We start from the raw sequence: 72,089 nt of genomic DNA, 5'->3' as shown, positions 1-72,089 counted from the left end.
AAACTCGTTAACGCCCCGATCATGGTTGCTCCCGACTTGTTCTTTACCATTCGAGTTGATGTGTGATGCGAGCGACTTCGCAGTCGGAGCGGTTCTTGGACAGCGAAAGGATAAACACTTCCATCCGATTTACTACGCTACCCGGACCTTAAATGGCGTACATGATAGCTATACCACCACCGAGAAAGAGCTTTTAGCTATGGTGTTTGCATTAGATAAATTTAGGTCATATCTAGTTCTGTCTAAGACGATTGTGTACACGGACCATGCTTCTATTCGATATCTCTTCAGCAAGCAGGATGCTAAGCCTCGTCTTATCCGTTGGATCCTGTTGCTTCAAGAGTTTGATATTGATATCCGTGATAAGAAAGGGGCCGAGAATGTGGCGGCCGATCATCTTTCGCGTATAGAGGGAGCAGAGTTAGGAGATTCGGGGGTCAGGATTGACGATCGTTTTCCGACAGAGAGTCTCATGTTTGTTACGACACAGAAGGAAGGTTTTCCATGGTTCGCTGACTTCGCGAACTATTTCGCTGACGGGTACCTCCCGAAGATGCCTTACCAGCAAAAGAATAAATTCTTTGCTATCATTAAGTTTTACCTATGGGACGACCCGTATCTTTTCCGCATCGGTGCTGATCAGCTGATTAGGAGGTGTGTAGATGTCAAGGAGGGATGTCATATTCTGAGCCATTGTCATGTGGGACCGACAGGAGGTCACCACGGTGTGAGTTCGACGGCGAAGAAAGTCTTTGATTTTGGTTTTTACTGGCCTTCTATCTTTAAGGACGCGCATGCGTTTGTTAGGAGTTGTGATCGTTGCTAGTGTGTTGGGAAAATTTCGTCGCGAAACAAAATGCCCCAAAATGCTATTAAAGTTTGTGAGGTTTTCAATGTTTGGGGCATTGATTTCATGGGACCATTTCCATCTTCGCGCGGGAACAAGTACATACTCGTGGCCGTCGATTACGTGTCAAAGTGGGTTTAGGCCAAGGCTTTACCTACGAATGATGCCCGAGTGGTAGTTCGTTTTTCTAAAGAGTCTCTTTGCTCGTTTTGGTGTGCCGAAAGCCTTGATCAGTGATCGAGGTACCCATTTCTACAATTCACAGATGGATATGGCGTTGCAGCGCTATGGGGTCACCCATCGTCTTGCGACCGCCTACCACCCACAGACTAGTGGGCAGGTGGAAGTGAGTAATCGATGAATCAAACGTATTCTTGAGAATACCGTTGGTTTGAATCGTCGGGATTGGTCTGACAAATTGGATGACGCTTTGTGGGCCTTCCGTACAGCCTACAAGACTCCGACTGGTTCCACACCATTTTGGATGATTTATGGGAAGGCCTGTCTTTTTTCTGTTGAGTTAGAGCACCGTGCTTCATGGGTCCTTCAGAGGGTTAATCTGATTTATCCACCGTAGAGGGCGCTCGGTTCCATCAGTTGCATGAGTTAGAGGAGCTCCGAGTTCACTCATATGCTCAGTCGTTTAAGTATAAGGCGTGGACTAAAGAACTGCATGTTAGAAAGTTGAAGGGCAATAAGCAGTTCAAGTGTGGGGATAAGGTCTTATTGTATAACTCCCGGTTGAGGTTATTCCCAGGAAAGTTGAAATCTCGATGGTCAGGACCGTTCACGGTCACTGAGGTATTCCCGTATGGCACTATTGAGATACAAGATCAAAGCGGGAAGTTTAAGGTGAACGATCATAGACTGAAGCACTACATAGGCGAGCCGATTGGTGATCAGACAGTCAAGGTATTCTACATTGACTCATTCATCGAGGCATAGACGTGTTGGATGCATCACTCGGGATACAGCCCGAGTTGTAGAGTGTGTATTGTCATTTTCTTTATTATCTGTTTTATTTTTGTTATTTATATAAAAATACAAAAAATTTAAAAAATTTAAAAAAATAAAAAATAAAAAAAAATCAAAAACACAAAAATCAAAAATCAAAAACCACAGAGGAGGACAGTTACAGACCGGGCCCGTCCGGTCGACGCTGGTGCGAGATCCAGCATTACTTCGCCAGCCATCAAAGGTAACACGAATTTGTAGATTCCATCGAACATTCTGAACACCATCTCCCATTTTGCTCAATTTCACGGGGTTCTCCACGAAAACCCACATTCTCATCTCACTCGCATTACACGTATTTGCGACACTTTTCATCTTGCCGGCGTATCCGAAGGCGCCATCAAACTCCGCATTTTCCATTCTCACTCATTGATCATGGGAGTCTGTGGCTTGAGTCCCTCCCATAGGGATCCATTGCTACTTGGGCCGCCATGCAGACCCAATTTCTTGAAAAATACGATCATTCGGCTAAGGCCACTCGTTTGCGTAACCAGATTCATTCTTTTCAGATGGAGGTCACCGAGAGCTTCTACAAGGCATGGGAGAGATTCAGAAATTTACTCGCTTTATGTCCGAACCACGGCCTGCAAGACTGGGCAATTATTGAAAAGTTCTATAACGGAGTGACGTACGCGACTCAGAGTATGCTTGACACGGTTGCAGGAGGCAACTTATTGACGACGAAGGATACAAATGAGTGCATTGCTTTGTTTAATGGTTTAGCCATGAGTGGATACCAGTGACCACCCACTAAGAGCACCAAAACCGTCGACTCCTTATCACGCGGTATACATTCGGTCGACACGAGCACCGCACTCGCGGCACAGGTTGAGGCGTTGGCAAAGATTGTGAAGGACTTGCAGGTGAAGAGTAAGTTGTGCGAGATCTGTAAAGGAGGGCATGATACGTTTAGTGCCCCGTAGGTTTCCAGGAGGAGGTTGTAGACTATGTCAGTAATCCGAACCGAAATCAAAATTCTTTCAATTCTTATAATTCGGGTTGGAGGGGTAACCAAAATTCCAAATGGAGGAACGAAAATCAGTCCGGCTTCTAGCAGCGTCAGTGTCTATTCCAGGATTCCGGTGAGGGAGCAAGTAGTGGGGAGAAGAAGCCCACGTTAGAGGAGATGATGGCACAACAGACACAGAGGTTGTCTCAGCTTATGACTCGAGAGGACTCCCGTCACAAAGAGACTCAAGAGAAATTTCGGGAGCATGAGTCATTCATGAGAAATCAGGGAGCGTCAATTCAAAATCTTGAGTGGCAGATGGCAGATTGGTGTAGTATAGTCCAATATCTTGAATAGCAAAAGAACTCATCATCTTTTGTTTCTTTCTCAGCTCTAATTCTTGTGCCTCTAGCTTCTCAATAAAACTAGCAAGAGTAAGACGTGCATAAGCAATGTGATTTGATTGTTGAATCATAATGAAAGCTTCCCATTCTTCAGGTAACACATCGGCTAACTTATCAATGTATTTATAATCCGGTTTATCAATTACCATCCTTTTCATCTAATTCACCAAATGACAATATCTTTCAACTAGCTAAGAAAATAATTCCCGTTTAACCAACGTAAAGATATCAAATTCTTTCTTCAACAGTGCCATTTTAGACTTTCTCATGTCGGGATTACCTCAATACTTTTTTAACAGTGCTCTCCAAATAGAGTAACAAGACCCATTATGTTGAAGCATTTGGAATATTTTAGCTTTGATTGCTTGTTGAAATTCATTCAACATTTTCTTTTCTCTAATGTACAAATCTCTGTTAGCCTCATGAACTTGTGACAGTCGATAATTTGTCCCGTTCTCATTCTTTGGGATCACATATTCCTCTTCAGAAGCCAACCACGTGTCCTAGCATCCGGCTTGCACGTGAGTCTCAAATTTATCAACCCATTTGAGTTAATCTTCCATTATGAGAAGTTTAGGCGGCTTATTGGCAGTACCCATTTCATTATCCAGATTCAAAATTTGAAGCAAAGTTGATGGTTGTGACACGAAAGCATTAAAATTATCCATATTTATCAAATTCAAAACACACAATCCGGATATGATGGTCAAACAATGGACATTTTTTAGTCAAACGAATAACTTGATAAACAGATATCTAGGTCAACGGATAACACCAGGTCAATGGATAACACCAGGTCAACTGATAACAACTTATCCATACGTAGAAGTCATATATGCTAATAGTGACTTGTCCGCTACAGTAACTGGTCATCATGTTTTTGCAATCTTGAAGATGCAAATGGTCTTGTTTTGAGACGAAACTTTGAAGGATTGATCATGAGCAGTAGGCGTTCATGATATGTGACAATCAGATGTTTTTGACGGTGAGAACTTACTGAATTTTGAAATCAAGTAGATATGAAGGATATTTTTGTATAAATCTTCAACCTTGTGATATATTAAGTAGAAATGAGCCTATGCCCTGATACCACTTGAAAGTCCTATGACGTGTACGGATTGAAAACACCGAGTAACCAATATACTACATTATACAATATGCAAAAATCATTGTGAGATAAAGAACACAATAAGATTTCCCTTTCTAATATAATTTATATTTCACTTTAAGCTTCAACAATACAAAGAATATGACAGATCAAATCAATACAATAATGAATCACTACTTAGAATGAACAGATATGTCTCATATTTATAGACATACCTATCCAACGGATAAGACTTATCTGCCGGATATGACTTATCCGTTGTATAAATACTTATACATTGTATATCAACATATACGCTCATTTTACATTTAAGCCTATTACAAAATACAAAATACAAAATACAAAATACAAGATCCTAGCATTAGACATTATGCACTAACAAATTGATTTGGTTAAGAGATCATGCTGATGTGTATAAACTTTCACGGACTTTACAAAACCAGGAAAACGTTATAATCGTATTAAATGATCATATAGTTCTAAAATTCCAATACTTTATATATCAATTCGGATCCTCAAAATTCAAAACGGGCCGGGTTTCGGGTTTGTAAATTGACTAATATCACACATGTTTTCCGTCACGGTCTATCCTCTCCACTACCGGTTAACTTCTGATTACCACTGACCATCGTCAACCTTCCCTCTCATGCATCAACCACCATAATCACTTATATCAACCGCCCCTTCTTTGTTAGATTTCTCATTATTAGAAAATAACAATAATACACACTAGCAATATTGCAATAAGACCGTTAAGACCAAAATCCAAGGGATTCTTCGTTCCCTTATTATTTCTATTTTCTTGTTTAGAGTCAAACTTTTTCATCTATTTATTTGTAATTCCTTTGTCTTTGTAAACACAACAAAATAGAATACAATCAATAAACACCAGTGGTGTGATTCCATTGAAAAATGGTATCAGAGTGGTGTACACAATCTGAGGATCAACCTTCTCGAAATAACGGCTCCTCTCTTACCTCAATTCAATCCTCATTTTGTCCGGCCACTATGGACGATACAAACAATAATGAGGTTGCCCTGCAAAACAACCTTAACACCCAAAAAAAAGCCCATAATAGCCTATCTTCTCTGAACAATGTGGCAACAGAGAAAACCTAGATCTTCCTGAATACCAACACACTCAAAGTTGAATCGAGCGACACGATGAAAAATGTTAACGCTAAGATCCAGGACAAGGGAGGAATTTAACCTAACCGACAGAGTTTAATTTCTGCCTGAAAATTTGTTGCCGCCGTCAGTAGCCCCAAAGCCGCTGCCGATGGCTCAAAATCTACCGCGAACAGAGGGAACCCACGCGAAATCCGAAGAGGCAGCAGAGGATTTTTGGTGTAGCATCGGACAAAGATAATATTGAAGAAAGAATAACTGTCGGAGATAAAGCAGAAGAAACAAAAATTTGCAGCGAAGGTAATGTCTCAAACCCTCAGATATTAAATTGCAATACATATTCTAAAACGTATTCTATTGAACCAATTATTTTCCATAGTTCATATATTGACCCTTTAGTTCAAAACAAATTAAATCAGAACCTTGAAGAAACAAATCTTTGTAATAAAGACCTTGATGAACCTATCTTTTGTAACAAAACTCTTAAAAAACCTTTTTTTAGCAATAAAGTCCTTGTAAAACATGCTAAAACCAATAATAACCATAAAGAATCAGTTAATTTTGACACCGGTCAAAAGATTATTAAAAATAAAAATTTACAAGATACTTTTCTTTACGAAAATAATCCAAATAAAATTAGGGGAAAAGCTAATATGGTTGAGACATATGATTTTTCAAATAAATCATGGATCTTTGATTGTGGTTCTACCGACACCATGACATTCGAACAATCTGACATAATTTCAACGACTACGCCCAAACTTAACCACATAAAAACCGTCAATGGGGGAATAGTTCCCGTTAAGGGAGGAGGAACTATTGAAATATCACCCACCTTAAAACTTTTAAACTATCTCTTTGTCTCTTCCCTTTCACATAAACTGATATGGGCTAAATTATATATAAATATTATAAATATTTCCTACATTTTAAATAGCTTTTGACTTTATTTTTGTTTAATATTACTCTCAAGTGACTCGTATTTAAAGTTTAAAGGTTTTATGAAAAAACGAGTTTAAAACTAAATAAATGATTGTGTGAATGCATTGTAGGTGTCGAAGTCTTGGACTTCAAATGTTACAAGAGGATCAAAAGAAATAAAGAAACCGTGACCAGAAAATAAACTCATGTGGGCTTTAAGATTTGTTGGAGCTAAAATAAAAAACCCCTACATTATTATTAATATTAATAGAGAGAGCGGCAGAAAAGAGACATTATTAATATCACTATTGGAGGCCGACTACTTGGAAAAGAAGAATAATATGTATTGTTGTGGTGGACGCTGTTATTGTTGAAACGTGAAAAAAAGAAAAGTCAACGAAGCGAAAAAATAAAATAATATACAGTTCTGGTTTTGTCGCAAGATGGGAAGTCAAATAAAGAAGAATATAACATAATAGAGAGAGGGACGAGCAGAAGAAGAATATATATTTTTATTATTTTTGTGAGTTGAGGGCTATTGGTGGGTGTGACGCAAGAACACTTTTTATTATTTGGTGAAGCTCCTGTGAAAAGTTCGTGAAGATAAGAAAAGAAAGCAGGTCAACTTTATTTTAATAATATGATGAACTTTAATAATCTCTATTTTATTTTTGTTTCGTTTATTATTTTGTTTCGTTTATTATTGTTACGAGTAACTAAATACTTTACACTACATAAGTTTTGGTTGAGTACTATGTTATATTAATAGTTTGACGAATAATTATTTGATATTGGTTGATTTGATGTTATGGTAAAAGTTTTAATTGGTTTGGTCATGATATGGTTGAGTAATTAAATCTAGTTTATTATTTTAATAATTATTCCACTTGTGTTTAATAGTTTTTGGTGATTGTTAGACGCATGATTAGGTTGTCTACTTTGTGTTTTCAACTTGTTTGCGGTTTATGGTCGAAATAACCGTATGAATAATTTATAAGAGTTTATTAGATTTTATTGTTCTATCTCTAGAGAGGCCGAGAGGCAATTTAGGGTTGTGTCATCTTTGTCTTTTGCGGGATTGGGTAATAATTTCACGGGTGTGAGTTATCCTTGGTCCCTTAGATTATTGTGATACAAGTCACGTTCAAGTTAATTAAAAATACCCTTTTTATATTAATATATATTGTATTCGAAGAGGCCGGGAGGTGATTTGAATTTTGGGGTACCATAGTATTATCAGGTAAGGTGAGACCGGGAGGTGAACCAAACCTTTAACAATTGAGCTTCACATGTCATTAGAGTTCTAGGGTGTCGTTGGTGAGGCCGGGAGGCAATCTAATGTATTTTTAGTGGTCTCTAGTGTCATATTTTTAAGATATTGTTTTTCAACCAAGTCAAGTTCGTTAACTATTAATTTAACTAGTAAGATTCCATTACCTAGGTAGTCGTTTCTCATATTTGTTTTTAAACTCAATTTTTATAAAGTTTTGTTTTTAGTTTAGTTTTTAATTAGTTAAGTATTATTAGTTTAATTAACATAAAAAATCTAAAAATCAAAAGAAAGTCTAGGTTAGTAATCTTTTAGGTTTATAATTAGAGTTTACCCATAGTGTCCTAGGTTCGATATCCATTCTTACTTGCTAGCTACATTGCGACAGGTACACTTGCCGATTGTGTGTGGTTTTTAAGGTGAATTCAGTAAAACTTGGTTTTTAATATTATATAAATTTTTCACACATCAAGTTTTTGACGCCGTTGCCGGGACACTGGCAAATTCTTTGTTTAAACCGAGTTTATTATTTGATCTGTTTATTTGATTTTTAGTTGTTATTTTTCATTTAGGCGCCTTTACTTGCTATTTGTGCCTTTAGGTTTGTTTTCCTTAAATAAAATAAAAGTAAAAATAAATATAAAAATTAATTAAATAATTTTTTGTTTTAGTTTATGCATAATACCCATTCTCAAGGTCCACCTTTATTCTCTGCATCAAATGAGCTTGAGAGAGAATTTCACGAGCGACTTAAAGAGCTTACAGATAGCGAGAGCGATTCACCCGAAATCCAGGTACACGTCTCTGCTCCTAAAATAGATATGGGCGACGCCGTTCCACCCCTGAGACAAACCGTTCATGTTAGAGCCAACGATGGCATGTGGGAGCCCAATCTGCAATTGTCCGACCTGCTGCGACTAATAACCAAAACCGGCAAATTCCTTCTCACGTCATGAATTCTATCACCAATTCTGCTTAGTTCCACGACTTGGATGACGAAGATGCCCCGGGACACCTGTCCCAATTCGTGCGGATCTGCGAAACTTTTAATATTAATAATATCTCTTCTGATGTCATTCATCTTAAGTTACTCACATTCTCACTTTCCGGTCGTGCTGCTTCATGGTTTGACTCTCTTCCAAACGCCTCAATCGCCACATGGGCTAACTTGCAATCCAAGTTCCTTAGGAAGTATTTCCCTCCATCAAAGGCCGGGCGTCTACGCGAGAAAATCCGTTCTTTTCATATGGACCCCGATGAGTCCTATTATTCTGCGTGGGAGCGTTTCCAAACTTTTATAAGCCGTTGTCCTCAGCATGGCCTAAACGATTGGGCTGTGGTTGAAAAATTCTATAACGGTCTTACTTTCGAAACCCAACAGCGGTTCAATACTGCCGCCGGAGAAAACATGCTCGATAAACTCACCATAGAGGAGGCTGAAGAAATGTTCGAGAGCATTGCATTAGGGGATTAGCATACACCGAGTAGAAGGTCCGTCTCGGCTACCAAGGCCACATCCATCTCAGCATCATGTGGAGTGCATCATGTTGATTAGAATGCGAGTGTGTAGGAAGATGTGGAGGCACTGATGAGGGAGATAAAAGAGCTTAAGTTGCAAGCTCGTAGGTGCGAGATATGTCGTGGAAATCACGATACAGCCGATTGTCCTGTTGATTCTTAGGAGGAGGTAGATTTTCTTGCTAATCAAAACCGTTCCTTCAATTCAGGGTGGCGAAACAATAATTCTAACTCTAATTGGCGGGTAGGTAACTCCGGTTATCAGCAACGCCAAATTCTGTTCCAAGAAGCTTCACCCGAATCTGCTCCTGTACCAAATAGTACTTCCAAGATCGAGGAGATGTTGGCTAACCAATCTCAATTGTTATATCAACTCTTACAAAATGATGCCAACACCAAATCCACTCTTTTGCAGCATGAGACGTTTATGAAGGGACAACATGTCGCATTTCAGAATCTCGAGGCCAAGTTTGCTGAGTTGTCCGCAAAGATTGATCAATGACCCTCGGGGATTCTTCCAAGTAACACCATCCCTAATCCCGGTCCCACCTATTCTAAACCATTTCAAAATGCTCAGGCCAAGGCAGTGACCACCCAAAGTGGGAGAGGTGTCGTTAGCGGTACACCAAGTGAGGAGGAGGAAGTTGATGAGGAGCTGGAGATGGAGACACCGCCTGACAAGGTGAACCTGAGGCGAGGCCCAGCAAGTACCCAAGGTTAGGCGGTGCGTTAGTTGAGAAGGAGAAGCATGCTGAGCAGGAACCTGTGCGCGTCTATAAACCAAAACCGCCATATCCCGGTCGTCTGGTGAAGAAGAATGATTCGGAGCAGTACGCTAGGTTTCTCGACATACTTAAGAAGCTCCATGTGAACATTCCATTTATTGAAGCTCTGGCGTACATGCCAAAACACACCAAGTTTCTTAAATATTTGCTCACTAATAAAAAGAAACTTGAGGAGCTTTCGACTGTTACTCTTAGTGAAGAGTGTTCTGCCACTGTACAGAACAAACTTCCTAGGAAGATGACAAATCCGGGCAACTTTACCATTCCTTGCTTGATTGGTAATCTTCATGCTAGCAATGCTTTGGCCGACCTCACTGCAAGAATTAACCTCATGCCCTATTATGTGTTTCCAAAACTTAAAGTGGGAGAGTTGCTTCCCACCCGAATAAGTATACATCTGTAACACAACGTTCCTAACCCTCTTAGTTTAGGCTTAAATATACTAACTTAGAAAGTACAGGGACCAGAATTGTAAATTCTGAAAATATTGTCCCGCCGCGGTACGCGACGGGGTAACATACAACCCATCGCGGCACGCGATAGGGTTGCTGAGTCAGTGGACACGTGTCCAACCACGTGTCAACACATGGCGCAATGTGACAGGCCAAGTGTCACCACCACATAAGGCATCGTATTTTTGCGGCGCCGCGGTATGCGACCAGTCCCAAGGGACCGGGCGCGGTACGCGACGGGCTACAAAATTGGCTATAAAAGGGGGTGATGGGCATGAAACCATTTCATCCCATACATACCTTTCTTTACACACACATAGCCTTGGATAACGTGCCCCGTTGCCAGAGCGAGCCGACGTACTGTTTTCTCGATATTCATGCAAGAAACGAAGTTATAATCAAGTAGCAATCACTTAAGCAAGTAGATCAAGATCGTGACTTTTTCTTATTATCAATCTAAGAATCCGAATTAAGGTAGGAGTTATGTTTAAGTTATTTGAATTATAGCTTAAACTATCAATCAAGGCTATGGCCTTTAACCTTAATTGTATTTTACAAACATTCATTCACAATCATGTTTTCATAAACGTTACTTCATGATGAAGTAATGTTAAAGGAAAGATATATTTTGACGGGCATGTAGTAACTGGAAGGGGGATATCATTAGTAGTAAGTTTCTTGCATAAGGAAAAGTAATTCGCATAAATCCCAATCAACCAAGGGACCCGTTTACTTACCTGGAGAAACTTACCAACGTGATAGAACCTATTAGGCCAATGCATGCTATATCAAACGTCATATAAAACTAAGTGTTTCCATTAACAATCAAAGATAAACGATTTCAAGGTTAAGCTTACAATCATAGCTTAACATCATTTAAAACATTCATACAAACCTATTTATGAATAGGTTAATATCATTCACAGTCGATCAATCAATCAGTCAAGGTTTACAACACCGACAGTACAGGTGAATACGTCAACCTTTTTCAATCAGTCAAAACATATTTATACTCAATGAGACGAACGGGTGTTTGTCTTAACGAGTCAATCAATGTCTACATGAGATAATGAAATCTCTAAAACGTTATAAATACAAAGTAGAGAATAATATCAACTCCGACCGAATACGCATGTGTCTGGATCCAAACATAACTATTAAAGCTCAACCAATCAATCAAGGGCAATGATGCCGCGAGCTTAAACGGTCATGACCAGTTCTCAGTTTAGGTCCGTTTGGTTCGGCGAATACCGTTGTGTGTGTAGGGCAGTGGTACATATACCGGAAGTAGAAATGCTTCCGATGAGATTGTCAAGAAAACTACATTTGTATTGTAATCGTCATTCAAAATGTTTTATTGAGTCATACGTGTTCACCAGCATATAGCTGACGTGTTTTGTCCAACTCATTGCATGTAATTAAGCATAGGTAACATTAACAAGGATTGGAGTCTTAATGAAGATAGAAGCGCGTACAAGAAGGATCCGTTTTGACAAACTAAATCCTTGTAATAAGAAACGTATCGTTATAAACTAATACTCAGGTATTTAATTCCCGAGTAAAATTTTCAATGTAAATTAATATTATATTCAACATAAAGTCTTCCGCTAAAATTAACCCATAAACTCTGATAAATTTACAAAACATGTACCAACTTGTGGTCACACGCCTAGGCCCTAAGTCGGGGTGTGACAAGTTGGTATCAGAGCCATCGGTTTCAGCGAATTAGGTATTAAACATTAGTACCTAGGCTTTAACCATTATTATTATTATTATTATTATTATTATTATTATTATTATTATTATTATCATTATTACTATCCGTAGGGATAAGATAGGATTGGTAAACCTCCTATCCCTAATCTAACTAAAAGTGCAGATGTCTTATACTAACTACTTTGGTCGTAGACACCGAGTAGCCATTCGATCAAAACCGACAATCATTCACGAACCTTTCGATATGGAAAGTAGCAATAGTTACTACACTAGCTTTTTCAATCGTGATCAACCAATCAATCCGATGTTACCGTACGGGAGCCAACCCGTGTATCTCCCAGGCAGTCAACAATATCCAATCGAAATCTCTGACAATACCGAGGACAACGTTCCCCAGTATTACACCTCCAACATTCCAACTTACCATCCTTCCGAGGAACAGGAGGTGCAGAGTAAAATCAAACAAGAAACTGAATCAGAGTCATCAAGCTGGATGAATTGTCACTCGGATCAAAGGAGATGGCAATTCGGATCACCACCATTGGGTTATCAATACCAGATCCCACCGACCATTGATGAACCAAGTCATAAGCCAAAGATGAGGGTCATCTTACCATACAAAAAGAGATTAGTTCAATCACCAATCAAGAATCCTTATGAATTTGAGGAAGATCCCGAGGAAGAGGAGGATTCTAAGGAAGAAGATGAGGAAAATCAATATCCTTATTTTCCATCTTATAAGGGATCAATACCATCGATCTCCCAGCAAGCAAAAGAGATTCGGGAGGAGGAAAATCTCATCGAGGAGTTTTACACCAACAACATCCATGATGAAGAAATGCATACATACGTTGCTAACCCGCATCTCTATCAACAAGAAAATGCTTATCTCTTTCCAGCCGCATCCGCACCAACGGGATATCCGAACCTGCCAAATTCGGTGATGGACGATCTGAGAAACGAGAAAGTGGACAAAAAGAGAATAGGGAGTAAGATTGCCAAGAAATGTGACAAGATGAAAAATCTTGTTACAAAATGGATTAAGGATTAGAAATCATAGCTATGTACTGTTGTAGTTGTTATGATTTTTTTCTTGTAAGATAAATAATGTGATATAAAGTGTGTCTTTTTTGAAATTTTGTTTTATTCATGTAATAGCATGTCTAAAGCAAATAGTAATCAAGAAACTCAAGTAAACAATAAAAGAAATACAATCGAAGAAATCATGCAAGAAAAAGTAACTGCGGAAAATATACAAGCCATACCACAAAATTATGTGCTTGGTATCCGCGATCTAATAAAAGAGGCTGTGAATCCAATCTATGAAATATTGAAACATGATCAAAGTCGTACTGCCTCACATTCTAATAAGAGAACCAGTCGAAGCAAAAGCGAATCTGCTACTTCGAAAAGAGAATCAAAGAAAGAATCTAAAAAGGAATCGGAAAAGAAGGAAAGTAAGAAAGAGAAAGAACCGAAAAAGAAAGAATCGAGTGATGAAAGCTCGACTGCTGAAAACGACCTCCGTGAAAAGACAAAGAAACTTAAAATACATGAGGGTTGTGATTTCAAGGTGGTTAAAGTCTATAACCCCAAATAATTTCACGGGGATAAATGAGTAATACATACCCTCCGATGGTTGGAGGAAATGGAATCGATTGTACTAATAAGCAAGTGTACGGAAAGTGAGAAGGTGAAATATACCTCCCAGATGTTCAAGGGGGAGGCATTAGAGTGGTGGAATTCCCTGATTGGTATCAAGGGTAGATAGAATTTATACAATCTATACTGGATAACATTAAAAGCTATGGTAATGAAGAAGTTCTGTCCGATTAACAAAATGGATCAGATTCAAACCAAGCTGTGGAACCACAAGGTTGTGGGAACTAATCTTAAGGAATATAACACCAAGTACCTTGAGTATTGTAGAATAGTGCCTCATTTGGTCACTCCTGAAATCAATAAAGTGACACGATATATATACGGATTGCCAATCGAGATCTGTGACTTAGTTCGATCACATATGCCGACCACGACAGAATCTGCCATGGAGTTGGCCAGATATTTGATGGACGGGATGTTGAGGAACCGAGATGAAAAGAAGAAGGATGATGGAAAGGTGAAAAAGACGTAGAAGAAAAGAGAAGGGGGATTTATGTATAGTCACCCCATTTGCAAGTCGTGGGGTAGGAGATATTTCGGTAGATGTCTTCGACCAACTAACACAGTGGTATGTGGATTCTGCAAGAAACCGGGACACTCGGAAGCAGATTGCCGGAAAAAGACAGGAGTATGCTTCGAGTGTGGTGAGAAGGAACACTACAGTACTGAGTGTCCAAAGAAGAAGACAACGGTAGTGACGGTTGGTGCAAGTGGCATCGGTACGAAGACCGATGCCAAGAAAGGAAACGCTCGTGTCTTAATGTTAGACACTCAAAAAGCAGCTGATATACCAGAGGTGATCACCGGTACGTTTCCTATAAATAATGTTTATGCTAGATTTCTATTTGACTCGGGTGCAAACCAAAGCTTTATAGATTATAAATTTTGTAGTCTATTAAATGAGCCCTTAGTTAAATTAGATAAACATTACGAAGTTGAGACTGCTGATGGAAATGTAAGTAGAATAACTGAAGCTTTAGATAATGCCACAATTTCTCTAGCCAATCACGTCATACCTGTAAGATTGTTACCCATGACATTAGCAGGTTTTGATGTAGTTTTAGGTATGGACTGGTTATCGTTTAGTCAAGCCCATATCTTGTGTAACGACAAAGCCATCGACATTCGAACACCCAATAACAAAACCATTCGTATAACCGGAGATAAAGAACGAGGAAAAGTAGGAATCATTTCCAAAATCAAAGCAAGTCATTGCATAGGTAAAGGATGCCTCACATTCATAGATTATGTGACCAAAGAACCCGAACCAAAGAAGATGGAGGAAGTGCCAATCGTTTCCGAATTTCAAAATGTATTTCCTGACGAGCTACCAGGAGCCCCGCCTCATAGAGAGGTAGAATTTAAGATCGACCTCGTGCCAGGAACATCACCAATTGCCAAATCACCATATCGTCTAGCACCAACGGAAATGAAAGATCTAAAGAAACTGTTAGATGAACTCTTGGAGAAAGGATTTATACGACCAAGTTCTTCACCATGGGGAGCTCCAATTTTGTTCGTAAAGAAGAAGGACAGATCGATGAGGATGTGTATAGATTACCAAGAACTGAACAAGGTCACGATCAAGAACAAGTATCCATTACCAAGAATCGATGACTTGTTCGATCAGCTTCAAGGAGCAAGTTGTTTTTCCAAGATTGACCTGAGATCGGGTTATCATCAATTGAAGGTACAAGAAGAAGATATACCAAAGACAGCATTTAGAACCCGATACGGACATTATGAGTTCACCATGATGCCTTTTGGACTCACTAATGCTCCGACAGCTTTTATGGACATGATGAATCGGATTTGCAAGCCATATTTAGACAAGTTTGTTATTGTTTTCATCGATGACATCCTTGTTTATTCAAAATCCAAAGACGATCATCAAGTTCATCTTAAGATCATACTTGAAACTCTAAGGAACGAGAAATTATACGCCAAATTCTCGAAATGTGAATTTTGGTTGTCCGAAGTACAATTTCTTGGTCATGTTATAAATGAGAAGGGTATTCAAGTAGACCCAGCAAATATTGAGGCTATAACCAAATGGGAGAAACCCAAGACACCGACTCAAGTCCGAAGTTTTCTAGGCTTAGCCGGATACTATAGAAGATTCATTCAAAACTTCTCTCGAATAGCATTCCATTAACTTCGCTCACAAGGAAAGCAATCAAATTTGAATGGGGACCGAAGCAAGAGGAAGCATTCGAAACACTAAAACAAAAGTTAACTAATGCACCGAAAACGGCTTTGCCAGAAGGACTAGAAAAATTTATCATTTACGGTGATGCTTCGCATATGGGAATGGGAAGTGTTTTGATGCAAGGAAAGAAAGTGATTGCTTATGCTTCGAGACAATTGAAAGCTCATGAAAAGAATTACACCACGCATGATCTTGAATTGGGTGCTATAATTTTCGCGTTGAAATTATGGCGACATTACTTGTATGGTGTAAGATTCACGATATACACTGATCACAAAAGTTTGAAGCATATATTCGATCAGAAGGAATTGAATATGAGACAAAGGCGTTGGATGGAAACACTTAATGATTACGACTATGAGATCGTATATCATGAAAGAAAAGGCGAATGTTGTGGCTGACGCCTTAAGTAGAAAAGAACATGAGAAACCAAAGAGAGTTCGAGCTCTTAGATTGGAACTTAAGGTTGATTTAGCTAGTCAGATCAAAGAAGCTCAGAAGTTGTCACTAGAACAAGTAAATGTTAAAGCCGAAAAAGAGAACGGCACAATTGATCAATTGATTAAAGGAAATGACTAAATACTTAGACTCGGTACAAGGATTTGGGTACCGATGATCGGGAGTTTAAGAGACAAGATTCTAGAAGAAGCACATAAGTCAAAGTATATGATGCATCCGGGAAGTGACAAGATGTATCACAATTTAAAAGATGATTATTGGTGGATTGGGATGAAGAAAGACATTGCTTTGTATGTAGCTAAATGCCTGACGTGTTCTAAAGTGAAAGCTGAACATCAAAATCCGTTAGGATTACTACAACAACCAGAAATCCCGATATGGAAATGGGATATGATAACTATGGATTTTATCATGAAGTTACCTAAGACTTCTCGTCAAAATGATGCGATCTGGGTTATTGTCGATAGACTTACCAAGTCTGCCCATTTCATTCCAATTCAAGAAACGTTTAGTATGGATAAGTTAGCACATTTATATGTTGAGAACATAGTATCCTTACATGGTGTGCCGCTATCCATCATTTCTGATAGAGATAGTCATTTCACTTCAAATTTTTGGTCAAGTTTTCAAAAGGCTATAGGGACTCGACTAAATCTAAGTACTGCATACCATCCACAAACTGATGGCCAAAGTGAACGTACATTTCAAACTTTGGAGGACATGCTTCGTGCCTGTGTTATCGACTTAGGAGGAAGTTGGGACACTCATCTTGCGCTGATGGAATTCTCGTACAATAACAGTTATCATACGAGTATCCAAGCAGCACCATTCGAAGCATTGTATGGACGTAAGTGTAGAAAACTTGTATGTTGGTCAGAAACAGGTGATAGTCAGTTGTCAGGACCTGAAATTGTTCAAAGAACCACTGATCAAGTTATACAAATCCGAGAACGATTAAAGGAAGCAAGAGATAGACAAAAGAGCTATGCGGACGTTCGTCGCAAGCCATTATAATTTAAAGAAGGTGATAGAGTCTTATTGAAAGTGTCGCCTTGGAAAGGTGTAGTCCAATTCGGGAAGAAAGGAAAATTGAGTCCAAGATTCGTTGGACCATTCAAAATACTTGTAAGAATTGGACCAGTTGCTTATCGGCTAGAGTTACCGGAGGAGATGAAGGGTATTCATGACGTGTTTCACGTATCCAATTTACGTAAGTGTTTATCCGATGAAACCCTTGCAATGCCATTAAAAGATGTCAAGATCAACGAGAAGCTTAAGTTTGTTGAAAAGCCAATTCAAATAGAAGATAGAATGATCAAGTTTCTCAAACACAAACGACTCAAGCTCGTGAAAGTCAAATGGGATTCAAGACGAGGACCTGAGTATACGTGGGAACTCGAGTCAGAAATGAAGAAAAAGTATCCCAATCTATTCCAATAAATCTCGAGGACGAGATTATTCAAAAGGTGGGGAGGATGTAACATCACGTTCCTAACCCTATTAATTTAGGCTTAAATATACTAACTTAGAAAGTACAGGGACAAGAATTGTAAATTCTGAAAATATTGTCCCGCCGCAGTACACGACGGGGTAACATACAACCCATCGCGGTACGCGATAGGGTTGCTGAGTCAGTGGACACGTGTCCAACCACGTGTCAACACGTGGCGCTATGTGACAGGCCAAGTGTCACCACCGCATAAGGCGGCGTATTTTTGCGGCGCCGCGGTACGCGATCAGTCCCAAGGGACCGGGTGCGGTACGCGACGGGCTACAAAATTGGCTATAAAAGGGGGGGTGACGGGCATGAACCCATTTAATCCCAAACACACCTTTCTTTACACACACGTAGCCTTGGATAACGTGCCCCGTTGCCATAGCAAGTCGACGTATTGTTTTCTCGATATTCATGCAAGAAACGAAGTTATAATCAAGTAGCAATCACTTAAGCAAGTAGATCAAGATCCTGCCTTTTTTCTTATTATCAATCTAAGCATCCGAACTAAGGTAGGAGTTATGTTTAAGTTATTTGAATTATAGCTTAGACTATCAATCGAGGCTATGGCCTTTAACCTTGATTGTATTTTACAAACATTCATTCACAATCATGTTTTCATAAACGTTACTTCATGATGAAGTAATGTTAAACGAAAGATATATTTTGACGGGCATGTAGTAACTGGAAGGGGGATATCATTAGTAGTAAGTTTCTTGCCTAAGAAAAAGTAATTCGCATAAATCCCAATCAACCGAGGGACCCGTTTACTTACCTGGAGAAACTTACCAACGTGATAGAACCTATTAAGCCAAAGCATGCTATATCAAACGTCACATAAAACTAAGTGTTTCCATTCACAATCAAAGATAAACTATTTCAAGGTTAAGCTTACAATCATAGCTTAACATCATTCAAAACATTCATACGAACCTATTTATGTATTGGTTAATATCATTCATAGTCGATCAATCAATCAGTCAAGGTTTACAACACTGACTGTACAGGTTAATACGTCAACCTTTTTCAATCAGTCAAAACATATTTATACTCAATGAGACGAACGGGTGTTTGTCTTAACGAGTCAATCAATGTCTACATGAGATAATGAAATCTCTAAACATTATAAATACAAAGTAGAGAATAATATCAACTCAGGCCGAATACGCATGTGTCTGGATCCGAACATAATTGTTAAAGCTCAACCAATCAATCAAGGGCAATGAAGCCGCGAGCTTAAACGGTCATGACAAGTTCTCAGTTTAGGGCCATTTGGCTCGGGGAATATCATTGTGTGTGTAGGGCAGTGGTACATATACCAGAAGTAGAAATGCTTTCGCTGAGATTGTCAAGAAAACTACATTTATATTGTAATCGTCATTCAAAATGTTTTATTGAGTCATACGTGTTCACCAGCATATAGCTGACGTATTTTTTCCAACTCATTGCAGGTAATTAAGCATAGGTAACATTAACAAGGATTGGAGTCTTAATGAAGATAGAAGCGCGTACAAGATGGCTCCGTTTTGACAAACTAAATCCTTGTAATAAGAAACGTATCTTTGTAAACTAATACTCGGGTATTTAATTACCGAGTAAAATTTTTAATGTAAATTAATATTATATTCAACCTAAAGTCTTCCGCTAAAATTAACCCATAAACTCTGATATATTTACAAAACAAGTACCAACTTGTGGTCATACGCCTAGGCCCTAAGTCAGGTTGTGACACCAGCTGGCAGACCGATCTATTAATTTCCCAAGGGGCATTGTGGAGAACATGTTGGTGAAAGTGGGAAAATTAATCTTTCCGGTCGACTTTTTCATTCTCGATATGGATGAAGTCACGAATGTTCCGCTCATCCTCGACCTTTATTTCTTAGCCACCGCACGCGCTCTCATCGATGTTGCTGATGGCAAATTGACTCTTCGAGTTCATGATGACACAGTCACATTCGACATGCAGAAATCCATGAGGCATACTCAGCAGCATGATGTCACTCTCTACGTCATCGACACTTTCATGATGCATGTAGGCGACTATCTTATGAAGGTCTGCGAGAGAGATACGTCTGACACTCAGATCATCGATGTGGAAAATCAGTCATTCGAGATGGTAGAATTTGATTTTGAGTTGCAGGAGAAAGAGGAGCAGCAGTTACTTGAGACAAGAGGACACGAACCGGTCATGAGTTCCCAAATACTTTCTAATGTCCTTGTAGTTGAAGAGCGAGAGTTTCCGATCGAAAAACCATCAGTTGAGAACCCCCCATATTTAGAGCTAAAAGATTTACCATCTCACCTCGAGTATGCGTGTTTAGAGGATGGATTTCAACTTCCCGTCATCATCTCTTCGAGTTTGGAGATGGAGGAGAAGGAGAAGTTGATGGTTGTTCTGAAATCTCATAAGCATGCCATCGCATGGAAGGTTATGGATAACAAAGGTAAAAACCCGTCGTTTTGCACACATAAAATCTTTATGGAAGATGAGTTTAAACCTGTGGTGCAGCCGCAGAGGAGGCTTAACCCAAACATGCAGGAGGTTGTCAAGAAGGAGGTTATTAAATTGCTCGATGCTAGTTTGATTTTTCCGATATCCAACTCCGCATGGGTTAGTCTAGTCCAGGTGGTCCCTAAAAAGGGCGGTATGACAGTTATCACGAATGAAAAAATGAGCTCATACCGACACAGACTGTAAAACGGTGGCGAGTTTGCATCGATTACCGCAGACTTAACAAGGCCACACGAAAGGACCACTTCCCGCTTCTATTCATCGATCAGATGTTGAAGCGTTTGTCAGGACAACAATTTTACTGTTTTCTTGACGGCTTTTCTGGTTATTTCCAGATCCCCATCGCCCCGGGTGATCAGGAGAATACCATATTTACATGTCCTTTTGGCACATTCGCGTACCAACACATGCCATTTGGATTATGTAACACTCCAGCCATATTTCAGCGGTGCATGGTGGCCATTTTTCATGAGTTAATCGAGGATTCCATGGAAGTCTTTATGGATGATTTTTCCGTCTTTTGGAATTCCTTCAATGTTTGTCTGGATAACTTAGATCGAGTGCTCGCTAGATGTAAAGAGACGAACCTTATGCTTAATTGGGAGAAATGTCATTTTATGGTTCGTGAGGATATTGTTTTAGGTCATAAGATTTCTAGTGTAGGGATTGAGGTAGATAGAGCTAAGGTAGACACCATTTCCAAACTTCCGCCGCCCACTTCCGTGAAATCTATTCGTAGTTTCTTAGGTCATGCGGGATTCTATCGCCGATTTATTAAAGATTTCTCAAAAATCTCCCGTCCGATGACCCAAATTCTAGAGAAAGATAGGCTGTTTGATTTTAGTGAGGAGTGTTTGAGGGCCTTTGAGTTTATTAAGGAGAGGTTAGTGAGTGCTCTTATTCTTGTTGCCCCCCCCCATTGGACTCTTTAGTTTGAGATCATGTGTGATGCAAATGATTTTGCTATTGGAGTCGTGTTAGGGCAGCGTCGACAGAAACATTTTCATCCCATCTATTATGCTAGCAAGACCCTTAACGATGCTCAGGAGAATTACACCACGACAGAGAAGGAGCTTCTTGCGGTTGTTTTCGCATGCGATAAATTCCGTTCCTATCTCGTTCTTTCTAAGACTATCATTTTCTCTAATCATGCGGCTCTGCGTTACTTGTTCGCTAAAAAAGATGTGAAGCCCTGACTTCTTCGTTGGATCCTTTTCCTTCAGGAGTTCGATATAGAAATTAAAGATACAAGAGGAGCTGAAAATGTCACTGCCGACCACTTGTCACGGATAGAAAATTCCGACATGGACAAGACCCGGGAATAGGGAATTAGTGATGAATTCTCGAGTGAGACTCTACTGTATGTAAAGGCAAGTGATGAGGGGTTTCCATGGTTTGCTGATCTTGCTAATTATCTATCTTCTGGTGAGTTAGTGCCCGGACTGACATATCAACAAAAGAAAAAGTTCTTTGCAGATATCAAGTTCTACATTTCGGAGGATCCGTACCTATTCCGTATAGATGCGGATCAGGTGATTCGGCGATGTGTTTTTCGTGATGAAGCTCGTAGTATTCTTCAACCTTGTAATGAGGGCCCGACTGGTGGTCATTTTGGTGAGACTTATACCGCCAAATGCGTGTTTGATGCGGGATTCTATTGGCCGACTATTTTCATGATGCACATGAGTTTTTTCGTTCGTGTGACGCGTGTCAAAGAGCTGGTAACATCTCATCCCGAAATGAGATGCCCCAAAACCCCATCCAGGTGGTTGAGATCTTCGATATATGGGGCATTGATTTTATGGGTTCGTTTCCTATGTCTAGTGGAAACAGATACATACTCCTTGCTGTCGACTACGTGTCTAAATGGGTGAGGCTCAAGCCTTACCTAGAAATGACGTGCGATTTGTAGTGGGATTCCTCCGAAAACTCTTTGCTGGATTTGGTACTCCTAAGGCCCTGATCAGTGATCGGGGTACCCACTTTTGTAATGCTCAGATGGTTAAGGTTTTGAAACGTTATGGGGTCACCCGTTGACATTCTACGGCCTACCATCCTCAGACTAGCCGTCATGTGGAAAACACCAATCGTGGTATTAAGAGGATCTTAGAGAAAACGGTTGGGAACAGTCGCGTGGACTGGGCTTAAAAGCTAGTTGATGCACTTTGGGCTTTCCGTACTTCATTCAAAACGCCTATCGGGACCACTCCCTTTCGGCTAGTTTATGGAAAGGCGTGCCATCTTCCAGTAGAGTTAGAACATCATGCGTATTGGGCTTTAAGAGCCATAAATCTTGATTTATCTGCGGCGGTGAAAAGTCGATTTCTTCAAATTCATGAGGTTGAGGAGCTGCGGAACGAGGCATATGAAAGAAGTTGGGGGTATAAGGAGCAAACAAAGGAACGCCATGATAAACATATTAAGGGGCCCAAAGAGTTTAAGTGTGGGGATAAGGTACTTCTATATAATTCCCGGTTGAAGTTGTTTCCGGGTAAATTGAAATCCCGATGGGCGGGTCCGTTCGTTGTGAAAGAAGCATTTCCTTACGGAGCAGTTGATATAGAGGCTGATGATGGACACTCTTGGAAAGTGAATGGGCATAGACTGAATCATTATGTTGGAGGTTCACTTGTTGATCGCGAGGAGGAGGCGATCTAGCTTGATCCGCTTGGAGAGTAGAGGAGGAGAGCACACTCGAGACTTTTCCCGAGTTGTATAGTTTGTATAAAACTTAGTTGAATTATTTTCTTTATTTTTATGCTACTTTATTTTATTTTTCTGCGAGTCTGTTTTAGTCCTTACAGTCTATTTGATGTCTGCTTTGGGTTGTTTTGATTTTTATCTTGCAGGATTGGATTTTCTCATTCGTACTCAATCTCCATTCGGACGAGGATTTTTCTAAGCCTATCATATTGTAGAAGACACCCAGAAGCTGCGGTCGCAAATGAAATGCTATACGGTCGCCTTGGAACGAGACTTGTGAAGATAGCTGCATTATTACTAGGGGAGTCTGTTCCACTTTATTGTTTTATTTGGTTAAATTTTTTATTCTGCTTTATTTTCTGTCCTTTTTTATTCCTACATTGGGGACAATGTAGATTTCAAGTGTGGGGATGGGAACTGACGTTTTCTTTGATGAAAAATAAAAAAATAAAAAAAAAGTTTCAAATTTTATAAAAAAAAGAAAAAAAACAAAATTTAAAAAAAATAAAAAGTTAAAAAAACGAAAAATAAAAAAAAAACTCCAAAAATATTTACAAAAAATTCTAAAAAATATGTCATTGTAATTGTTTTTCTGCGTTAAACAGGAGATGATATTATTACCGATGATTTGACAACACTCGTGAAAGTTTTTTTAGAATTTTTAAAAGAAAAAGAGTTTTTAATCAACACATATTGACTAAACAGGTAGACTCTGTAATTGATATGTCAGTAGGCTCAACCCATTAAGAATGAAAGGACAGTATGCTTGTAGACTTAATTGAACTTAAATTGCTTGATTTTAGTGGGATATATGTTAAAAAATGGGATGAAAGGTCGGGTCATACTCAAGCCTTATGTTTAGTTTGATCGTAAAATTATAATTTTATAGAAATCTGAATAGACTAATCATACGATGCTTGGGTAGGTTTAACGTTAGGGTATGCCTATGTAGCCTGTGATATAAACATAAATTTCAAACTTGATCATAAGTCATTAAACTTCAGTCGTTAGGATCCTCATCATCATATTTTTAAATGGGATGTGTATATTCCTCACATGAAATGAATGAAACTTGATCATGTTGAAGAGTCTCATCATCAAGTTTGATCATAAGTCATCAAACTTGATCATAAGTCATTAAACATAAATTTCAACCTTCATTGATTATTTTTTAAAATTTTCGTATTTTTTTGTTTTATAATTTTTTAAGAGTTTTTTAGGCTTAAAATGGTTCTCAAAGTTTTCAATTTAAAATTATTCTCTTAGGATCCTCATCATCATCATCATATATATATATATATATATATTCCTTGTAATTATGTGTTTGCCCTTATGTTATGTTTGTTTCTTGTGCTTCTCTTTGAAAGATGATTAGGTTAAGGAATCAATTGCTTTATGGACGATTTCTTGTCATGATTTCATAAAGCATGGCAACATATGAGTTTTTTTCTTGAGAATGTTTGTTTACTTCACGTTTTCTTGTTTTTGTTGTTTACAAATGAGATGTATAAAAATTCCTTTTGATCATTTCATGTGAGGAATATACACATGATTGTATTTCGTTAACTCAACATATAAATTTCTTTTATTATCTTAAATTGAATGTTTAATATCATAAAGTTAGATTTAGGGTACTTAATTTCATTCATGTTGAAGAGTCTCTTTGGAAGGCTGCATTGGAGTAAAAGATTAGTGAAATATTTATATACAATACTTAAAGGGAAGGTTTTAGGTTATTTGTTTCAAATGTGATAAAAAAACTTAAAAAATATGGGTTTCTAGGCTAGGCCAGAAAGTTCTCTAATCTGTAGTGGCATTTCTCCTGAAAATAACATAGATATGATTAGATGAGTCGGTGACTACTTGTGATCCAAATGGCCGTTAACATAACACTTTACAAAATATTTACCGTATTAGTCAACTAAATTGATAATAAAAAGTCAAAGCGCGTACAACTATTTAAGAGAAACAAATGTCTTCAATTCCTTTTGAAGACAGTCTTTTATTAACATGAAGTAGTCAATTTCTCAACTACCTTCATTGACTATTTTTAAGTTCTCAACAACCTTCATTAAATTTTGATAACAATTAAAGAATAAAGATATGTATCTTTTTTTCTTTAATAGTTGAAGTTTATTTTCACATATTTTAATTCATGTCTTAAATGAGATTATAACCCATAACTATTTAGTTGTACGTCACACATCTTTGCCACACTGTTTCTACAACGTGTATAGCTAACAATAAAGGTATGACGGTTCAAGAGTATATCACTAACAGAGTTTCCTAACCTGCTAAGATTAAAGAAAACATGACCAGTTAGTCTCATTGTAGGAGGAGGCCTCCTATACGATCAACCTTAGGTGTGAGAATCAGTGATATGATCCAATAATGAGGTGGTAAGAGTAAGTATGAAGAGAGAATAGAGAGAAATCAGATAAGTGAGAATGGAATACTGCCTTTGAGTGAAATGTCCCTTTTATAAGCATTCAGATGCTTCTTTGGGGAAACTTAAGCTTCATAAGAGAAAGTGCTAACTCCTCTTTTAGCTCACGCAGACAAGTAATACCACTTTCATGTAACTCCGATTATGCTTTTGTCCTGCCATGTCGACATTCTTGCTTTATTGCTGGTTTCAGCCTTTTGTCACATCAAAGGTGAAATTTTTGAGGTTTATCATAGAGAGGAGCTTCCCTGGTCAACTTAGGAATATTGTTGAGGAAGCTTCGAGCTTCCTATTCTATCATCTTGTGCGTGCTGGTTCTTGACTCCTAAGCTTCCCTGACTTATGTGCGGGTAAGGGTACCACGTCATCAGCCCCCAGTCCATAGTATTCAGATTGCAATGATGATTGCTTGTGACTTAACTCTTTTTCTTCATGATGTTCCCCCCTAGGTGTTTAATGCCTTTGGGCTCAGCGGCATGCCTCTTCATAGACCAATACTTATACCCATTTTGCTATTTTAGGCTTGTTTACTGAAGTCTAAGAGCTAGAAAATGTTTCTTTCGCCACGTGGTCTGGAAGTTAGGAGCTCGTGGTCCAAAACTTCCGTGTTTAAAGCTTAGGCCCATAAGTTAGGAGCTTCTCATACCGACCTTTTAGTACTTATTGTTAATTTAAGTTTGGTTGCGGCTTGTTGCTGTGACTGACTGATTGGACAGTTAAGGCAGGAGCTCATCATATCACCTAGGGGAAAAGCTAGCTCTATAGTTGATCTTAGCCTTCCACCTGCCCCTATACTTTGGAGATTTGAAATTTAAAAATTTCTTCACAACTCTCCAAGAACCATCATTTGCAACCTCTCCGCTTTTTTCTCCTTTAATCCCTTAGATCATAACTTGTTCTTCCAGCGGTTTTATCCATCATCTTTCCTTTAAGAAAGATTCGATCCTTCTTCCTTCTACTCTTCTTTCCATCATGGGTTCCAAAGCAGACATGGCTACCCAATTTTCCAAACTTAACCAATCAGAACTCGATCGTTTATGTTTCGAATATGGAACAGGATCCGAGCTTAAGCCGGAATTACCCAAACCTTCAACCCCTATATCCAGTCTCCCTCAAGGTAAGTTTGCTCTTTACACTTGATACTTCGACCAATTCAACCTCTGATACCCTTTTTCCAAGTTTTTCCTTAATGTTTTGGAATATCATGGCGTTTGTCTCGACCAATTGCCTCTTGTTGATGTTTCTAGAATACTACACTTCGAGATTGCTTGTCGCTTCATTGGTTACGAGCATACCTTACCGATGTATCGAAGGTTTTTTCAACTTGCCAAGAACGGGAACTGGTTCACCGTTGAGAATCCCCGTTGTGAAACTACGTTCATTTCGGGCACCGTTGGTCTTACCTTCTATTGGAAGATAGGTTCTTCTATCTCTTAGCCTCTATCTTACCTTTTTCTCCTGTGTGGCGGAAACATGAGCTTACCTTGACCCTTATGAGCCTAAGGTTGAGGACCTTGATGCTAGTTTTTTGAAGAACCTTCAATCCGTGTCTTTTAATCTTTGGAATTTTTCTGAAGAGTTTCTCGTTTATTTCGGCCTTAGCACCAAGTGGCCTAGTACTTATACCAAGCCCAAGATTTTCAGTGATGGGACGGGTATGTTGTATAATTTATTTAGGCCTTTTATTTTATCTCTTTTTGATCTTGACCTCTCTTTATTTTGTAAATGAGCGCTTTGTATTTTCTTCATCTTGAAGATTTATCAGCTGCTACTTTTGTTTCTACCGAGGTTGATGTTGGTAATCCCAATGTTGTCGAGCGTACTAAGGACTTTCGCCATTCTAAAGGTTACGTTGCTACCTCAACCTTTGTTGTTTCCCAGCCGAAGGCATTATTAGGAAGGTTGTTCCTGCTTCTTCCCGAAGCAGTAGAATGTTGAAGGTAGCTTTTGCCCAAAGCTCTTCTGCCGCTGATCCTACTGATCTTAATGAAGATGTTGCTCTTTTTGCCTCAATCACCGGCTTTGCTCCCTTTGTTGGTGAGAAACTTCCTAAGAGCTCTACTCCTTCACCTTTGAAGGTACCTTCAGATCCATGTGTTGAGAAGAAAATTGTTGCTATTGATCCTTAGTGTCACACCCCAACCTATGGCAAAATATGTCGAGACTCGAACTGTTGGTTCACAGCTCACAAGACACTATCATAAAATTTAAATAACAATATCTAAAATTACTTTATTAATTTCAAATCAAGTACATAAGTCTCAATCAATTACAAAACAATCCAAAATAAACCAATTATTCCAAGATAAATAAACTAAAGATGATTGTCTTTTTATTTATAACATAAAGTCTTTTCTAAAATGATCTTCAACCTTCACTTCAAACCAAGGAATAACCTACAATATGCGTACAAATAGATATATTTGTTAATAACACATGTTTAGTAATTAATCACCAGCTTTTGAGATAATAATATAATATATATATAACTATGCAACTCAATATCATGAGCATCAGCAGTTAAATATTAAACAAATAATGCGCAAATGGTTGGTGTCGCTTGACCATTTCCTAACGAATCGAGCTTTGGCTACTAAGACAAAATAAAATACAAATAATTTTTTTGTTGGACATGATTAATTGAAGACAATCGATGGCTAATAAGATGGCGTATGATCATTCTATAATGTGATTATGATGGGCCTTTCCGAATGCTAGAATTAAACGAATGTGCAAGTAACCAAATATCATGTAAGCATTCAATTAATCTTAATGGTTAAGAGGTAACCTTAAGTTTGAATTGTTAAGAGACTACCTCTTAATGGTTATCTCTATACCATTCAGACTTTAAGCTACCACTTAACCATTAAGAGGTTATGAGCCATTAAGAGGTAGCCTCTTAATGACTGTTAAGAGGCTACCAAACAGCCCCAGCTAGAATTAAAAATGAGTACATAGCCGCTGAAATCAGATCTAATGGATGTATAAAACTCAAGATATGAAATATTTAATGCCTAGGCGAGCTGTTACTGTTCAGAATCCGAACTTCGAATCAAAAGTCATTTTTTGGTCGGTACACTCAAAATTTCATGACAAACATAAAATTCTTCTGGCTCGAATGCAAATTTCAATCAAAAGGCATAGTAACTGAAAAACCATTAAAATTGACTTTTATAACCCTAAACGGGTTGGAGAGCAATTTTGTGACATAACCCCATCAATAAATAAAATTGATTGAGGCTTTTGTTAGTTCAACGCTAAGAAACGTTTTTCATGAATACAACTTACCCTGAAAGATAATGTAACAATGAGAAATCACGATCAAAGGGTCTTGAAGCACCAAGTCAAACCGAAGAATAAAAAACTTGAAGAATCGTTAATGGGGAAGATGTAATTCTTGTTTTCCGAAGATGGTGGCCGAGTTGTAGATGTATTTAGGGTTTCTTGATAGGCTGGTTATAATAATAAGAGTCAGAATTCATCTACTTGGTAAACGGGCTTGAATAGCAAATGATATAATCAATTAATAACAAAATCAAGTATAATAACATAAATCTTTCGGCTTGGACACCAAAAAAACAAGTTAGGGAGTTTAAATAGGCCTAGGTACGTTTACTTGGAGCTTAAGTGTCATTTAAATCGGTTAGGAAGAGATTTGGAGGATCGAAAAAACAAGTTAAATGAGTCGAAAAACCCAAAAAAAGTGTTGCAGATGAGATTTTAATTGCATCTCGCGAGATCTCGTGAGAACTTATCTGGATTTCCCCAAAAAATGTCATTTTTAGTCCATGAACTTTTTTAAATGCGTTTTCTAGCCATTTTAAGCGATTTTGAGAGTTTCTCAGCATTGTTTAACGAGTTTGAAAGTTTTGAGACTATAAAATAAGTTAAACTAAGTTAAATACTGATAAATACAAATTTTAAATAATTCAAAAGATCTTAATTACATTCTGAGTCGGGTTAAACATAAACGAATTCGAATACGAAAAATTCGAGATGTTACTTGTATCCCTACTTTTGGAAATTTCGTCCCGAAATTATGGAAATCTAAAACAAAAAATAGTGTTACAATAATTAAATTTTAAGGAAAAACTTTTTAAATAAAATTTAAAATATTTATCATAACATGGAACTTCGAATAGTCCGATAAGGACACTTATATATAGGATATACCAGCGGCGCATCCAACATAGCCTTATCATCTTAACATTTTTACTGTTACCCAAAAGTACTTTCGGTTTTAGATTATGACACATAATTGTACGTATTATGATTTCAATGTGAGAACTAAGATAATTATGTATGCGTCCATAATTACTTATGTCGTTGGATGGTCCGCATAATTAGTCCTATCGTGTGGGTTACAAAATATATTTTAAAGTAAATGTTTTAATTAATCTTTGTGAGAAAGACATAAATGTATGAAATATTTTAAATAAAACATTGAGATGAACTTTCGAGTTTGATAAATGAAAACATTGTATTTTGTGAGTAATAGTATAAAAAAATAGAATTTCACTTGAAAATTGAGATAAAATAATAACTGAAAAATTAATATAAATGTGGAAATAAATTGTTAAGAGATTAAATTGGGAAGTAAATATTCTCGTATCACCGAGATAGTCCTATTCCAAATAAAATTTCAAAATTGTATATAATATAAGGTGGGTCACTGAAGTATCCGTAAATTACAAGGATTTTTCTATTCCCACAAAATCGTTATAAATAAGATGAAATAAATAAATTGAATTATCCATGGTTTATCAAGGAAGTTTAAATAAATAACAAATATTAAATTAATAGTGAAGATAAATAATATAATAAAATAAAATAAAACGCGGGTTTATAAATGCATGAATCAACATGACTATTCCAACAAACTAGCAAAGTTATCATCGAAACTTTCATAATTCTCAAAATATATAGAAAAACAATCGGAACAGGGCATTGAAATATACACGAACCACCGCGGAATTTCAACTAAAAAACAAAATTTAATAAAAATAAAATGGATGATTGAGATACCCACAAAACACCGTAGATTTTCAACAAGAATCGTGAAATTGTCAATAAATGAAATGGGTGATTGAGTTATCCATAGATCACCATGGAAATTCAATTAAAAGGAAAATTCAATTTAATTATAAAATTTCAATGATTAAATTCCAACAATAAAGGTTCATAAGATGGAAGTTAAGTTGTGAAACATGATAGGTAACACGAGATTAACCAAAACATAAAGTACTTAAAATGTTAATATTTAAAAGTTGAGGATGAAAATTGAAATGTGTACGCTTGATAGTTTGAGAATATTATAACATAAAATAAATGAGAGAAGATAACGAAATGATAACTATTTAAATAAATTGTGATAAATGTGTCTTGATAACCAGAGGATTGTGTTGGATCATGGGAATTACAAAAATTTTATTAATTGAATTAAAGTGAATAAATCAAATCATGAAATTTGATTAAAATCAAGTAAGTATTTGAATAAACGAATTTTCTTTGATGCGTTGGGCTTTTGATGAGCCTTCCGTGGCATTTTATTTTCCCCACTTATTAGCATACCAAAATAAATTTGTGAGTTGGGCTTTCCATGAGCTTTCCAAGGCATTTTGTTGGCCCAACTAAATAACGTTTCATCGAGATAATGGAGTTGAACCGCCCATGAGCGTTCCTGACATTTAAATGGTTCAACCATGTGTTGTTTTGGACGGGGTAATTGTAAACATAGTGTAAACACACACATGTGTCGTTTGGCATCTTTCTGCGTGTTGTTATGCTAAATGTACTAACTAAGCTGAAAACATTTAGGTTTATGTAACCAACATGTCTTGCTATTTACAGATTACTCCTACATGTAGTGTACCATATTAGGTTTGTGTACTTTTAGACACAAACATGTAAGATTACTAATAGAGTTATAATAAATCTATGTTTGATTTTTGTTTCTTGTGGTTTTATATTAATTTAGTTTGATTTGTTATACACAGACGTATTATTCATATGGGTATGTTAGTGTTTTATTCTGTTTAGATATGTTACATAATTATATTTTACAGATTCATATGTTGAGCAAGATGCTAATGAGAACTATGGTGTTGGTATAGTTCGAACATCACCTAGGTCTGGTATGAAGTATTATGCTCCCGATGTCCTGCTTTCTAAAAGGCCAAATATGGGTATGATTTTTCAAACCGTTTATCAAGCTCTTGCATTCTATGTTAACTATGCCAAACTGGGTGGATTCACGGTTTGGAGGACTACACAAACAACCAAACATGGTTTGATAACCTTAAAATATTTTGTTTGTTCAAAAGAAGGTTATAGAAAATTTTACTAAAGCTGATAGTTTGAATGACTCGGAGGCTTCAGATCCTACCCATCAACGTCGTAACAGACCCTCTATTCGAACCGGATGTCATGCACATTTGAAGCTTTCCCTTTCAGATAACAACACATACAAGGTTTATGCCTTTTTGGAAGAACATAACCATCCACTAATCGATGCTTCAAATTATCAGTTTACGCGTGGTGCTAGAAAACTTACATATGTTAAATAGGATTTGATTATGAGCTTATCGAAAGTGAATATAGGACCCCGTAAAGGCCTTTAATTTCATGAGAACACATTACAGTGGTTTTGAAGAGGTTGGTGCCACTGCTAATGATTGTAAGAACTTCAAAAGGAATATAACCAGTATATCGGTAAGTATGATGCCCAAATAGTTGTTTAGAGATTAATGGATAAAAAGGAGTATCTACTAGATTTTTCATGTGAATACACCACTGGTGATAAGGGTAAGCTTGCTGGTCTTTTTTGGGCCGACGAAGATATGAAACGTAATTACATTATGTTTGGGGATGCAATGTCTTTTGATTCAACTTTTCGTTCAAACAAGTATGTTTTCCATACTTTTTTTCGATTATCATTCTTATTACTTTTTTGGCTTGTTCTGATATTCACTTACTCTTTCTACAGGTATGATATGGTCTTTGTCCCATTTACTGGCATTTACAACCACCATCTCAATATAACTTTTGGTGCGGCATTGTTAGCATCCGAGACTACTGACTCCTATAAGTGGTTGTTACGAGTTTTTAAGAGTTCAATGGGCAGGGAGCCTCGTGTTGTTGTCACCGACCAAGACGTGGCTATGAAAAATGCCATCCAATAGATCTTGAATAATTCGAGATACCAGTTGTGCATGTGGCACATTATGTGAAAACTTGCCAAAAAGGTTATTAATTTTATTAAGCGCTTTGTACTAATATATGTTTTACATAATCCACTAACTTTGTTAGGAGAGGAGATAGGTGGAGAGGAGAAATTACTCGGTGCCTGAGGAAGCGGTGTCGGTGATATCGACGGAAGACTTGAAGGTAGGTAATATAATGTTTAAAAGATGAACAAATTTTTTTAATAATGAAGGCAGATTTCAGCTAAGGTATAGGGTTCAAGATAAATAGTTTGATGTCATTGCTCAACAGTGACTAGGAAGGGGTGGCTCAATCATTCTAGGAGCCTAAAGTTGCCATAGGTTTGAGCAATATGGTTTATTATGCCGACATATATTTTATGTGCTTAACTTTTGCAAAGTTAAAGTCTTCCCAAAAAACTATGTATTGAGGCGCTGGACAAGAGAAGTTGTGCCTAAATCATCCTTGCGATTACCCAATAAGAACGAAAAACTAAAAATATTCAAGGTGCTCAAGGTGTTGTTCGTGACATTATGTTGGGTGTTGAATGTGTTGTTCAACTTTTGATAGGAAAAATGGATGAGATATCTCTGTTTAATAAATTTGTACAAGTATATATGGTTCAGGCAGATGAGTCTACATCGGAACCCCAACCTGAAGCCAACAATGACCGGATTTCCAATTTATAGGGAATTAACCGGCCTTTTGAAGACATTATTTGTACTCTAGTTGGCATTAGAACTAAAGGTTGTGGATCTAAGAAATGTTTCAAGTCTATTCGTGAACAAATAACAACCAAACCACCATGGAAACCGAGGACCTGCCAAATATGTGGGTCTGAAGAGCATGGCAGGCGTAAATGCGATAATCTTCCAACAAATTAATGTATGCCCTTTATCTTTTACTATCGTGCTTTATTTTACTTTCGTTGTTTCAAACAACATTATTGGTTTATGCTTTTGTCTTGTGCGTTTTTCAATAATACTACTACTTGGTGTTATCACGTGTGTTGCTTTTAATTCCACTACTTATTCATACTTCATGTGTTGTTATATAACATGTTAAACATCTCAAAAGTTTATTCCATTGTCTCATTGTCATATTATATGCGACAATATATAATGGCCTGATGATCTTTTTCGTTAACCTCAGTTGTTATTGAACCACTTGACTTTCTTCATATTTCTGTCCAAAAAGTCCACACACGGGTCAACGCTCAGTTGCAGTTCGGTCAACCGCGTTACTGAACTTGTGTTGCTGCATTTTCTGCAGCATGATTTATTTTTTGTTGATCATACTAATATTATGAGTGACAAATGTAATTTGACTCATTGACTTTGAAAAGTCAACATTTCGTGCATCACTTTGATCTACATAATACATTCATTTTATCTTCTGATATATATAAATTGCCCACTTGATTTGAAAAGCTTTACTGTAACTCGAAAACTTCCACTTTTAATCCTATCATCCGTATTTTACTAATATGTTTCTTGTTTTCTATATGTGCTTCTACTTATCAATCGTTGCATTCTTACACTCATGTTATAATCGCATTGTATGATTTCAACCTTCATATGCTAATCTTAATATTTTGTTTTATGAAACACTCCGGTCTTCTGTCATCGTTTTGTTAATCTTTCATATGCACAACTTGCAAGATATTAATTCAACGTGTATACAATTTTGTTATATTTTTTCAAAGTTGAGGTAACAAGTCCTATTATGAACATCACGTTACTGTGGCCTCTATTTTTTTATGTTTGGAAACACACAAATAACTTATAAAACATTAACCACCAGTTTCAAGTACGTGTTGGTTGTCATTGTGCGGATTCGGGCTCCTCTCAAAATTTGTTTATTGTGTTTGTAGTTTCTATGCAACTTACAATTCATGAACAAATTAAAAGTGATATAATATATTGCCATATTTTACCAGTACAATGTACTTGTCCCAAACAAAAGATCTTTTTCTAACCACACTACCACTTTAAACAAACCCATTTAAATATTAACAAAACATAACAACTATTCAATCCATACCAAATACACGAAACTGCATTATTCAAAGCCATACCAAAACATTATTCAAAGCCATACCAAAACAGAACATTCAAACATACATTTTATGAAGTCACATGAAATTCATAACTTTCCGAAACCATAACATCTAAATTTTTAAACATCACCAAAACATAAATTTCCAAAAACGTTGTGTAAAAGTATTATGATAAAACAACCATTCGAATTAGAGCGCACTTTCAACTCTATGATATATCCTGTCAAACACACCTTCATCCAGCTTTTCTTATTCAATATCGTCTAGCTTAGCATACTCACAAGCTTCCTTTATCACTTCATCCCTCCAAATGTTAAGATTAGCTAGCAACATTTTTGACAGATACTTCAATCTCAGATCGTTAAGCTAACATTTCAGCATTTCAGACTCATCCGCCAAACTAGTATACCCGTTTTACAATTTCTTACCCATGTATGTTTCCATGTGATGCATTGCAAACACACCAAATCAACGTTATTATTCAGCTTCTTCCAACCCATATTCAGCCGCATTCGTTTACTACTTCTAAGTCTTAGCACAATAGGATGTTGTATCTTAGCTAAGTAATCACAGAAGGTGTGTTGCTGTTGAAATACACACAGATTAACAATTTATCAACTTATGGAAGACCAAAACGAGTGCAATTGGAAGAAAAAAAAGTACCATGACTGGTGGTTGTTTTGAATCAAACTCTTCATCACCACCAAGGTTGTCTAGCACCTACACTTTGGCACTTTTCATACTGAAACACATCACATAGAAATATTTCGCATGCAGAATTGGAATAAACACCAATCATATTCTTTTATACTGTCCTGACCCGTTTCATTCAAACAATTTTCCATATTGGTTCTAAACACATCGAGTCTATCCTTGTTTGAAACGTTCTCATTAAGCTCTTCCACAGTCTATTATAAGGTAACATATTTCATAATTAACGATTCTAACTAATATAAAACTTACAACAACACATGTATGTTTATTTTAACAATATGCATCCTCAAATATAGAATGGGGGTGTTAGAGCCATACCAACATGTTTGGAGTACAAAAGAATCTTGGCGGGTCATATCTATTCTGAAACTTCTCATCGGAGTTCAGTACCAACACCCAAGCTTGTAACACACTAACATGAACAGATATCCCCGGATACAAGCTCTAAAACGAAATATTGGAACAACGCCACCTTCTTTAGTTTGTAACACAAAATTCCTGCATACAGTATAGATATGTTTTTATCATTTATATGCACACAACCATAACAAACACAATAAGAATCTACCATTCATCCTTATTCGAAGAAAATATGGTGCACGCAACATTATCCTCCACCCTTGTCTGCTTAACAAACAACGTAACATTTTTATTAGAATAAGGCGATCTCATATTGTCTGGCAGATTTGTTTGACGCGATGGTCGTTTTTCAGGTCCTTGAATAGGTAAATCAACTTGCACATTGTAAGGAATCAGAAAAACTGGCGTTGTCAGTGTTGTTTTCCCCTACACCATATACTTCTTTTAATTTGTGTAGACACAAGGAAAATAAGCCATAATTTCATACTAAAACATTATTCTTACCTGGTACTCAACAGGTGTGAGTTATGACATCATAAGGTCAAAGGAGGGCCGGTCAACCGGTGGTGTAGTCTTGAATTTCTTGCCACTTTTTAGTGCATTCATTTCTACTTCGTGAACATGATCAACCAACGAACAACTAACTTGTGTGGTCTCAAACATCGTGTTTGTTTCAACCTCTTTCACTAGCTCTTTTTCTCTAGACAATTTCTCTCCAAGCTTGACACCATCGCTATATGTGCTGCCCATATTTTTGTTTGCGTACCTGGTCAACCTTGACTCCAATTTGAGTTTTACTTATCTAACACCTTCATCACCCTCATACTTACTTATCGCTTCTTTTATTATCTCCTCGACATAACCAACAAAATCGTCAAATTGAATATTATTCGCTTCAATTAAGCATTCACATTCCTAACAAAGACATTTAGCGTTTACGAATTCTACATTTCAACCATCACGTAACAACAACTATCGGCTTCATATAACTACAATTAAGTTTACCTTCTCATTTTGTGGTTTAATAAGTCTGGACACACATGGAGGAGTGTTCTCACTGTACCCAATCTCTATCAACCGCTCTATCATGTTCTCCACTTCTTGTGTTACTATGCCATTACCTTCATCCGTGCTCATTGAAACCATTCCACCATTCACATCACAAGAAATTATATCAATGTTAACTTCTTCTCCATTATCCTTTGGCACTATAAACTCACCGCCCTCTGCATCCTCCATTGCATCAACATCCACTTTTATATTATCATTACCTTCTACCTCTATATCTCCAACAGCAACACCTCTAAATTCATCATCTGATGTGTTATTAACCACTCCATCTTCGTTACCCTCCATGTTGTTACATTTCATCGTGTTTCATTTTTCATTCAACCAACTTCTAAAACGTGTCTCGTCGTTTTCTATACCACTTTGTAGTTTTTGGAAGGCCGGAATGTCATAGTGTTGCATAGTCGGTAAACTTGAATGTGTCTCATTACCTTTATCATGCGCATATACCAGCTGCCAATACCAACAAACCATTAGAGAAAGATAATATTACATAGAAACACAATACATTGGATACACTTACTGCTATTAGTGTTAGCGGGCCATGGTAATGCTCTCTCCATTCCAGTCCGTTCTCGTTCTCATCAAACATGTTATCAAATAGCTACACCAATCGAAACTCTTTATGTCCACATTCGTGTGCATCCATTTCACAAACCTCAAGTTCCCCGTAGATTATTTGGTACATGCTAGTTGGAACAACCTACCTGTGTTGGTTGAACTCCTCATCATACGTTTGACCTCACCAATAGTTTTCAAACCTCTATTACTTCCAAACTGTGCCATCCATTCTCTAATAACAGGTTCCTTTAAATTTGTTTTATTTGTTTCCATCACACTATTCTTTCCCATGGGAATCCCGAGTACGTCTTTCACCATCTCTTTGTTATATATATATATATTTTATGTGTACCAACGTTCACACTGTTGGTTACATAGTCGTAGTTAGTCAACAACCAGTACCCTAGCTTTGTTGGAACCTGTGATATTTTCAACTGCCTTACTGATCCTAAACCCATTTTCTCAACGAATTTCCATTGCTCCTTCGTTAGACTATCCATTATCTCGCAAAGGTTTATCAATGGATTCCTCACCCAAATTAGCTTATCAAACACAACGGTGTAGGGTAATTCTACTGGTCCCACAATCTTTGATACTCTTTCTTGTACAAAATCTTTTCGTCTCTTCATAGGTGTTTGAAAGTCATCATCTAAAATGTTAGCAGCAACTGCAACACTTTTATTACCTGTTTGAGTCAACAACACATTAAACAAAACAGTAACCAATCTCACAACATAGGTTTTTATTTACTTCAATTACATTTCTTTCTAAAACAACACTAATGTCACACCCCAACTTAGGGCCTAGGCGTTTGACCAATAGCTGGTCTCTGTTTTGTAAATATATCAAAGTTTGCGGGTTATTTAGCGGAAGTCTTTATTTTATAATAAAATATTAATATATTTTGAAATCTTTATAATAAAATATTAATTTAATTGAAAGGCTTCTCGGATATTAATATCCGAGTGTTTGATTTATAAATCTTGTTTGATTCAGGTTCATATATTCTTTATAGTATTTTAATGATTTAAAACTGAGTCATCTCTACCTTGCGAGCATCTATCTTCTTGAATGGCTCTAATTCCTTTCTACCTGTACTAATATGTTTCCCTGAAATGTTGGGGGAAAATACGTCAGTGATATGCTGGTGAATCGTTGACTCTAAAAAATTTTTATAAATCTTTCTTTGACTGACAAGATAGTTTTCATGAAAAATCTCAGCAGAAACGTCTCTTATTTCTGGGTTTTGTGCCACTGCCATACACACACAATTACGGGTCTCCGAGATCCGATGCTTATTTGGAGAACTTTTATTATGATCTCTAGTTTGTGGCCACGTAGCCTTGATTAAAAGACTAGACAAATTATGTTTAGATCCAAACACATGTGTTCTCGGTCTGAGTTGCTTTTATTTTCTATCTTGTACATAATTGGGATCACGTAATCCCTTAAATCTTTATATTACACATCACATAATATCTTAAAATATTTGACTGACTTTGTTTAAGATAAACAACCTGTTTATCTTGACTGATTGTAAAAGGTTTAACGTATTCACCTGTGATTGTCTGTTTTGAATGATGTGGTGATCTAGTTTGAAAACCTTTATGAATTAATGATGATTAACCTATAAAATAAGTTTATATAAATACCAGGATCGTCTCTTACTCCGGCTACATACCTTTAGTCTGGTTTTAATAGCTTTAAACCTTGACTGATCTTTTGTTTGAATAAAATAATTTTGATATGAATTCCTTCTTGTAGGACCGATTCGGGACTCGGTTTCCCAACGATTCACGGGGCAACGTGTTAGAGTGCGGAATCCTCTAACACGGCGATTCGGTGGTGATCAACGGACACGTAGGTACGATTCCTAAAGGGGTTTGACGCCTAGGATTGGAGGAAACGACCAAGAACACGAAGAACAATCGAGAGAGTTTCTGTAGGCTGCTGGTTCGTGAGTGTGTATTCTGTTCTCTGCATGTGAAATTTCCCAAGTAACGTTTATATACCGAAGACTCATTCGGTCGAATGAGATACTCATTCGATCGAATGAGATCTGGTTCGATCGAATGAGATCTGGTTCGATCGAATCAGTCACTGATTCGATCGAATCAGCTTCGTTTGACATTTTCAGTACGTTAACTTGGTTTCACGATCTTTGGTTTCATGTTGAACCAACCTGATAGAACTGGGGACATACATGTGACATTTCATGTCCTAACAAACTCCCCCTTGGAGCCAGTTCTATTTGCCTGTAACCAATCGAGTTCTCTTGCTCGATCGTAACTCCCCCTTGGAGTTATCTCACTCTCTCTTTTCTCAAAACTAGTGGTGCATACGTTGCATCCACAAACTCCTTTCTTCATGGAGTTCTCTCTTGATCAAATGGTACAGTCAGTCAGACTTACCATAGGTTCCGCATATCCTGAGACGCTGTCAATTGGAATTTTGGATTAACATTTAAGCACAATTGTATTAGATTTGTGAAATTGACATTAAAGCATAATCTATCACAATATTCCAAATCATATTTCATTCAATTCAAAACAATTACAATCAGAAGATTTAACTTTGAATTACAACAAGAAACAAGATAAACGAAAGACATGACAATTAATCTTTAGTTTCTTGGGCATACTTCTTCTGTTGTTCTTTCCAATTTGATCCTGCATGTATGTCATAGGCAAAGCAAATCCTAATGACATTTCTGTACGTTAACGCTTGCTCTATGTCTTCAGGAGCATAAAGAATCTCTGTCTTGTACAACGTATAGACATCCTCCCTTGACAAATTTGTGAGCCACATTGGATCAAAAATACGAATTGTGCTCCAGTTACCATAGTCATTGAGCACAATAACTGCCTCATGCAGTCTTCCATCATAGTACCAATGCCTGAATGATTTGTAGAAGTCCTGCTTCATCTTTCTAAGAGGAATCTTCTTCATTGTGAGTGGTGGCATGTACTTCAAAATAACTTTTGGCCTGTTGGTGATCAGATCGATCTCCTTTTTGCTTATATATCTCTTCGGCCTTTGTGGTGTGATCATCTTCTATTTTGTGTTGTACTCTTTTCGCAATACACTCTGATAATACGTGGCAAATGGAGATGAGTTGGCGTATAGCAGATCAAGATAATTCAGACGGTTCAGATCATGAGTAGGAAGGGTCTTCAAATCAGTAATACGTTGAAAGTATTCAACCCCCCTTTCTCTCTTGACAGCTACGCAGTTAAGATCCTTCAGACATGCCCAAGCGATAATTTCTCCTGAAGTTCTGCGACCCTTCATTTTATATGACGTTGTATGAGGAATGGTCGGCTTCGCTTGTCGTCTGGATCTTATCTTCTCAAGAATAGCATTGAATGCTTTCTTGCATTCCTCGGTTTTCTCTAAAAAATCGGCTTGATCCGCTTCAGAAGGCTGTTCCATATTGTTTGACCTTTCTTCAGCCTTCTTCTGTATTTCCTCCTCTGTTACATTTTGGAAGAAACTTGCAGAGTTAGGAAGATCGTCATTTTGAGACGTATAGTATTCAGGATACTCTTCCTTTGATAAGTCTTCCATTTCAACGTCATCAAATTGAGAGGGATCGACGTGTGAGGGATCAGTGGCCGTAGATGATGATGAATCAGGTGTAGCAGCAGAAGAAGACGTTTGTTCTGTTGGAGGCAAAGCCAGATACTTGCCTGTTTCTACGTTGGATAATTCAAACATTTGTTCCAGTTCTTCTTCTGTGAAATTATGAGAAATTTCACCTTCTTCCAAGTCTCCACTTGCGAAGTTTCGCTGCTCATTTGGATTGTCCAGTAGAAACGTGAAAAATTCTGCTGCAGTTTTTGATTGCAGCGGTTGGACATTAAACGGATCATCATCACCTGTTTGATTAAACAACCACAATTTAACAACAATTTTAAGTAAACATATGTAATATCATAAACATGAAATACAATATCATTACATATGAAACTGAGTTTATACAAAAATCATCATTTAACAAGATTTAACATTTAAATCCTCACTACATTCACTCAATTCACTTTTTAATACCTTCACCTCCATCATCTGAAGAGTCAAGTTCGTCTGTGTCCACATCAACATTTGTTGGACCTTCCAAACGTAGAACATCTCCTTTCAATTCGGTTACTTTCGCCTCAAGGCTTAGATTTGACTCTCTTAGTTCCTTGATAGAAGAGCCCTGTTCGGCGACAGTCGCATTCAGCTGAGAGTTTTCAATTCTGAGCATGTCTTTTTCGGCTTGAAGTTTGGCAATCTGCTCATCTTTCAGTCGATTTTGTTCTTCTTGCCGTCTATTCAGCTCTTCTTGCTCAGTCTTGAACATGAACATCTTCATCATAGCCTTGTGAAGATCAGCTAGTTCTGTTGCAACCTGAGGAGGTATAGACATTTCTGGTTGAGGTTGAGTAGTCGGTTGTGGTGCTGATTGTGGTGCTGGTTGCTGTGTTGGTGTCGGTGCTTGTTGAACGGGAGGAGCAGCAGACGAAGTCCCAACTGATTGTAACGTTGGAGGACGTGGGAGATCAGAAAATAAACTCCGATACTTCCTTGTAACCTTCTTCTTTTGCCTCTTCGCAGGCCTTTCTTCGCCCGCAACATCCTCGGCCCTAACCTCACCAGCAAAGTGCACATCTGATGCACTTGCTTCATCACCAGCATCCAGAACCTCAACGTTAAAGAATGAATCAGCCTCTTTTTCGGCATCTGTTCTGGTGTCTGCCGGTACCGCTTCCTCCTCAGTGTCAGATTCGTCGCTGGTTTTCTGATAAGGTAAGTTCTCGACGTCTGAATCACTGGCGGCATTCCTCCACTTCCTCTTCGGAGGAGCCTTGTAAGACGGATTTGTCACGTGCCCAAAGCACCTTTTGTGTGGTGGTCTTGTGGGGCGGTCCTTGTAAGATTTTAAACGGTTGAGGGTTTCGTTCTTCATGTGGTCCAGTTTCACCACATCACCCTCATTTTCTTTCAGTAGACCCGGAGCTTGACTATCGACGATCATTTGCACAAATCTCGGGTACTGTAGAAACTTCTCGCCCGCCCCTTGTTTTATTGTCAGATTTTCCACCATATGGCTGAAGGTCATCTGCGAGAAGTTGTAGGGGCGGTTCATCACTAATGCAGCCATTGTGAACTGCATGCTTTCCCTCAATTTGTCAAAACTTGTTCTTTGAGGCCCTAAGCAGTGCATCACCACGTGTGCCAGATATTTGAACTCTGGACATAGATTGGCTTTATGGAGTAGACCGGCATTCAGGTCACCGTCGTACTTCATTCTTGCAAAACATCCTCTGGTTCCAGCAGGATGTAACCCAGTAGGATCTGAATCAGCATCAACAAACCCACAGACTTCCCTGAGAATTTGGGCAGATACAATAATTTCGTGCCCTCTAACCGTGGAGCGAATTACCGACGGCACAACAGTTTTGTCGTGCGAGGCATTCCTCCAGAATTCCTGTTGAACTGACATGATGGGTTCTACTACCCTTGAGATAGGTCCGTGAATCCTGGACCGTTTCAGGATTTTGATCATTGTTGCAAAGTCTTTCCCATGGCTTGCCTTTTCGTCGAGAAAGGCTACAATGTTGTGCTTGATTGATGTTTTGAAGGGAACGAAAACTTCTGCAACTTCAGCCATTTTATCTGCAAACATAAACGTGTTAGAACGAACAGATATCGAAAAGACTGAATGCGTTTAACATTTTCAAACTTTCTGGACTGGTTCAATCGAATGAGCAATGATTCGATCGAATGAGCTACTCATTCGATCGAGTGAGCTACTCATTCGATCGAGTGAGATCTAGTTCGATCACAGACAGTCGAATGAGATAGATATCATCTTTGACCTCTGATTCGATCGAACTACTGATCGAAAAAGTCTCATTCGATCGAACAAGAGACTCGTTCGACCGAATAGACTGATTCGACTCCTTCAAACATCAGCCCAGAATGTGAAGAATCCAGATCGACATTTTCGATCGTTTAAAGATACCCAACATATAAATAACATCGGTTGAGGTTTATGAACATGTATCAACATAAAACTACAAGACTTAAACGGTTAAAAACAGTTTAATGTGTGTTTCGTTCTAATGTCCGTTTCCGAGAACAAAAACGACCAAAAACTTGATCAAAACACGGTTAAAATCCAAAAAATCTTACATTTTAGTGATGTACGTGAAAAATCGAATAAGATGAATGGATCAAAACGAGGGTTTCGCGTAAACAATTTTGAGAGAAATTTGCTGAATTTTTTTTTTCGAACTAAACAGACCGATCGAATCAGTCTGAGAATTTATACTGTTTCTGGACTCATTCGATCGAATGGACTTGTACGATTGGACCAATCTATCGAATGAGAGTCTATTCGATCGAATAAGTCGCTCGCAACACCTCTCATTCTCACAACAACTGACTCGATCGAATCGGCTCATTCGATCGATTTCCTCGATCGAATAGCAACATATTCGATCGAATGAGGGAAAAACATTGAAAAAATAAACTTTTAAACTTTTTATTCCCTGCCATCGATCGTGGTGCCTTTGAACCTGCAAGAAAACATAAACTTTTGATACTTGGTTAGTTTTCTTAGACATTTTCCGATAATGAGAGCTTGGTTCCTACAGAACATATAGATCATAAGACATTAGTAAACACACGGAAAAATATCAGGCACAACCATCTTTGGGTTTTCTTGTCACTTCTTCTTTCTTTCATGCACAGTCGGTTGCGCAGATAAACATTTAGCAACCTGCATGAAGTTTTCTTTCATTCCTACACACTGGATAAACATTTAGTAGGAATAGACAGGGATCAGACTACCTGTCACGATGATTTCTCATCAACATTAAAGCAGAATAAAAATAAAAATAATTCAGAATAAAAATCTTTTTGAATTTTTATAATATTCAAACTGAAATAAGCAACTGTATAAAATTTAAAATACAATATTTTTGGTTGAGAAGGATCTATAATAAGAAATCATACAGACTTATTTGACTATCTACTGAGACTTTTCGAGATTTTTCACATGTTTTTGATTTTTTCTTAATAAAAGAGTATATAATATTAAACTAGGCATAATGAACATTCTTTTTGTGAGAAAGATCCGAACATGGGATCAGTACTGACATTGTAGCACTCAGTAAGTTCAATATAATTTCTTTTGGTCGATGCATATTACCGATGCGATTATGGGTATATTTGTCCATTTAAACTTAAACAAACATCCTCTCGTCTGTCAATGACCATTTGATAATTGCTTGTGATCACAGCTATGTATCCCACCATATTTTGATTGACTCATGTAGGACCTCACAACATATTGAACAGTCAAATCGGCGCATCTTATTTTGACAAACGACCATAAGCTTATAGGATCCCCTTTGTTCGCTTTTCATCAAATTTTGTTGCTTTTCACATTCTTGCGAATTTAATTAGCAACTTGATGATTTTATCATGTTTTCACATACATGTTCGGTATTCATCTACTTGTCCCAAAATCATTTATTTTATAATTTTTTCAGGAGATATCCAAGTTATCAGCGCTGTCCAGGTCGATACTTACGTATCACAGAGGGAGATAATAACTTTAGATATACCAGTATGGAAGAGCGCTGTCCAGGTCGATACTTACGTATCACAGAGGGAGATCAATCCAAAACCGGTGGAGCATAAGATATTTAATACAGATATCCAAGTTATCAGCGCTTTCCAGTTCGATACTTACGTATCACAGAGGGAGATAATAACTTTAGATATCACAGCATGGAAGAGCGCTGTCCAGGTCGATACTTACGTATCACAGAGGGAGATCATTCCAAAGCCGGTGAAGTATAAAATATTTAATACTCCTCCTTAATCAACGTTTAAAGCATATGATTTAGAAGGGACTTTCGATGAAAGCAGACCTGCAACACGAAGATCTAACATTCTTTAAGAATTTAGCTTTTGGGGGAACCAATTTGGGCCGATGGTAATTCGTGTACGCGTGATAAGACATATCCTCAATTGATATTGGTCTTTAGACAGTGACGTCTCGTCAATTTATCTTAGATGTACACCCATAGCTGACAATCTAAATGATTTAGATAGGTCAAATCCAGACTCAATTCAGTAAGATAAGCCTACCAATATATCACATTAGTACTATGCATGACCAATTTTTCACTTTATATCTTTTTAACATCATGCTACTGTCAGTGTGCCATCACTTCCCAAAGGTTGGATACAATTTCTCATTTTCTGAATATATGAATGTTTTTGGAAAAAAAAAATTTAAATTATTTCGCCCCGATCAAGTCAAAGTCTTCAGGTAAACGGCTATCCTGACGATCCAATGGATCAGCTGGACCGACCACATACGAGTATGTGTCCTTCTAACTAAGTATGAACGACTATTTTTCAGCGAAAGAATAAAAACCCATCATAAACCGCCCCGGTCACTTTCAGTCATCTAGTTAATGGTTATCCTCATAATCTACTAGTAGAAGTAAGGACCAAACATATCCGAAGATATGTCCTTCAAACTGAAGCAACCGACATAATTCTAAGCGATAGTGACGGTTTTTTTTTTCTTTTTTTTTTTTTTTAATATAAGGAAAAATGAGAATAAGCTATACAGAAATAAAAATCTTTTTGATGTCTCAGTATGATAGCGTCTGTGTACTATCATCTTTCTTGTAACAAGATCAACTTCTCAAAATTTTAAAATTTTTGATGTTTTTGGGTTTTTTGTATTTTATATTGTTTTTGGTTTTTCTTGAAACCTTTCTCCCCCTAAAAATTATAAAAACAAAATCTTTTTGGATTTTTCAAATTTTTAATAAAAGAAAAAAAATGAAAAACAATTCAAATGATATCTTCAGGAACATCATCTGATTGACGTTTAACGCCGTTGATCTCTAGCAAATATAAAAACCGTGGTTTGTCAAATGATTTAGTGAAGAGATCAGCGCGTTGTTCCTGAGTGGGGATTTTTACCACATCGATTAACTTCTTTTCGTAACAGTCACGAAGGAAGTGATATCGAATTTCGATGTGCTTCGTTTTGCTAAATTGGACAGGATTTTTGGTAATTGAAATTGCAGCAGAATTATCAATATATATGGGAGTAGTAGAACATTCAATACCGTAGTCACGCATCTGTTGCTGAATCCAAATAACTTGAGAACAGCAACTGGCAGCCGCAATATACTCCGCCTCAGCTGTTGAAGTGGAAACTGACGTCTGCTTTTTGCATTGCCACGTTACTAAACGACTTCCAAAGAACTGACATCCTGCTGTTGTTGATTTGTAATCGAGTTTACAACCACCATAGTCCAAATCACTATACGCATGTAGATCATAGTTATCATCATGAGGATACCAAAGACCCCAATCTGGAGTACCCTTCAGATAACGCAAAATTCTTTTGACTGCAATAAGATGGGAGACCTTCGGCTTTGACTGGTAACGTGCACAGAGACACGTAGCAAACATTATGTCCGGTCGAGAAGCAGTCAGGTACATTAGAGATCCGATGATCCCTCGATAGTGAGTTGGATTGATTAATTCACCCTTTTCGTCAGGATTAATCCCGTGATTAACCTCTAACGGAGTTCCCTGTGAAGAGGAACTCAACATCTCGAACCGTTTCAAGATGTCATTGACGTATTTTGTCTGGTGAATGAAGACACCGGAGTCTGTTTGATCAACCTGAAGTCCTAAGAAGAACTTCATCTCACCCATGGAGCTCATTTCAAATTTTTCTTGCATCACCTGTTCAAACTCCTTGCATAGTGTTTTATTCGTGGACCCGAAGATGATGTCGTCCACGTACACTTGTACCAAAATGAGATCTCCTTCTTTCTCCTTTGTAAATAACGTGCAGTCGATCGTTCCTCTTCTGAACCCGTTGTTCAGAAGGTGTTTGGATAGTTCCTTGTACCAAGCTCTCGGGGCTTGGTGAAGACCGTACAAAGCTTTGTTGAGCAGGTAGGCTTTGTCCTTGTGATTTGGGTCTTCAAAACCTGTAGGTTGTCCCACATATACGGTCTCTTCGATGTGACCGTACAAAAAGGCACTCTTGACGTCCATCTGATATACTTTGAATCTCTTGAAAGACGCATACGCCAAGAACATCCGGATTGATTCCAAACGCGCAACCGGAGCATACACCTCATTGTAGTCTAGGCCTTCGATTTGCCTAAACCCTTGGACCACCAGGCGGGCTTTGTTGCGAACAATCACTCCACGATCGTCGCGTTTACATTTGAGTACCCACTTAGTGCCAATTTTCTTCTGTCCTTTGGGGAGATCCACTAGCTTCCACACACCAAGTCTCTTGAACTGTAATAATTCTTCTTGCATGGCTGAGACCCAGTTAGCGTCTTTCAACGCATCGGTGATGCTTCTTGGTTCTTCTTGTGCTAAGAAGCATTCATGGGCATTTAGCGCAACTGATCCTGACTCCATCATTTCAGTGTAGAGGCCAAAATTCAGCTGTCGACGTGTTTTGACACCCTGTTGAATGTCCCCTATAATGTTGTCTTGTGGATGATCACGTTCAGTCCTAACCACCGGATTGTCAGGAACGACAACATTTTGTTCCAAGTTAGTTAAGTTCGGCTCAGGAACTGGAGCGATTGGTGCCTCTGAAGTAGACGTTAGAGGCTGTTCTGCATTTGGTGCTTCTTGATTTGATGATTATGGTTGTGGAGTAACCTGTGTCGGTGCCGATTGTACATCATCTGCTGGTGATTCATCTTCAGAGTCAGATTCGGATGACTCTTGAACTTGCTCGCTTGACTCTGTGGAAGAAGACGATGATGGACCAGGATGAGGTGACGATTGCTGTGATTCATCAGGAGGTGCATTTTGCGCCTCATACATCATCTGAATAGCAACCTCATACAGATTGAATGACTTGAACAATTTGTCAAAATCAAACAACCAGTCTTCTCCTGACCCCTTGGCTGGTTCTGTATAGCGTTGAACGTCGACATGGTACCATTCTTCAACTAATTTTGTTGATCTGTTGAAGACCCTTTTGAGAGGTACACTGTAACCCAGAAAATAGCCGTTGATGATCTTCTCCTCGAACTTATTATCGACTTGCCTTTTAAGTAACGTGCAAAGAGCTCCAAATGGTTCCAGGTGCTCTAAGTTAGGCCTCCGTCGTTGAAGAAGCTCGAAGCTTGTCTTGCCGTGGCGCTTGACAATGCATACCCGATTCAATGTGAAACAGGTGTTGGCAATTGCCTCACTCCAAAACGTGACAGGCAACACTGAGTCTGCTAACATTGTTCTAGCTGTCTCGATTAACGTTCGATTTTTCCTTTCAGCAACCCCGTTCATTTGTGGAACGTACGGGGCACTGAACTCCTGAACAATGCCTCTTTCTTTGCAAAAATTTTCAACATTCGCATTCTTAAACTCTGTCCCGTTATCTGAACGCATTCTCCGAACCTTCAGATTGTACTGTGACTCAAGAGTTGTAACCAGCAGATTTATACACCCAAATGTCTCGGACTTTGCTTTCAAGAAAAACACCCAAGAGAATCTCGAATATTCATCAGTAACCACTAGACAGTATGAGTGCCCAGAGATACTCTTGACGCTTATTGGGCCAAAAAGATCCATATGAAGGAGTTCCAATGGAATATCATTCGAGTGGAAACTCTTAGACTTGTGGGACCTTTTTACTTGCTTTCCCGCTTTGCACTGCACACACGAATCAGGGAGACGGAAACTTCTCAGATTAACTCCCTCAACTAGCCTGTTGTGCACAAGCTTATTCATGTTCCTGACATTAATGTGTCCCATCCGTTTATGCCATATGACAGTATCACGTTCGGATGCCTTGGACACAAAACATGTCGCCGTTGGAGACGATGACCCTGCCTTAGCCATATCCAGAATGTAGAGATCACTCTGGCGTGCGGCTGACATTAAAACCTTGTCTTCAGAAATGGTGAAATCCTTAGCCAAGATGTGGCAGTCTCGATCATCAAACATAACTTTGAAACCCTTGTCGCAGATTTGACTTATCGACAACAGGTTGTTCTCCAACTCCTTGATGAAATTAACCTTATCAAACGAAATTCGCCCATTTGAAACAATTCCTTGGGCCGTGATGTAACCACCTTGAGTTCCTGCAAAGGAAACTGCACCTCCTTTTATCTGTCTGACACTGGATAGGAGATTCATGTTTCCAGTCATGTGCCTGGAAGCTCCTGAGTCGATGATCCACATGTTGAATCTTGGATCATAAAGAGCAACCTGCACACAAAAAGCAAAAGGTTTAAATATCATTGGAAACCCAAGCCTTTATGGTCTTGGGTTTTCCATTATCATCACGAATTAACAGTTCAATCCATTTACCCTCATTAACACTGTTTTCTGGTTTGACATCGTTATCAACAGTGTTGTTTTTCTTTTGTTTCCAACTGTCAGTCTTCTTCTCAACATGTTTGACATAGCTGGTTGAAGACTGACTTTCACTTGTTGAAGTGGAAACACTTGGGTTTGAGGGATTCGGTGATCTGTGTGGTGAGGTTGACTGTGGTTTCCTAGGAGAGACCGACCGCGGTGTGTGAGACCGAGTTTGACTTTGAATGTCAACGGTCGGTCGCCTCATAGGAGATGACTTGACATATCTAGGATCCGGATACTTGTAGCAAAATCTTGCTATATGGCCAACCTCTCCACATGAGAAACAGTAGTTTCTCCCCCTTTGACGTGGTGGAGAGTAATATCTTTGTTGTTGTTTGTTACCATAGTACCCCTTGGATTTGACATTTTGGGGTGAAGTTTGTCTGGGAAGGGGTTTTGAAAAATTATGTTTTTCATTAAAGTTACCCTCCTTGACAAACTGGGTACCATGTTCCACATGCACTTTCTCAGATTTATGATTAAACTTGTTCTTCTGAGAATTACTTGTTGTTGCCTTTGATTTAGATGTGGATGGGCCTGACTTAGTTGTGGAACCTAAGTCTGTGGCAACAACATTTGGTTTGGTCTCAGGAGCCGGGTCAATGACTTCTTTACCCTTGGACTTTGAAATTTGGTTTGTGTCCTCGGGTGTTTTAACATTTGAGTCATCGTCTGGCACAGCTCCTGGTGTGCTCACAAATTGGTTCAGCACTGGGGGTGGGACATTGTGATATCCCACACCTCTTTCCTTTTTGCACCGGAACTCGGGGATAATGTGTTCTAGCAAATAAGAGGAATTGGAGTAACTTTTTAACTTGAAAGTCAATGATTCAAGATCAGCTTTTGTGCTCTCCATTTCCTTTTTCAAGACATTATTTTTATTGATATGAAAATTTATAGAATCTTGTTGATTTAGAACACATATCTCCAATTCCTTGTTCTGACGCTTAAGGCTATCAACTTTTTCTTTAAAAGCAGACTCTTTCTGCTTCCAAGCCTTGTTTTGAGCAAGAGCGTCAGTCAGTTCAATTAAAGATCTTGAGGCTGCTTGTTTATAAGCCTCGAGATCTTCAATTCTCTCTTTCAGAGAATGAATTTCTTGTTCAGACATTTCACATTTTAAACATTTGGTATTTTCTGGTTTGGGAGTAGTAGGGTTAGAACTTACCTTGGCATCATTTGACGTCTCAGCCATGAACGCAAAGTAAAGATTCCCTGCTCTTTCCAGAAAAGATGCAGACTTTGCTTTTGATAGTACCTTGTTGACTTCTTCAACAGTAGCAGCTTCTGCAGGAATTGTTGAACTTGGAGATGATTGAGGAACATTTGACTCTTTTTCTTGATCCCCCATAATCTCCACTGATGACACTTCAGCTTCATGCTCTCCTTCATTTACTTCAGTAGCTGGCTCCTCTACAATGTATTCTTCATCAGTTGAGGAATCATCAGACCCAGATTCTGAGTCTTGATTCACAATGGTGATGTCAGTCATGTTAATGCTGAAGTTCCAGGACTCGCCTTCATCACCTTGAACAGCAAGAGCAGTTTCATTGTTGATGTTGGCGTTGTTCGCTGCTGTTTGATTCTGAGGGACCAGTTGTCTCTCATTGTTGACATTTGCAGCGGCTGCAGCAGGAGTAGATGAAGTTGAAGTAGTTCGGAAGGGATATTGGTGACCTTCCCTCTTTGGTTTAGAGCACTCCTTGGCAAAATGACCAAGTTCGCCACAGTTGTAGCATTTAACTTTTGTTTTATCAAAACCAAACTTGGATTTATTGTTGATTGAAAGAGCTTGGCCTGTTTTCTTAGCCCACTTTCTAGCCCTACGGAACGCGCTGCCAAGTGCCCACATTATATCGATGCGTTCCATATCGTCTTCATCTAGCTGTTCATAGTCATCGCTGTCCAGATGACTGTTGCCAAGTTTACCAGCCACCATTAGACTGTATGATTCAATTATTGTGCCTAACGTTGCCATATGTTCTTTCGCAACTTCCACCGTTACCTTTCCCAAGCCTTCAGTGTTTAACGTTGCCTTTTCAGTTGACTTGGGTCCGGAGTTAGAACTTGAATTTCCGGAATTTGATGTTGGTGGTGCAGAAGATCTCGTTTCGGTCCCCTTAGATTGATTTGACATTGAGGAGACAAACGCATTCTTCATTGGAGCATGGTCATTTGAATCTGACATTGGTGATTTTGACATGTACAGCGACTTGTCAGATGTTGCTCTGGGTTTCCTGGAGGATGCTCTTAATTCAGCGTCTTCCTGTCTGATTTCTTTTATAAAGTCAGAAAGAAGAATCGTCTCCAATTGATGACTTCTTCTCATCACAGTCAGGAAGGTGTTCCAGCTTGTTGGAAGTCCTTGAGCGAGACATCTAACCTTTTCAGTCCCTGTTGTTTTGACATTATAGGACTTTAGCTCTGACATAAGATGATAGAATCTTGACAGCAACGATTCAATGTCTTCTCCGGATTCTGGACCAAACAAATCAAATTCACGCTTTAACTCCCGTGCGTGAATTTCTTTAAGTGACTCAGATCCTTCGCATCGTTCTACCAGTGCGTTCCAAAGAGTTGACGCTGTTGTGAACTGGTTAAACTGATGGAAGAGATCGCTGGAGAGAGCTTGAGACAGTAAGGAGAAGGCTTTCTTTTCAGCATCAAAGGCTATCTTTTGTTCTTCTGACAGCCTAAAGTAGCTCAGGCTTTCACCATCATCGTTTGTAGGATGCACCCACGTTGTCTGAACCGCTTCCCATAGTCCAGGATTCACACCTGTGATATGAATCTGGAATCTTGTCTTCCAGGTAGTAAACTCATTGAGTGCCATCAACTTTGGAGGCTTGTTGAAGCTCCCAGATTCTGAATCACTCTCAAGGATCGATTGGATCCTTTTGTTTGTACTTGAACTGGCAGACATGTTTGCTTCTTTACTTAAAACTTTGATCTTTTAATCGAATGAGAATTGATTCGATCGAGTGTGTTTCTTTATTCGATCGAATGTGTCCTGATTCAATCGAATGACTGACTGATGCACTGTTCTGGTCTTCTGAAGCTTATCCGATCGAATACGATCTTGTTCGATCGAATGAGGTGACAGGTTCGATCGAATGGGTGTCTAGTTCGATCGAAAGGGTTCTGGCAGTCGAATAAGAAAGAGATCGAATGGGTGGATCGAATCTGAGACTTGTTCGATCGACTGGAAGCAGGTTCGATCGAAAGGATGAACTTATTCGATCGAATGGACTTGGCGCAAATCACGGCGGGAAAAACTGATTCGGTCAAAATTCAAACTGGTTCGATCGAATAGAAATCTTATTCGATCGAATGAGTTCCAAAAATACGACTAGTTCGATCGGGATTTATGGAATTTCCAAACTTAGAAGATTTGACCAGATTTTCGGTTGTAAATTCACTAACACGAATCCAAGTTGATTTGGAAGCAAAATATGACTCTTTTAAGTGTATTAACACTTAAACAAATAACCAACCAAACAAAAATGGATCAAATGTTTAAAAACGAAGAACACGATGAATGTTCTTGATAAAACCCGGAATTTTAACACCAAATCTTGAGATCAAAAACCAAAATATATGACTTTTATGAGTATTTGATAAGAACACCAAGAACAAAAACACTAGTTTTCGAAAATTTTTCAAGCAAAATATATGATTTTCACGAGAAAAACACGAATATCACCACGAATCTTTCGTGAATCAAGAACCTTAAGCTCTGATGCCACTTTGTAGGACCGATTCGGGACTCGGTTTCCTAACGATTCACGGGGCAACGTGTTAGAGTGCGGAATCCTCTAACACGGCGATTCGGTGGTGATCAACGGACACGTAGGTACGATTCCTAAAGGGGTTTGACGCCTAGGATTGGAGGAAACGACCAAGAACACGAAGAACAATCGAGAGAGTTTCTGTAGGCTGCTGGTTCGTGAGTGTGTATTCTGTTCTCTACATGTGAAATTTCCCAAGTAACGTTTATATACCGAAGACTCATTCGGTCGAATGAGATACTCATTCGATCGAATGAGATCTGGTTCGATCGAATGAGATCTGGTTCGATCGAATCAGTCACTGATTCGATCGAATCAGCTTCGTTTGACATTTTCAGTACGTTAACTTGGTTTCACGATCGTTGGTTTCATGTTGAACCAACCTGATAGAACTGGGGACATACATGTGACATTTCATGTCCTAACACTTCTCTTTATTTCTCATCATGTACTGAGCTTCTTCTTCATGAAAACACATCTGTAATATAAGTTTATTCTCCAAGAAGAAACGTCATTTGTCTATAATATTTGTATATAAAATCTTATGTTTCTTACTCATGAAGAAACACTATTTTGACTATGCCATTTTAGGTAAAAGCTTATCTCTCTTTATCGTGAAGAAATAATATTTTAACTATATCCTCATGTATGTGAGTGTTTATGTTTCTTAACCATGAAAAAACTATATTTTTTCCATAACCTTTGTTTATATAATTTTGTATATCTTAATTATAAAGAAATCTTATTTTAATTATTACCTTTTAATTTGATCAAGTCTAGGCTATACCTATGACTAGGTCTTTAGCCACAATAATAAAATAATAACTTAGACAGAATTCTTACCTTACGCGGGTATTCGGAGTTTTATACCTAAGCTTAAACGAGAATCACTTCTACTCTATATCGCATATTATAGTTTGAATTGGTGGAACTTCGGAGCTTGAAACGTATTATGAGGTTCGGCACACAAAACAATGCTTGACACGCAAAAAGAGGCAATTCGGTTTACGAGAATATAATTATCGGGTCGAGGGCACGGAAACTGAGGTAGAGAGACAAAATATCTTAGTGAGAGAAAGTGATTTGGTGTGAGGAGAATGAGCCATGACCCTTCTATTTATAGCTGATTTCTTAGCCCATCGCGATACGCAATGGTCTCTTTAAGGCAGTCATCGCGTATCGCGATGACTCATTGATGTAGCGGTAAAACGAGAATGAAGATCGATCACGTTGATTCAACGAATACTGTGATGAACTTCCAAAACCCTAAAATCCCACCCAAAGGTTAGGGAAATTGAAGGGAAAAAAGTAATTATTATCAAATTCAAGTCTGCCTTTTGAAATTACATAACCAGCATATAAATAAGAGTTCTAATACGAAATGGGCCTAAAATGGGCCATGAGCCAAACACAAACCCAAAAACAAAAACATAAAAAGTGTTGAAAAAACAATAAAATGCCCATAACTTTATTTAGGAGTTGTTTTTGGGCTTCGGACAGGGGCCATAAGCGGTTTACCACAATGGGCTCCTCGTCTCAAGCTTCGATTTGGCTGGTAATAGGCCTGAAACGGAGCTTCGTGGGCCAAGTTATGCCCATTTTCGTGGGCCACCTTTGGAGACACGATCATGGCCACCAAATAAACATGGCCTGTTCGTCAATACTTGGGCCTTCATTATTCCCTCCTGGATAGACAAAATTCGACCTCGAATCTGCAATGACCTCATCATCAGAAGAATCCCCATAAAATGGCAGCAAGTGTTTGACATTAAAAACATCTGTACAACGAATATGACTTGGTAACTTCAGACGGTAAGCATTCGGATTTATTTTCTGCACAATCTCCACTGGCCCAAATTTCTTGGCTGAAAATTTGTTATACTCCCCAACTGAAAAACGATCTTTAGTTAAAACAGCCCACACAAAGTCTCCTACTTCAAAATCAACTTGTCTTCGCTTTTGATCAGCAGCCTGCTTGTACTTTGAATTGGCTCGAACCAGGTTGTCATGCACATCTTTATGAAAAAACTCATCATATTCAGATGATGCCACGTGGCTAACCACGTGTTACCATGTGGTGGACATGCGTCAATGGTAATTTAACCTAGTCATCGTGTATCGCGATGGCCTAAGGAATAGGGTCGACGCGTATCGCGACACCGCCCTTTTTTGGATTTGATGAGATAGCCAGCGAGTAACACGATGGCTCCTTGGCTATGCCCATTGTGTATCGCGATTGGTTAAGATATCAGAATTTTCATTTTTGATCCCTTTACTTTAATAACTTGACATGTATTGTCCTAACTTTCGTTTTCCAAAAACAATAAGGTGGCTCTTATTGAGTCAGAGATTTGACCCAAGAGAGATATATGGAAGATTGGAATCTTCTCAACCTCCTCAGAATTCGCTAAGTATGGATCCGGGCACACCTTAGACTTCCAAGCAAGCTTTTACTTAGCCGGGTACGATATTTTGTCTATCGGGCATGGTTATCTTGTAGGTTCTAGCCGGATCTACACGGAATATCTCGTTCTACGTAGGTGCGGAATCCCTACGTAAGACGATACGAGCGTAGAAGACGATACACGTTAAACACAAGAAAACACAGTTACAATACTCACAAGACACGTTGTATTGCAACTAATAACACGTGATTCACCGATCACAATTACACGTACTAAACAACTGATTACATACAAGCCGTATCCCAACCTTAAATATACTTCGACAACTTCGCCTAACATGCTAGGCGAAGTTGTCACTAACTTCGCTTGTTCCACAAGTTCGCCTATATCAGGCGAACTTGTGAGACAAGTTCGCTTAAACATTAATACAAAAACCAAATAACACGATTACAGACACTAGATACTTAACTACTGACATCATGCACTAACAGACTCCCCCTTGGCAGTAGCTTCATATCTCTATCTTCAAACACGTGTCTCGAAATCCCAAAAATCTTGTATCTTCCATCTTCAAGCATGAACGCCTTCTCGTACACAAACTGAAACTACTCTTTGATATTTCTTTGCTTCTTCTTTCCAGGCAGGAATATAAAATATCTTTTTCTCATTTAGCACCTGCAGATCAGCTTGAGACAAATTCACTAAGTGCATTGAATCATACACTCTCATCAGCTCCTGTTCATCTTCATCCTCCATCACTGCCTCAGCCGTTTCACTATCAACGTACCACCATTTCAGATTCTTTAGCACATCCTTGGGCATTTGTTTCATCGGCACTTCTTTTAGACACCGGATCGGCTTATACTTCATTATCATCCAAGGCTTGCCATCTGCTCTCATTCCTCTGTCTTTGTCTTCAACGAGCTTTCCTTTCTGCGGTTTCAACAGCTCGAACTTTTCTCCTTTATGCTTTCTTTCCAGACTATCTTTTCAATGGTTATCATCACTCCTGTTTATCAACCCCAACCTGGCTAAGTCCTTCACTTCACACTCAGGCAACGTATTTAACGACCTCAACAATCTTTTGAAATACTGAACCCCATGATACCGTTTAATCACAAAGAGCCTCAACTGCTCATCATATAACCAGCAAATAATCCCCTTTTTCGATTCAGCATAACCCTTGATGTTGTAACTTTTCTTGAACATAGTAGGGACCGCCGGTTTCTTAGTCTTTACGAACCACTGAGCGTAACCTTCTTTCCATCTTGGCTGCTCCTTCCATTCAGTCTCATCACATACCGTATCTTGACCCAAATCTGACTTTTCAACTTCTGGAATTTCATGTTCAACGTTATCCTCCACAATCTCTCCCTCTTCGACTTCATTGTCAATCACAATCTCAGCCCCTATCTTCTCAATCTCTTCCATCGGTAACACATCATCATCACACATAACATTATCATCCAACACCTCCTCAGCCTCCACAACCACCACATCATCACCCCCTGAACCGCCAGCTGCACTCGTTGACTCCCCCTGAGATGTGGAAGTCCCAAGAGCTTGTTCAGTTCTTGGCAACTCTCCACCTGCATCTTTCGATGCATTGGGATCATCGTCTCGATCGTTTCTCTTATTCGTCCTCAGTTCGTCACCCTTACAGCTCGTCTCCCCCTGAGATGCCAAGAACTGTTTCAAGGCATCAAATATTTTACCATGCTCGATCAGGAGGGACGACTGAATTTGATTCTCCGCAACGAGGCGCTGAATAGCATGAGTCTGGATTAGATTTACTCTTGATTGTTCTGCCACGACCCTTTCAAGCGCTGCTATTCTTTCCGAGTCGGATAAGGTTGCATCGAAATCAAACCTCATATGTGATATGTCTTGAGCGTACGGAGGAGGGATTCCCAATGTAACCGACACCTCAGAAACAGGTGGAAACGTAACCGCAGGTTGTATCGTAACCGACAACCCTGCAGTGGCAACAACTGTCGACTCAACAAACCTTGCTACGACCTCCGATGGAGTAAGAGATGGAGGTGGCAAGGACACAATCTCCGGAGCCGAGAGCTGGAATGTAGTGGGTGGGATGCCGAAAGAAGATGAGGTAGTCAACACGGGAACACCCGAGGTGATCGACCCTGTAACAGTCAATGATGAAGGGACCATTGTAACACCCCAACCAAAGGCGGATTATACATCGGGGCGCCACATATTGTTTCATTACTCGTGACACTATTGGGTGTCAATATTTAATAAATACATTCATTCGCGCACGCGCAAAGTAAACAAGATAACATAAATCATCATAAATCAATATATTATAAATCATAATATTCGAACAGCAAAAACTTGTCTTGATACATTTTAATCTAGGTCCAAAATAAAGAAAACTTCCTACGTGTCCACAAGCTCCAAAACAGCTACTGCAAACCTGAACATGTGTTAAAATAAACGTCAAACACTTGCGTGTTGGTGAGAAATCAAGTTTAATAGATAATAGATAACAATAAATCTGCGCGCAACACGTGTATGTCTGGTGTTTAACAAGGGTGCAATCAGATTGTGATCAAGCCTAAATAGATCATAGCTCATAGTTCATAGTTCAATCCGTGCTCCCAAATGAGCACAAAAACAAGAAAACATCTGTGCAAGTGTAAACAAAGAAAACCGTAAACGATAGGTCTCCCGTGTTCATCTAATGGATCCATGAAAACTTCGGAATAGGCCGAACAAAGCGGTTAATGATACACACATACAAATAAACAGCCAAGTAAACGTCCTCAACACATGGGATACTGCGCGACTAAAGTTCATAAACAAGTTTAAGACTCTAAGTTTGTACGAACACATGAACATCCCAAAACATTAAAAATAAAAAGGGATTAGGTACGAGATTACTCACATGATAAACGATGCGGTGTAAGATAAAGCAAGAACCAACTTTAAACAAGCACAAGTTAACCTATAAACAAGATTATTGTTTTAATGATTTGTTTTAAGTCTTGATTACAAGTTAGCATAATTAATAAGTAAATTATTATATAGATTATGTTACCGGAAAAGCAGGACAGAACATGGAGGAAGACGGAGGCAAAGAGAGAAGAGACGGCAAAGGGAGAACGACGGCAAGGAGCAAGAGAGAACAGGAGAGTTTAAGTGCTTTGTGTGTGTAGTGTTAGGAAAAATACATTATTATTTATAGAGAAACCCTAGGGAACACAATCCCTAGAAAAAGGGGAAAAGATCTCAAAAAGCAAAAGATTCCAAAAGCAAAAGATATCAAAAGATATGGCAGCTGCAGGGGGCAAGATAAAGCTGACAGGGAACAGTAAACAGGCATGAGCGGGTCAGATAAAGGTACTGGTCAAGCATGGAAAAAGCAGATCTCAAAAGATAATGTCAGTCACTTTTTCTGCCAACCAATGGGGTTGGTGCGCATGCTGCGCCAAAAGTGGCTTTTCAGACATAAGATAGGTCAGGTTAGGTCAACAGCACAAAGATATGATATCAAAAGCAAACAAGCAAGTTAAAACAGAAGAAAAGATAAGTCTAGCGCGAGAAAGCTGCGCGCGAGAAGGCTAAGGCGCGCCGCGGGAAGAATCACATTTCTTAGCGCGCGGCGGGAAGAATCACATTTCTTAGCGCGCCGCGGGAGGAACTTCAATTCCTAGCGCGCCGCGGGAAGAACTATAATTCTTCGCGCGTCGAGGGATGAACTACGATTCTTAGCGTGCTGCGAGAAGAACTACAAATCCTTAGCGCGCTGCGAGAAGAGTTCGTCTCGCGTATCGCTGGAACAGATGGTCTTCACGTAGGCTTCCTTGTAAGGAGTCTGGCGCGTGGAGCTGCGCAGACAACCTTAGGCGGGAAGAAACAAAGGACAAGGAGAGAAGAAAACGGAGGAAACGAGGCTTAAGGGCGGAACGGCGACAAGAGGGAACAGAAGGCGGAAAGAGAGAAGAAGAGGGACGGGACGGCGGAAAGAAAGAGAGAGAAAGAGGCGGGAAGGAAAATATATATTATTATTACTAAAAGTAAAATATAAGTATAAATAAATATTAAATCATAAAAGAAAGAGATCGGGTCAGAGAAACGGGTACCTGGGTCGGGTCGGATCGGGGCAGATGTCACAACCATAGTCATACCTGACAGTGCGGGTGGAGTGAAACGAACCACCCTTAAGCTCTCACCAGCTTCCGAACCCGCACCTGCCCTTTCCCTTCTCGCTCTACGGACCAACCGATGTAAATCTTCCTCAAAATCCGAATCACTGTCATCGGTGTCTCTCTTTCTCTTCCCATGAATTCTTTCTTGAGAGATCAAAATTTGTCTAGCTTCAGCCACATCATCATCTGAGGAATCATAATCAGCCTCCGTCATAGCTGCCACCGACACATCCACACTAGAAACCCGGCCAACCGAGACCTGTACCACTTCCTCTGGATCAACACGTTCCATATCAAAGAATCCTTTACCGCCAAACGCAACTTCAAGGTCTACATTTTCCTCCGGTGCCACAACAGGAGCAGCAGGTAAAGCTTGCTGAACCACAGGTGGTGGTTGAGGTGCTTCAGCCTGTTGTGGTGCAGGATCCCGAAACTCGTCCCCACGAGCTGCAACATACTCTGGATTGATCAAATACCCAAACAACGGAGTATGTCGAGGACGGAGCTTAGGTTTACTTCTCGCACTTGATGATCTACACTGAGCGAAGATTCTCTTGCTTACACTCTCCACATATCTAATCGGGCGGCGCTGAGGTAACGTGGGAGCAACGTGATTCAAGATCATTTGAAGGAATCTTGGATACATCAGGAATCTCTCACGCGCCACCGCTCGTCTTTGACGGTCTATCTCGTAGAACACCATCTGACTAAAGCTATAACGCTTATTGTAAGTCAGTGCTGTCATCGCCGACTGCATCGTCGCACCCATTCCATCTGTACCGGCCTTTCTACCCGACATACACACGATCATCACGTGCATGAGAAAGCGCCATTGGTCTAATAAAAACCCCTTGCGTCTCTGAGTATCCCCCAAAGGACCAGAATAGCCCATTCTCAGAAAAGCACCATCTCTGAATGGAGCCAAGAAGTCCGTAGGGTCATTTCTCGTTTCATCCCCAAACTGCAAAGCCACCCTTATCTGCTTAGACGAGAACTGCACTTCCTGATTGTTAACCGTTGCACGCATAACTGGGGGCTCGACTCGACAATCATATTCCACTGTCTCCCAGAAATCTTCTATGTTTGGTAGGGAGATGGGTAGTGTTGTAGTAATAGCGTGGAAGATACGCGAGCGGATAAGAAACGTGATGATCTAGCGGAAATCATCAACACCGCTCGCATCCGGGTCCAGAGTAATGTACATATTATGCCCCGGGAAAAACTGTCGGTTGTTGTCTCCACCTTCTTCACCACCTGCACCACCGGCTCCAGCTACAGCTGCCATTTCTGCAACAAAAACAGTCTAAGTTAGAGAATCGTCAAGTCAAATCACAAGTTCGCCTGTTACCATGAGCGAAGTTATGTTTTATTCTGTATAGGCGAAGTTAGGGGTGGGGCGAAGTTGGTAATAACTTCGCCTTAACTTTAACTTCGCCTGATAAATGTTAATTAAAAAAAGTTAAAAGGGCCAGGCGAAGTTAATGATAACTTCGCCTAACCACAAATTCGCCTCATATACTGTTAAAAAATTAAATATCAGGCGAAGTTAAACCTTAGGCGAAGTTAAGGATAACTTCGCCTAAACTGTAACTTCGCCTGAATCTGAAGCGGCAACAGTATAGACGGCCAAACGAGGTGAAATTGGATAATTTGAGGATTGTGGATTCTTAAACACATGATTTTATCGAGATCTCGACGATCAAGATGATTACGACCACGTGAAAATAAGTTTGAAAAGCGGGTGTTGAGGGTTTGAATGAACGGGGTCACGAATCGGGTCGAAACGACCTTTGATTAACGTCAATGACATAGATTATAAGATACAACAACCCTACACACCTTTAACACGGAATGAACGAGATTAAGATTGAGTTTTGAGTCAGCAAGACAACTTCGCCGTGTGTTAAGAGTTTGATAAGTTCGCTGGTTTTAGAAAATAATAATGAGTTTGACCAAAAATTTCTTTATATAGGGTCAAAGTTATACAGGCGAAGTTAGGGTTAACTTCGCCTATCCCATAACTTCGCCTGTTTAACCAACTTCGCCTATATTAAACTTTATAAAACAAACCCTTATAATTTGAACATATTGCAATTAACTTTTAAAACTTCCTTTAAAGAGTTAAATGATACGATCAAAGGCCAAGTAACCAGGTATGAAATCATAAAACGACATAAGTAGAATAAGATTTAGAAATAAAGTACACGGGATCAAATTTCTGTCTCGACAGGGACTACCAAGTTTTAGAAAAGATCCGAACAGGAATCATACTAATTAAGTGACTGTCACACAGATCCATGTTCAGCTGTATTAAGACATAAAGAAACAGGTTGTAAGCAGGTAAACAACTTAGTATGGTTTTCATCGCTTCTGTGATACGGGTTAGGTTCAATGAAGCTCAAAATATAAATGGGCAACACATCAGAGAATGTGATGTCTCCTATCTATTCTCAAAGCGTATTTGGCTTTCCCCAAGTCACCCCGAGTTGACCTCGACCCGTAGTGTCTGATTAAGCTGTAAATACATCTCGATATTCATCTCGTTCTCGGTCTTGCCTCTTGATTGATTAGTATAACATAATAGACTTCAGAAGGCTTAAATAATAATAATTTTTTTTTAAGATTTCCATAGCCGTAAACAGTAGACTACTGCAAGTCCCAAATCTGGATCATTGCAGGTTCTTGACACACTATCTTCTCGGGAAACAGAACACTCACGGGCTCGTGTATGACTGGTAATCGCTTTTCTGCCTATCATTCGGAAAGATATATATGAAGACATGCACAACTCTTAATGAGTTTCCACTTAAAATCGAGGAGAGTTAGTTAGTATCACTTCTACTCTTACACACCATAAAAGGCTACCATGACATACAATGACTATTCTAAAGTCTTTTAGGCCTAATAACTTCACTAGTTAAGCACACAGAATTAGTTTGTCTATCACTTTCCAAGGTTGGATCAATTTTCATAGACACTTCTTACGGAGTAGTGACTTGAAAAATTATTTCATCTCCCAAAAAAAAACTTTTAAGTTCTATCACCCCGTTCAAGTCAAAGTCATCAGGTAAACGGCTATCCTGAGGATCCAGTGGATCAGCTGGACCGACCACATACGAGTATGTGTCCTTCTAACTAAGTATGAACGACTAATTTTCAGCGAAAGAATAAAAACACATCATAAACCGCCCCGGTCACTTTCAGTCAGTTGGTTAATGGCTATCCTCATAATCTACTGGTAGAAGTGAGGACCAAACACATCCGAAGATATGTCCTTCAAACTGAAGCAACCGACATAATTCTAAGCGATAGTGACGTTTTTTTTTTAAATAAAAGAAAAACACGGTTACTCGGGATTGATCATCCCATTTAGCTCAACAAGGTTTTGAAAACGATTTTTGTCAAAAGCTTTAGTATACAAATCAGCGAAATTATCTAACGAATCAACCTTTTCGAGCACTATCAATTTCTTCTCAGCACAATCCCGTATAAAATGATGACGTATGTCAATGTGTTTAGTTTTACTGTGCTTTACAGGATTGTTAGTTACTGAGATCGCTGCAGTGTTGTCAATGCAAATAGGAGTTTGAGTGAAATTCAGACCGTAATCGCGTATCTGCTGTTGTATCCAAAGAACCTGGGAGCAGCAGTTCAATGCTGCCATGTACTCTGCTTCATAGGTAGAGATGGCGACAGAGGTCTGATTCTTGCACTGCCATGACACTAATCTGCTTCCAAGAAACTGGCATCCACCTGTTGTCGACTTCCGATTCTGATTGCGTCCCCCATAGTCAGAATCCGTGTAAGCGACTAACTCCAAGTCTCCCCCTTTCGTGTATCACAACCCCAGCTTAGGCTTGCCCTTGAGATACCGCAATATCCTCTTCACATCCTTCATATGAGATTCCTTTGGATTTGCCTGAAAGCGAGCACAAAGACAAACTGCAAACATAATATCAGGTCTAGATGCAGTTAAATACATTAAAGAACCTATGATTGCCCGATATTGTGTGGGGTCCACGTCTGCATCACTGTCTGAGTCAGCACCCAGTTTGTGGATGACGCAAACTGGAATATCAAATGGAGTGCTGTCCTCCATCTTGAAGCGTTTGAGAACGTCTTGGACATATTTAGTTTGATGAATAAACACCCCATCTTTCTTCTGATCAACCTGCAGTCCTAAAAAGAAAGTTAGTTCACCCATAGCACTCATTTCAAACCTCTATTTCATGACGGCTTCAAACTCCTGACACATGGCGATCTTTGATGCAGCAAAGATGATGTCGTCCACGTAGACTTGAACCAGAAGAAAGTCTCTTCCTTTTCTCTTAACGAACAGTGTGCTATCGATCTTTCCCCTTTCAAACCCATTCTCAAGCATGTAATCGGATATAGTTGCATACCAGGCACGAGGGGTCTGATGTAGCCCATATAGCGCTTTACTTAGCTTGTACACGTGATCAGGAAAGTCTGGGTCAGGAAAACCCGGAGGCTGCTCAACGTACACAACCTCATCGACTTTACCGTTAAGAAACGCACTTTTCACGTCTAACTGGAACACCTTCATCTCCTTGTGTGCAGCAAATGCCAAAAACAAACGAATCGCTTCCAATCTCGCCACAGGAGCAAACACTTCATTGTAGTCGATCCCTTCTTGCTGATTAAAACCTTTTACAACCAGCCTTGCCTTGTTCCTGATAATTATCCCCTTTTCATCTCTCTTGCATTTGAAAACCCATTTTGTGCCAATCGCATGCACATTTTTCGGTTTTGCAACCAATTTCCAAACCTCCATCTTCTCGAACTGGGCTAACTCTTCTTGCATGGCTTCGACCCACGAGCTGTCCTTTAGAGCCATTTGATAGTTCTTTGGTTCAATCTGGCTAATGAAACAGGTGTACAAACACTCGTTAATGATACCTGTTTCTTTGATACTTGCGTAAACACAGGTGTCCTCATTCAAGCTTCGTCTTGTTTGTACACCATCAGACAGATCACCTATCACGTTCTCCAAAGGGTGATATTTATGAACTCCTGTAGTCGGAACCGAACTGACTAGCAGATTGTCTTCCAGGTTCGAAGATAGTTCATCAATGGGCGATTGTTGTTGAGAGTGAAAAGGATTGAAGAATTCGTCTTCAGTAGAGGCAGCAGGGGTGTCGACATCAGTTGACGAGGAAGGTTGACATACATTGTACTGCGGTCGTTGCACAAAATTTTCTTCCTCATCATAAAGAATCTGCGTAGCTATTCTCTCATCAACTTCTTCGTCGGCTATCTCACCAAATTTTGAGTTCGTCTTTAATATTGAACATGGGGACCCGAATGGTTCAAGACCATTCAAGTTAGGCTTTCCACCATGCATAAGTTCATAACATGTTTTATTCAATCGAGTTTTAACAGTTAAAACTCGATTAAGGATATAACAGGCTGTTGCAACAGCTTCAGCCCAGAATACCATAGGAAGTTTAGCATCAGCCAGCATTGTTCTGGCTCCTTCAATTAATGTCCTGTTCTTCCTCTCAGCCACCCCATTTTGTTGCGGAGTATACGGAGCGCTGTACTGGTGGTCCATCCCTTTCTGTAAGCAGAACATCTCCATCTGGTAGTTTTTGAACTCTGTCCCATTGTCACTCCTGATGTATTTAACCTTTCTCCCCACGATGTTCTCAACCTTGGTAATCAATTTAATTACCAACTGAAATGTTTCATCTTTTGTCTTCAGGAAATATACCCAAGAATATCGAGAGAAATCATCAGCTATCACCAAGCAGTACGATGTTCCACCTAGGCTTTTTACAATCACGGGACCGAAGAGATCCATGTGAAGTAGGTCTAGGGTACTGACTATTGAATTGATCTTCTTGGTGTGATGAGATTTCTAATGTTGCTTTCCCTTTTTGCACGATAAGCATTGGTCTTCAAAGTTGAAGTTTTTTAAGGGAACACCAAGCACCAGCCCATTTTTGACAATGTAGTTCATTTTTCGAAGATGTATATGTCCCATTCTTCGATGCCATAACTCGGACTCTGATTCAGTTGCTTTTGACAGAAGACATGACTCATCTGTTGCCATTTCAGTCGACCTCATACCCAATACGTATGTGTTCTTTTCCCTTGGAGCATTCATCACTATCCATGTCTCTGGTATCTTAAAACCAGGATACAGTACAATCGCTTCATTTTTGGTAAAGTGCACAGTGTAATCTTTGTCACAGATCTGAGACACACTCAGCAAATTATGCTTCAGCTCTTCAACGAAATTCATCTTTTCTAACTTCATTTTACCATTAGTCACCGTCCCAATTCCAATAATTCTACCACCACTCTCTCCAGCAAAACTTACTCTGCCTCCCTGAACAGGTTTCCATTCGTGTAACAAATTTTTGTTACCAGTCATGTGCCGGGAACAGCCGCTATCCACAACCCATAGATTGTTTGCAGCCCTGTTCAACTGTTCCCGCACGATTAAAGCAAAGGATTAAAATCTGGGGACCCAAGACCTATTGGTCTTGGGTCGATTAAATCTGTTAAAAGGCATCCCGTACTTTGGCTGTCCAAAGTTAGTATTAGAATGATTTCTGTAAGTCCTAAAAGGATACCTTCTTGTGGATTGACTATGGGGCCATCCAAACCTTCGTGAATTAAATGAATTGTACCAAGTGGCTTGGTTGTTAACAGGGAAAAACTGAGATTGACATCTTTGAAATCTTGGTTTAGTCCAATGTTTGAACATTGGTGAGTTAGCATTCTTACCATTATAACGATTACCGTTAGGCTTATTCTCAGTTTTATGAGGCCTCATATCTCTGAATCTTCGATTTAGAGGGCAATTAGCAATCAGGTGTCCTATTTGATTACATCTGAAACAACTCCTGTGTTCAACTTTCATCTCAACAGTTGTTTCTGATGTTGAGGTAGCATTACTGCCCGTTTGTCTAACATATGGTGGGACATACGGGTTTAGAGGAGACTTCTTTTCAGTAGGCTTATACTCCTCCCCACGTGTTAGTAACACTACCTCTTCTTTTGTTTCAATAGATTCGGATGTATGGTCCGATTTTGATGAGACAGAACTTGGAACAGAAATCTTAACACTCGAAACAGGCTTAGTCGTATCTTTTTCACTCAATTCAGGTTTTTTAATTGAAACTTTGACAGGAACTGTCTGACTAATCTCAACATCAGCAGATTTCTGATTACTAGGATCATATGTATAGTTATGATTATAAGGTGGTGGAACTTCATAATATCCAATTCCTCCCCTTTTAACTGGGGAACGTTGATCACTTACGAGGTGATCAAGTATTGTAGAGGAATTTCTAAACTGCTCAAGCTTTCTGTTTAGTTCCACCACTTTCACCTGGTAATCAGCTATCTGTTTATCCCTTTCAGCAATTAGTTTGGTTTTCTCTTCTAACACTTCATAGCTAAGATCAATTACTTGTATTTTTTCAGCAAGACTTGCTTTAAGACTTCTGATATCCTTTTCACTAGCCTTAATCTTTACTGAATAACTATTTTCTCTAGTTTTAGTGTAATGATGATATTCTTTTAACGTTTTAAATTGAGAGTCCAAACTAACAAACTGATCAGTTAAAATTTTCAATTGTTCAGACAGATTTTCACATTGCCTACAAGGGAGTTCAGAACTTACCTCAGAGAGCTGATCATTCACCTCTGCCATATAAGCTTGATCTTCTCTTGTCTCTCTGTCGTTTCCTTCAGTTTCGATGTTAACCAAGTTGGCCTGGTCGAACACTTCCTCAACTTGTAGATTCCAGTTATACCCACTATTGTGTCTAGATACCATAGCCTTATTTTCACTACCTCCACCACTCTGTTGTGCAGGCCTGTTTTGACTGCGTTCAACTCTTTCATTTGTACATTCTCTTGCAAAATGACCATTCTGTTGGCAGTTATAACATCTAACCTTCGATTTGTCAAACCCTGGTCTTTCGCCAACGAACTTTCTACCTGTTTTCTTCATGTACCTTTTAACCCTTCTTACTATCATTGCCATCTGCCACTGTAGATCCATCTCTTCTAGATCATCAGCATCAATCTGATCATAGTCTTCATCCAAAGTTGCGGGATCGACTATTTTACCTTTGATGTAGTTTTCGTAAGAAGCAATAAAAGATGCATAGAGAGCAAACTGCTGTTCAGCTGATTTAACACTCATGGGCATCTGAGAGTAGTTGTTGGTAGGAATATTTGAAGGAAAACTACTAGTTGTGGCTTGAGATTTTGAAGACTTACTTCCTCCAGCTACAAAACATACATCACCATCCATGTTGAGAGTCACATGACCATCTTGAGTTGAATTTGAGCTTGAGTCTCCCTTTGAGTAGTAGGCAGTTGATTCTGATCTTGAAGTTGAACTTGAACTAACTTTTGCACCATACATTCCCGGATCCTGAACCTGATCAGTTGGTGTCTCTTTCTGAACCATGTTAAGTTCAAAAGTTCGTAATTTATTGACTGCCGTTTCCAAATCAAAATCGGCAAACTCTTTATCTTCTCTCATCAACACAGTGTACATTTCCCATTTCGGTGGAAGAGCATCAAGAAGTTTCTCTACTATCTCCTCTTCTTTGTAAACAATGGAGTAATTGCTGAGTTCGGTCATCAGGTGATAATATCTAGTGATGATATCAATAAGTGATTCATTTTTCAGATATTTGAACACCGAGAATTGGGTTTTTAGTAGCTTAATTTTGGATGCACGTATTCCCACATTACCTTCATATCGGTTTTCCAATGCTTCCCATAGCTCTCTAGCGGTTTTGTATTTCCTGAAGGTGTGAAGAATCTCTTGTGGAAGAGCCATGGTGATAGCCGCATGAGCTTTACTCTCTGCCTCATACATTTTTCTCTCCTCCTCATCCATCTTACTGTATTTCTTTATTTGATCACGACCCTCAAATAGGGCCGTTGGTGGAATGTATCCATCTTGAATGCACACCCACATCTTAGCATCTTGATATTTAACATATTGTTCAAACCGATCCTTCCAAGCCACGCAATCGGTACCCTTAAGCATTTTCGGTGCCTTAGTAGCTGAACCTGCTTCCACCTCCATTTTCACCAGTTCCGTAATATTTATAGAAGTCATATTTGGAAGAAATACAAACGAGCACTCAAAGAAACCAAAAGTAAATTTTTTTTTTATTCTAAACAGTACTGTAGGCGAAGTTAATGATAACTTCGCTTAAGTCTTAACTTCGCTTGATTTATTAACTTCGCCTGATTAGGCGACGTTGTAGATAACTTCGCTTAAGTTAAGCGAACTTTTGAGGTAGGCGAAGTTGTTAATAACTTCGCTTAAACTTATATCTTCGCCTAAACCCTACAAACAGTGGCGGCAACTTCGCCTGATGAACACATCGTTTTTGCAGGTTTGATTTTGACATTTTGCGAGGTATGCGAAGGTGTAATGGGTTGTTTTTGGTGAAGTGAGGTGAGTAGGACACAAAAACTCGGTATTCCAACGTAAACTCGTCCCGCGAATAGTCGAACGAAACGATTTCTACACTCGTGTGATAATCCCGAACCACACAATCACGAGCAAATGCTCTGATACCAATTGTAGGTTCCCAGCCGGATCTACACGGAATATCTCGTTCTACGTAGGTGCGGAATCCCTACGTAAGACGATACGAGCGTAGAAGACGATACACATTAAACACAAGCAAACACACGTTACAATACTCACAAGACACGTTGTATTGCAACTAATAACACGTGATTCACCGATCACAATTACACGTACTAAACAACTGATTACATACAAGCCGTATCCCAACCTTAAATATACTTCGACAACTTCGCCTAACATGCTAGGCGAAGTTGTCACTAACTTCGCTTGTTCCACAAGTTCGCCTATATCAGGCGAACTTGTGAGACAAGTTCGCTTAAACATTAATACAAAAACCAAATAACACGATTACAGACACTAGATACTTAACTACTGACATCATGCACCAACATATCTTCTTGAAGTCTTCTTTAGTGGATATCCGGGCAGGACAAATTAGTGTATTAGCGGGCAAGGTTCACTAGTTTATGCTTATCCGGGCAAGGATCACTTTATCAAGCAAGTCTGTTCTTCATAGCCAAGTAAACCTCACTTCCGAGTAAGCTTTAGGCTAACCAAGCTCATGAAGCCAAGTGATTGGAAGACCGGGCAAGGTATTCATTAATAAGTATGGTCCAAGTAGGCTTGATGTTTTAATGGAATATCTATAAGTAACATTAGGCAAGGTTCAACTCAAGCAAGGAACAGTGCTACCAAGCATACTTTGCTAATAACCTATTCTCTAGCAAAGGGTTGAAGGGACCATTGAAGAACAAGGTTGCTCGTAAGGGTTTGTCGGGCAAAGTCTGGCAAAGTCCAGAAGAGTGAAGTCTACCCGGTGAGTATTTCACTTCGTAAAATACTCTTCAAGTAAAGTCTACCCGGAAACTGATCTGGAGCACACTTCTATGTTACAAAGTTATGAAGGATGGCAGAGCACACAGTCTACACGGAAAATGAATATTGTTGCAGAGCCTACACGGAAGACTTGTTTTACACTTAGGATTATTTCTGAATATGTAAATTTGAATATGTTTTAGCATTTAGGGTTTTTAGAAGGAATGACAGCTTTCCAGAGGTGTCAGGCCTATAAAAGGAATAATTAGGGCACACCTACGGACAGCGGCTGAATAAGATACTAAGTAAGAACATTTATTGAGAGACAGCCGTTCTTAGAATAGTACGGACATTAACTTTCCTTCAAGAAACCCTAAATCGAGTATCCTTTCGTATGATTAACTTTGTATGAATGGAAATCTTTTGAGTGAACCTTGTGTGTGTTAGTTACCTTTGAATATTGATAGCAACTACCCTGTTTATTATTGATTCCGCCTTTAATAAATAGTAATCTTTTTAAATATAGCAGCCCGTCATTAACTCCCTTGTCGACACATTTATTTGTGTGAGTTATGACATGATTTGAGTAAGATCCAGCTGAAATCGAGGACCTGACAAGTGGTATATTTGAGTAAGTCTTGTGGCATTGGGATGCCTTCAAAAAGAAGGAATAGACTTTGAGGAAATCTTTGCACCAGTTGCAAGACTTGAGGCAATCAGAATCTTTCTTGCATATGCTACCTCAAAGAACATTAAGGTGTTCCAGCTTGATGTAAAGTCTGCATTCCTAAATGGAAAGATTGATGAAGAGGTGTATGTTGCTCAACCACCAGGTTTTGAAGATCCAGTGTATCCAAACAGGGTGTATAAACTAAATAAAGCCCTATATGGATTGCATCAGGCTCCTAGAGCATGGTATGATGAGCTATCAAATCATCTTCTTGAAAATGGTTTCAAAAGAGGAGCCATTGACAAGACACTCTTTTACAAAAGAAAGGGATCAGTCTTGCTGCTATTACAAGTCTATCTTGATGAAATCATCTTTGGTTCAACAAATGAACAAATGTGCATGGAGTTTGAAGGGGTAATGAAATCCAAATACAACATGAGTTCAATGGGGGAAATGAACTTCTTTCTTGGATTGCAAGTTCAACAGAAAGCTGATGGGATTTTCATCTACCAGTCTAAGTATGTGCAGAACATCCTAGACAAATTCAAATGCAATGATTTGAAGACTGCTTCAACTCCTATGGATACAAAAGAAAAGATGGTAGCTGATGAAAAGGGGGAGCCAATAGATGAACATGAATACAGA

The 72,089-nt window shown here is 38.9% G+C and overlaps 1 protein-coding gene across 1 annotated transcript; it reads left to right on the top strand.

The window, feature by feature from the left end:
- Positions 1–31,607: 31,607 nt before the first annotated feature.
- Positions 31,608–32,164, top strand: LOC143587456 (uncharacterized). Its single transcript, XM_077068744.1, has 3 exons — positions 31,608–31,611; positions 31,664–31,854; positions 31,925–32,164. Exons 1-3 carry the CDS (start codon positions 31,608–31,610, stop codon positions 32,162–32,164), a joined length of 435 nt encoding a protein of 144 aa, XP_076924859.1.
- The last annotated feature ends 39,925 nt before the right edge of the window (positions 32,165–72,089 follow it).

The sequence above is a fragment of the Bidens hawaiensis genome, unplaced genomic scaffold (genome assembly GCF_021521415.1).
Source record: "Bidens hawaiensis isolate Kalapana, Puna unplaced genomic scaffold, B.hawaiensis_p1.1 tig00035521_1, whole genome shotgun sequence".
NCBI lineage: Eukaryota > Viridiplantae > Streptophyta > Magnoliopsida > Asterales > Asteraceae > Bidens > Bidens hawaiensis.
This window is presented reverse-complemented; position numbering and strand designations above follow the sequence as displayed.

What these genes read in the sequence shown, in the direction of transcription:
- LOC143587456 (XM_077068744.1), top strand. An exon ending in CCAAACTGGGTGGATTCACG is followed by an intron (nt 31,855 to 31,924) that starts GTTTGGAGGACT and finishes GTTCAAAAGAAG; the next exon opens with GTTATAGAAAATTTTACTAA.